At 44.5% G+C, this 72,089-nt stretch overlaps 1 protein-coding gene across 1 annotated transcript; it reads left to right on the forward strand.

The window, feature by feature from the left end:
- The first annotated feature begins 7,246 nt into the window (after positions 1–7,246).
- On the forward strand, positions 7,247–43,653 carry LOC128834967 (defensin beta 4A-like). Its single transcript, XM_054024201.1, has 4 exons — positions 7,247–7,314; positions 13,739–13,826; positions 19,515–19,645; positions 43,540–43,653. The coding sequence occupies exons 2-4, from the start codon at positions 13,769–13,771 to the stop codon at positions 43,648–43,650; spliced, it is 300 nt and encodes a 99-aa protein (XP_053880176.1). The 5' UTR covers positions 7,247–7,314; positions 13,739–13,768; the 3' UTR covers positions 43,651–43,653.
- Positions 43,654–72,089: the final 28,436 nt, after the last annotated feature.

The raw sequence follows: 72,089 nt of genomic DNA on the forward strand, positions 1-72,089 counted from the left end.
AGAAATTCCTGCTCTGACTTTGATTTGAAAGTAAATATAACAGTGGCCTTTTTTTAATGGATATAAACAAAGAATCTGAGTGATTCTTTCCATTTCCCTTTTTTGCAGTAGCAGCGCTGAGAGATGGCAGCAAAGATTGTCCATGTAGGATCTCTGGGAATCTGTCAGATGACACCTTGCTTCGGAAATCATTGGATCCTTTTCATCTGGGGTATAAATAATCTTGCAAGCTGGAAAAAATCCACAGGGAGCCCTTGTATCACTCAGAATAATTTGTTCTTCTCCTTTTAATAAAAGTAACTGGTTGCGGTGGTGTATTGCAAACGTGCCTGTGAGTGTTTTAATGGGGATGTGGGGGCTGTTTTGCTTTTCTTTTCTATAAAAATCCTTTTCTTGTTTTTTTTTTAAATTAAATATAAATAAAATAAAAGGTCAGTGTCATATGTTTAAGCCACCCAGGAGTGTTCCTAGGTGTGTTGCAGTGAGTTCACGTGGATAAATCTTTTCCTGTTCCTTCCTCCTTTAACAAATCCGTTTGGTTTGGGTTGTTCTCAGAGGATTTGGGCTCAGTCACAGCTTGGTTGCACAGCATGTAATGACCACTTCAATGCTCCCTCCCCTCCCCATCTCCCCGCCATGAGGTCCCCTTCTCTTGTAGCTGAGCTTCCAGATGTGGCCATGTGCAGAACACGTTTGCAAGTCAGGGTGTATCTGAGGCAGCCACATCGGGTCCTCCCATGGAGAGGGAGAAACAATGGAACCTTCAGCTGCCTTGCCATTTCTGTGATCGTTCTTAGTCGCCTCACCCTAGATGAGAGTCCCATGATGCTAGGCACTGAATATAATAAAGGATAGTCCCTGTCGCAAAGAATTTACCATTGAAATAAACAGGAGAGACAAAGGAAGTGCCTTTAAGTCCACTCTACAAATGACCCAGAGACAGAAAGTGACTTGTTCAAGGTCACACAAGGAGTCTGTGACAGAAATGGGAACTAAACCCAGATTTCTCCATCCTTTTTAATGACTGAACCAGAAGAGCATCCTTTCCGGTTATGCTTTACGCTGATGGGTTAGACCTGTAGGAGCCAATGGTACATGCAGGTGACAAGCAGCTCTCAGGGTTAGTCTCATTCACATTGTTCAGGTTTGCTGGTAATGGGGGGTTCCCCATGATGTGGATGGGGAAATTCCATCTGTAAACAGGATGCCACCGTAGATCCTGGGGTGCTTCTGTAGGAACCGAAGCTCAGCTTTCCTCTGAATTCCAGAAATAATTGACATACTCCCAGAGTCTTTAAAACAATATCCCCTTCTCTTGGGAATTAATTTATTGAGATTACTCAGCGCCCCTTCTAGTTTCAAGGATGCACAGCGCCCCTTGCCTGGGGCCTGTGTGTTCTCAGTCCTGGACTCCCTGGCCTGTATTAGGGCTTTCAAGAAACAATAGTTTAGACTCCCCTCCCCAAACACTAACTATCCCCAGGAACATGTTCCACTCACTCAGGGGTTTAGTTATTCAGGACCAGTGGAACAGGGTAACTGGCTCCTGAAAGGCGATGGAAAAACTCCATGGCTAAAGGGGCTGGAGCTGGCAGAGCTCAGTCGCCTGCAGGCCTGGGCCTTCCTGGAAGGTGGGGAGTCTGTATCCCTTGCCTACCGATCCTGGCGCTCTGTGCATTGGGGATCCCAGAGACTGCAGATGGCATCATCCAGGGGATAGGAAGGCAAGGGAGGCCATTGGGGCCTCTCTTAGAGGATTAAGGTAAAAGGGGGACAAAGCCTGAGAGTTTCATGTCCAGGGATGGATGGAAAGGGGGCAGAGGCATATAAGGGTTTTTTGGGCTCTGAGGGACGTCGGGGCTAGAGGAAGGTGGGGTAGGATGGGGGGGGGCAGACAGATGGGTGGGCAGAAGCACGTGAAAAGGATCAGGGGTTTGGGTCCCCTGGCAGCAGTCACCTTGGTGATTGAGGCATCATTTTCTGACATGGATCTCACTGGCAATGAGCAGGCCGCTCCTGTGTGGTGGAGCAAGGAGCTGCTGCCTGAGGGAGCTGGACGTTCGGGTGGTTTGGGGATGTTCGGGTGTTTGGGGTTTGCGGGGCACCAGGCTGAGCTGAGCCCTTGGCTGAGGGATATAGTGGGCAGATGGAGTGTTGAAGGAGGTGGCTTTTCTGACCAGGGAAAACGGAACCAATCATTAGAACTGGGAGACCAGATACTGGAGAGAGCTGATGTCGTAGGGGTTAGGGCTGTGCCAGTGTCTTGCCCAAAAAAACAAGAAAAAGCAATAAGTGGTGGTGGGGGGTTGTTCTGGGTTCTTTACTGGGAGAAATGGACTATCAATGAACACATGGCAACCCCATCCTTCTCTGGGCTTTGCTATAAATAATAGATCCTGGGGGAGGGCAGAGAAGGTATAGATGCCCAGAATGAGGTGTGTCGGCAGAATGAGTAGATAGCAGAGTGTGGGATGAATGGAGGTACGTGATGTATTAAGTTGTATCTTGGGCAATATGTTGTAATGAGTGAGTGGGTGGAGAGAAAGGTTGAAGTGAGAGTGTGTGGGGGATGATTACTAATGGAGATATACGGTATGAATGCACCCAGTGGATGTGAGCAACAGAAAGACGCAGTGTCCACAAATTCATATATATCTTTATGATATCAGAGTCTACTAGCTTGTTGTTTCCTGAAGTTGTCAGGTATGCAGCTGGGAGTTGGTAGGTACGCACTTCGGAGGTGATATAATCTGTCAGGATTGAGCCTCTTCAGACCAATATTTATTATCTCTGAAACTGTCAGGGAAAAATACTTTTTCACTCTTTTTATAGTTTCCAAACAGTAAAAATACTGAGAATTTCCCTCACTTTTCCTACCCTTTCTACTCCCTTCCGATGGCGGAGAAAAGAAATTAGTAAAAAATGGAAAGAAAGGCAGGGAAAAAATCTGGAAAGTGAGAACGGAAAACCAATTTTTTTCAGTTTCCAAAACCAAAATGAAATTTCAAGACATTGAAAGGTTGTTTATAAACAAAGCTGCTTCACTGAGACATTTCTCAAAAAATTAAAGAATTTCTAACTGACAATTTTCCTAGGAAAACAATCAGTTTTCTGACCAGCTTCACTTAAGGATATTTGTATCTATGTAGCTACAATGATGTCACAATGATTCAAATCCTGAGTGTTACATAAGCTGCACCAGTTGAACGACATCTGTATAGCAATGTTGGTCAAACAAACAAACAAACAAACAAACAAATATGGACATGCTGATAGTCTTGTCTTGTTGAAACACTTCTCTCTGAAGGCAGACAGTGTATCTCCATGCTGCAGCTGGGAGCAAGCCTCCCAGCCTCGTAGACAGACTTGCGCTTGCTGGGCTCAAGCGGCGGTGCTAAAAATATCCGTGTAGACATTGCTGCTTGTGCAGAAACTTAGGCTCTCAAGCCTTTCTGACCTGCAGGGTCTGAGCTCGGGTGACTAGCCCATGACTCCGCTGGAGACACAATGCCCACACTGCTCTGCGTAGCTGTCTACCTCAAGACAAGCTAGCGCAAGTCTGTCTAGACTAAGTGGGATGCTCACTCCCAGCTGCAGTGTAGACATGCCCCAGCCACTGCAAGCGCTGCTAGTGCAGTAGAACTTGGGTGAAGGATTTATAATAAGCCTAATACTTAGTTCTGCCATGAGTGCCGGGGAACGGACTAGATGACCTCTCAAGGTCTCTTCCAGTCCTACGATTCTATGATTTCAGCTTCCTTCACTTCTGATTTTTAATACATTGGATGAAGGTGTTGGATGATATAACATGGGCTATTTGTGGTGTTCTCAACACTGTGAGTGTTAATGAGGCCATGGGACACATTTGGCCTAGATGAACATTTAAAATAGTAAATACCCCTATACAAAAGCTGAAATTCTACTAATAATTAGGGAACTCTAATGAAAGAAACAGGTATGAAATTTTCACATCAGCAATTTTATACTCTAAAATGAAAGGACAGTAAACTACTAGCAAAAAGGATACATAACAATCAGATTTAATTTTTTTAAATATTTTATAAAAAACAATGATTTTTATCTACTCCTTTCTTTTTTCTTTGTTTGTTTGTTTTCCGTGATTCTCCATTTTCCTTTTTTTAAAACCATTTGCAAACATTGAAAAGTAATGGAATGAAATAATGGGTGGAGGGGAGCAATGTAAAACTGAAACTTTCTGGTAAAAATGCGGGGAAAAAAATTGAAAACAAAAAATCACTTATTTTCAAAAACTTCTGAACAGAAACATGTTTTACATTTTCAAAAATATGTAAATATTTGTCTTGGGTTTTTTTTCCAACCCAGCCTGAATAGTAAGCAAGAGTCATTTTATACTGCAACATGGTTTGTAACTCAGGTTGATCAGAACTGTCTTGGAAGCCCTTGCCTTCACTAGGAAAAGAGGGATGTTTCTAAAATATTAACTAACACATGTTAAACTCCACGTGTAGAGAAGGTAATAGTGGTTGAAGCATGCTGGTTGTGGTAACGCCAGGTTCCCTCCTAAAATGTATGCCTTATTTCCCGGTGTCCACAGGGGCGTGAGGAGAGTTTTCTGAAGGAGGGGGCCCATTCTGTGAGAGGAACGTGTGTGTGTGTATGGGGTTCCCTCTCTTCACATTGCCAAGCAAGGCAGCACATGCATGCTTTCAACATGCCACCACTATAACTCGTGGGAGATAGACAGAGGCTTGGCAAGGACATTCATGTGAATTTATAGCTAAAACAATGGGGGGCTTGTGCTCTGCCCCCGCCCTCTCATTGTGCCACTGAATGTAAGGAATAGGAGGAACCCCCCAAAATGTATTGTGAATGTGTCTCCATAGAGAAGAAGTAGATAATAGAATCAGAATAATAGAAGATTAGGATTGGAAGAGATCTCAGGAGGCCATCTAGTCCAACCCCCTGCTCAGAGCAGGACGAACCCCAAATAATCACCCATACTCTCTCCCACATTCACTTGCTTGACATGTATGCTGTCATTCTCCTCCCTGCGTATACATTAACCCTTCTGCCAGGGTGTGTCAGTAGCAACAAGAGTCGGGTTCAATATCTAGGGGTTCCTCCTAATGTTACAAACAGAACTGGTGCAAGTCCCCATTCAGATATTTGGGAAAACTAAGCACCACCCCTATGTGCCTCTAAGGCTACATCTAGACTACATACCACTGGCAGCAGCATCCAGGGTGCATGTAGGCACACCCCACCGTGAAAAGCAAGCTGCGTCCATGTAGCGAGACAGTGGAGGAAGGCTCACAAAGGCCATGGAGGAAGACTCCTGCGGCCGGACTAATTCCCTGATAGACTTCTTCCCAAACTCCCAAACTCCCCACCGCCCCAGAGAGACGAGCCCCGGCTAACCTCATTATAGTCCACAAAGTAGTGTATAGCTACCAGTGTCAGTGAAAGGCTCTGACAGAGGGGAGGCTGTGGGGAAAGAGTTGGTTAACCCCTGCCAGAGCCTTTCCCTGCTGCGTCCCCAGAGTCTTTCCCAGTGGTGGGGAAATGTCCCATCTATTGTTGGTTCCAATATTTTCAGAAAAGCCAGGTCATCTCCCAGGGTAGCAGGAACCCCCATTTAGCCTACATTTCAAACATTGTTCTGAAATCCTGCAAAAAGAAAAAGATCCTTATTTTTTTCTTTGCAGAGCAGGGTAAATACTAATTGTGATTCCAGTATGATGGGCATTTCCCATTCACTGATTTTTCCATTCACTGAGACATTTCCAACTCAGCTCAATCATCTTCCAGTGCACTGCTTTAACACAGCTTTAATACAATGGAATAGGATGTCGGTTTCTGCATATTCAGTGGCTGGCTCTATGAAGGGAACGAAGTGAGGTAATTAAACAGAGGTGCTTGCTCCCTTGTTGCAGAGTTCAAATACCACAGCTCTGTGCATTGGTGTCCTTCTCCCCCACCCTCTCACATTTAAGCAATGGAAAGCTGGTAATTCCCTGTCTCACCAACAGCCTTTACATGATGCTGTATTTTTTTTTTTTTTTTTACTATTTATAGGTCCTAAAAGTGATGTAAGAGGCAGCCTCGTAAACGCTGATTGGCTGAGTAGAAGTGAAGCAGGTCTGCGCTGGATGGATGACTGCAAATTTCAAAATTAGAGAGGATTAAATAAATCTCTCCCAGTTTGAACTTCAGACCTTTTGTGGGCCTCGGTGCAGATGTCCTTATGAAGACTCAATGCCCAGGAACAGTTTCTTCATCACCAAAAACAAAACAAAACACAAAAGCCAGCTTCAGGTTATTCCAAAAAGCCAGATTCTTTGAAAATGCAGCCGAAATGTCCACAGCCTCGTCCTCTGGGATACATAAAGTAGAATATCTTTAGCTGTAGGTAGTTTGTGTTTCATCAGAATTATCTACTACCCTCCGATCTGATCCCAAGATCTAAACTGATAGATTGCTGTTTCTGCACATACTGTCTCACCCCCAGTTCATGTCATTTCAGGGAACAAACCAAAACACATAGAGGTGGTACATTCTGTCAAAGAAATAATGTTGCTTAGACACTGAAACGAGGGTATGCCGTGTAGAGAATTGAGTTATATTCACAGCTTGTGTTAAGCTGTCAGTGGAGCATGTAGCCTGGCTTTATAATATGGGGTATGAAAGACACAGAATAATTAACACTATTCGGGAGAAGAAATTAGACTTTATTTCATGATCTCCTGGTTCCCATGTTTCCAAAGAAAACATATTTTTCGAAGGAGCAATGCAAGAGAGAGGATTCATTCTGTCTGTGTCCCATCCAGATGTTCAGATCTGTGCACCATGTGGAAGCAAAAGCATGCACAGTGCAGACACAATGTTGGCAATTAGCAGCAATCCTCTAGCAAGCTCTACTGAGGAAAACCCCAAGGGGAAATGGGGATTATTTTGACAGGTCAAATCAAGTCATCTCCGAATGGATTTTCATGGGTGGTGCAAAGGCACCTCCCTGATCCCATGATTATTGCCCTGCAAAAAATTATAGTTCTGCTACATGCTATGGAGGCATTTCAGAGTTCTTTAAAAAATGAGAATAAACTATTATAATGTAATATATTAACTGGCAACTTAATAGAGGGTGACAAATATTGCTCTATATTACACTTCCATTGTATGGACATCTTACCTGGTGCAATTTGGAGCACGGAGACAAAACTGCAAAGAGAAGATTAAATACCTTCATGGCTGAAGTTCAGCTGGGAGCTCAGCAGCACTTGAGAGAAGAGGCACTAAGACAGAGAGGCAGCAGAGAGACCCTGTGTTATAGAGGTGAGGTAGCCCCACTAAAATTAAAGTTGCAGCATGCTTTCTGTTTAAAGGTCAGCCTTTCCATGTCCTCTGAAATCAACATACTTAGCCAGATCCTTTTGAAATTTGGTGTGTCTTGTGATGGTGCAATTTTTTGGGGGGGGAATGTCATCCATGTTGCTGGGGGGGAAATGAGATAGGTGAAAGCCTGCTGAGAGCGGATGGGCATTCAGAGGTGGAGGGGTGGGAGTAATAAGGGGAAAGGGTTTGGAACATCAGGGAGGGGAGGGAAATTATGCGGCAGGAGATAAATGGGGATGGGTGATAGGGGAGCGGGAGAGAGTTTGGGGCCTCAAGTGAGGGAGGCTTGGGGGAGTGGAGAGGTAGGACAAAGGAAAGCAGTCTGTGGGGGTGAGTGAAAGGGAGGCTGGGGGAGAATAGAGTCAGCTGCACCTGTCAGCCCCACATTCTCCCCTCCTGTGTGTGTGTCCAGATCTGGGGGGCCCTTGCCCCCCTCCCAGCCCCTTGGTGTGACAATGATCAGTCTTAAAAAAACAGAAGGAAAAGTGCAGACTCAAAATGTGAGACCTACATTCAAACTATTCAGAGAGGAGAGAGAATGGGAAACGACTGAACTACAGCTGCAGGCAGGGAAATGTGAAGAACATTTTTATGGCTTCTATACTGGAGTTGGCAGGGCCGGCTCTAGGTTTTTTTGCCGCCCCAAGCAAAAAATAATAATAATAACAAAAATGGCCGGAGTGCCGCCGCCGAAGAAAAAAAAAAAGACGAAGTGCCGCCCCAAGCACTCTAATGCCACCCCTTGAAAAGTGCCGCCACAAGCGCATGCTTGGGGCACTGGTGCCTGGAGCCGGCCCTTGGAGATGGACATCTCTGTGCTCACTGGGGGCCTGAGTAGGATCCATGAGGTGGAGCAGTTGTACCCAGATAATGGTTAGATTTTCACTTAGGGAAGGAGACCTGCTAGTTTTTAAGGGCTAGGCTCTGACCCACTTACATCGCGTCGTGTTGTACTCCACCTGTACTCCACCTACAGCCCTAATGATTTCAGTGTCACCGTTCACAGAGCAAGAACTACTCCGTGTGAGGAAGGGTGGCAGAATCTGGCCATGTGTCAAGTCTTTGTGCACTGAGTGGTTCTTGCGCTGCCGTTGGAGCTCAGGGATCAATCCAGGCAAATCCTAACCTGTCCCAGGTAAAGACAGGTTGGTATTAGCTTTAGCTTTGGTTAGCTGCCAAATTCAAATCATCCATGTCCCAGTTTATTATTGCGTGAGCCTGCAAGGACACTGCTGGTGCAATGAGCCACTGACTGGTTTGTTAGCAACAGCACTGTAATTATCAAATAAAAATTAAAAGCAGATAAATAACACATCACAAAGAAATACTCACCGCAGACTGCCTTTACTATAGAAAGGTATCAAATTCTTTGTGGATAGTCACAGGGCTGGATGAAAGGAGGGGTTTGCAAACCTCAGAAGGTCTGCAGTGTGCATTCAGTTCTGATGTGTTACATGATTGTCATTTTCATTTGATAATTACCGGGTCAAAATTATGGTTAATTCTGGTATGGAAGGAGCGTAGATCTTCCTTGAGGAAAGGTGCTAATGGGTGTCAAGGATTCCCATTATTAATTTATTATGATTATATTGTTCCTTATTAGGTGAGAATGTCCATGAATCACTGGTAGTGCTGGTTGTCTGCCAGTTTAATTTAATCTTGCGGTGTCCGTATCTGCCTCTCTATGGAAATGGAGCTGTGTTGAGAGCTGCTCAGAGCAGAGGTAGCTGCTAACCTGATCAGGTGTGTGTGGAGGAGTCTAAACCACTTGTAAATGTTCTTTACTTAAATCACAGTCTAGTATTTTGTTTAGGAAATCCTATTAGGTGTCTGGGGATTCTTCAAAAAATAGCAAGAGAAACTTCCAAAAGTGAGGCCACTTAAGATACTTCTTCTTTCTCTCACATTCTTTGTCTCACACACTCTCACACATATATACACACACACACACCTCCTCCCTACATGAGGCCTGAGTTCCTTCCTTACAATATTTTGCATTGTGAAGGCTCTACAGGGAGTTTATCCCTTCAGACATCTTCAGGCAAATGTCCATTCTAATGACTTTGGATGAGAGAGAGAGAGAGAGAGCACGCGAGCACGCACAATGGTAAGGTTAGGACACTACAGGTACTAAGGAAGAATTTAAAAGTTTTGTTTATTGTTTTTATTATTAACAAGTATTTTATTCAAATTATTTTAAGCACTTAGGAGATAAAAATTCCTTGTTAAAGATTCAACAATCCCTCACTGCTTCAGTTCATGGTTGAGAAACCTCACAGATATTTCTCTGGGGCCTGCAAAGAGCCTTTCTGCAAAAGAGAGAAGATGACGTGATGTTCCTGATATTTTTATGGTATAGAATAGGCAGGGGGAAAAACAAACAAACAAACAAACAAACAAACAAACAAACAAAAAAACAGATTTTAAAAATTCACTTCTGGTTCTTTCCTAATTGTAAAGAGGCAGAGAAGAGCACAGGCCCAATGCTATGTTCTCCTTTACAATTAACCTGCACTAACCTGCACTTAACCATTAACCTGCAATTAACCTGCACTAACCTGGGTTTTATATCTAGAATGCATTAGAAAATGCCTGACCTGGTGCATAACACAAAATGGTCATGTCCTGCTGGTAAAGCATGAGGGTGCCTGTTCCTCAGAAAAGAATGGAGTCTTCAGTCTCTGAGGGGAGCTGCTAGACCTCTAAGCCTAGGTCTACACTACTGATTAGATTACTACCAGGGATTGAGAAAAAAAAACAACTAAAAATATGATTTTTCGGTGATAAAAATACTTTTTTTATACAGGTTTCAGAGTAGCAGCCGTGTTAGTCTCTATCCACAAAAAGAACAGGAGTACTTGTTAATCTCTAAATTTGTTAGTCTCTAAGGTGCCACAAGTACTCCTGTTCTTTTTTTTATACAAAAGAGATCAAATCCCGTTCTCGCTCAGAATCTGGAAATTTCTACAATCTAAAGTACAATGAAGTATATTTCCCAACGCTCCAGATTTACATGGGCAAAAACAAAGATGTGAAGAAACTTTCTATACCTACCTTTAAGGAAAGCAGTTTCCATGGTTTGGAATCCTAACTGATTGTATGCCTTACATAAAAGAGGGTTTGATAACTCACTAAATACAGTTCAAAGATATGAGCTGTTTTCAAAATAGAAAACCAAAAGGCAAACTTAGAATTATGAATCAGAGCCAGACCTTCTTCTTGAGTAATATCTGTCTCTCTCTCTCTCTCTGTTTAAGTGGCTGATTAAAATGTAATGACAATAAGTGAGTAATACAAAAACCCAACCTAGCTATAATAAATTGGAGCGTCTTATACCATGGAAATAAGGAGTGCACAAGTTGTTCCTCCCTTTCCTGAAGGCAAAAGCAGGGAAATCTATAATCTGGAAGAGTACAAATCTTACAACAAACTCTACTACTGACAGAAAAAAACACCTATCTTGGCTAGTGAAAATGAGGCTGTGTAGCAGATCGAGCATTCACCAGCGCGGCGCCAACCGCGGCTTTTTTTTTTTGCTGTGTAGATATACCCATAAAGCATCTGCAATATTATTTTAGTATTAAAAATTCTTAGCGCTGTGGCAACTCTGCCCCCACCATATGAGCAGGTAAAACACCCTTGAGCAGAGCTAAGGGTCTTTTGTTTTAAGTCTTTATGAAAACGGGATCAGCTGCCTGAATCATGAAAATGTATCCCTAAATATGTCAAAGCAGAGATTTGTTCTACAGGGAGCCTTCTATCCTCCACTCAGTTCCACCAGAAATCATGACTTGATCTTATTATAAATGAGAAGCAGATTTTGAGAGTTAAAATAAGGAAAATTGAGATAACCAGCATAGGCCTCTTGGAGTTTGCAATAAAACGACCATGTCATCGGCATATAATAACATCAGGATAGATCTACCCTTAATGTGAGTTGAGAAAACGTATCTTCCCTCAAAACATCCACCACATCATTAAAATATAAATTAATAAGAAGAGGTGCTAGAACACATCCCTGCAGTTCTCCCCTAGCAACTGGGAAAACATTAGGGCATTGGCTTTCCCCCACCCGCATTGCTCTGGTGGAGAGCCTCCAAAATGTTCAGAAGTCTAGATCAATACCCAACCTTCTTAATTTCACTCAAAGATTGTCTAGATTAATAGAATCAAATGCCATCTTTAAATCTATCAGAGCAGTATACTCTTTGTACCCATAACCACGGTATATTAATAAATCATACGGAGAAAACAAAGCCATTATCAATTCTGGCTCCACCACCTTCCTGCAACAATTTTGCTATTTTTATCTAATTTCTCTGTGTGTATGGTGACAACATAACAGGGAAAGAAAAGAAGTGAGGTGGCCAGTCAGGGTGATGTGCCCACTCCTTGTGTTCCCACTGGGCAGGGAACCATCAGTGCCTCCTTTCCTGTCCCCGCAGAGAAAGCAACAGGTAAAAAGGCCAGAACCTTCCATCCATAGAGAGACAGTTGAAATAGAGGGCAATGTCTCGGGGATGAGAGGGACAGCTCACTGCCCTGTCAAACTTCCTCATTGCCCCGTTGATGTCCCCCCCTGCCTGGATTCTCATTCTTGGTCGGCTCCCCTCAACTCTTTGTATTTGGTGTCTGGAAATGAATGGAAATGGGGGGAAAGAAGAAGAAAGTGACTGGGAGGGAGATGCCAAAGGGTGTTGTGAAGCTTGTCGGGGGTTGTATTTTCCAGGCTCTGGACCCCAGTTAAAATGAATCCTGCAGAAAATCTTGAGATACTAATCACCTGTATAGAACCCTGTGATGGTGCACCCCATAAAGCTTTATGGAAATATGCTTATGAATGTATATATGACATAACTGGAATATGTATTATGATACATATGCCATGTAGCATCTCTCTGTAAAGGTTATAATCTACTGAATCTATTCATCCTATTTGTATGCATGTATCATTTTTGTATTCAGAGTTATGAATATTGGTTGTGTACTTGCTTGATTTTTAAATAGCCTTAGTAAAGCATTTCGTCAGCTTCTTGAGAAAGGAATGTGCAAGTTAAGTGCCAAATCAAGAAACACTTAATGAACAATGGATCTTGGATTGCTCCAATCCACATAAAAAGTCTACTTGAGGAGGGTCAAGGTATCATGTGAACCATGGCTGCTACCTGTAAGTTCTGAGTCATGAATGGACATGTGACTTCCCCATGTGACTCCAAAACTCCATCTTGTAGCTGGAATTCTACACAGGGGGAGGGAGGGGTCTCCACCCACAAGAGAAATCTATTTAAACCCCTGGGAGACCTCTCCATTTGGTCTTCAGCTGACTCAAGAGATAGCCTCTCCACCCCCCCAGGATACGTGAAAGAAACTGGAACAAAGGACAGTAACTACATGGGTGTGAGTGATTGAGCAGGTCTGGCTCAAACCAGGCAGGACACTGAAGTCCCAAGCTTCCAGGGCAGGAAAGCAGGAGCAGAAGTAGTCTCGACGCATCAGCTGGCAGTTCCCAAGGGGGTTTCTGTGATCCAACCCATCACAAACCCTTAAAAATTGTCTTACATGTTTCTGGTTGCAGTTTAAACCCAATCAATTCTTGTTTTCTCCTTCCTGAGAGAATGAGACAAATCCTGAGAGGTGCTTAGCACCTGCGAATTCCATTGGCTTCCACTTTTGATGCAACACAATTTTATGTCTCTATGTTAGACACTTATTGTTAAGGCTGATGCTCATTATAGGGTGGGGGGGGAGGGAAAATTCATGGTTTTCTCCCATCGCTAACTGTATAACTCCTTAATTCAGATATACCGAAAAAAAAATAGACCCATACATTCCTGACACACACTATTGGAAATGTTATTTACTTTATTTCTCATTTTTTAAAGTATTTTAACCTCTTTGTAAAGGGTTTTCATGCATGAAATCAGAAAATTTCCCTAAATACATGTACAATATTGATAACTATTGTAAAAAAAAAAAAAATTACACAAATGCACGCACCCTCCTGCCAGTGCTTCCCAGGTACATCTGTCTTTTGAAATTCTTCTCTGCAAAAGGACCCTCTTATAAATTTAATGGGAGGCTTTCCATTCTCTTCAATGGGCTTTCGATCAGGCAGTAATGGTGTAAATATTCAAACTGTAACTTCAAGGCAAGGACATATGAACTGTGTCTCCCGGAAGTTCTCCAGGAATTTTTATGGTGCTGTACAAATCATAATTACTATCATTAACAGATTGCAGCACACACTCTAGAAATGTGACCTGATTCAAAACAGGTTTTCAACAGAGCAGCATTTCACAATCCCCAGCAGTTGATAAATAGAGACTTTCAAGCTCCTGTTTATCCTGAATTCTCTTCTCTGCAGTGGCATCGAGTTCCCAACAAAACTTCAGTCATGAAAATTCTTTACCTGCTCTTTGCTGTCTTCTTCCTGGTGCTGCAAAGCTTTCCAGGTAAGATCTTAATGAAATGAAGGGAGAATATAGAAGGACATTTGGGAGTCTGTACTAAGGTTTCCTAAAACTTTGTATTGTAGCCTATAGGACTAACCTGCTTGTGTGTGTGTGTGTATATATATATATATATATATATATATATATATCTTTTCTTATAGTTTAAGTATTTGGTTTATTGTAATAGGTTTATAGATTCATATTAAAGTAAGTTTGACTGTAATGCAAGATACCTACAGGCCATATCCTGTATGTTAAGCTAAGGCAAAGTTAGCATATCTATATTAAAACTGTGACAGGTTGGATCACAGAACCCCCCCCTTGGGAGCTGCCAATTGATGTGCCAAGACTACGTCTGCTCCTGTTTTCCCTGCCAGCTCAGGACTCCAGCACCCTGTCTTGCTGAGCCAGACACTCCCGTCTGCTCCAACAAAGACCCAGTGTCTGAATTACTTGTCCCAAAACTGCAGGTTTATCTGAAAGCAGCTAACAGAAGTATGCTTGTCTTTAACACCCAGATGCCCAACTCCCAATGGGGTCTAAACCCAAATAAATCAGTTTTACCCTGTATAAAGCTTATGCAGGGTAAACTCATAAATTGTTCGCCCTCTATAACACTGATAGAAGATATGCACAGTTGTTTGCTCCCCCAGGTATTAATACATACTCTGAGTTAATTAACAAGTAAAAAGTGATTTTATTAAATACAGAAAGTAGGATTTAAATGGTTCCAAGTAGTAACAGACAGAACAAAGTAAGTCACCAAGCAAAATAAAATAAAATGCACAAATCTATATCTAATCCAACTCAATACAGATAATCTCACCAGTTCCAGAATGCTCCCTTTTACAGACTAATATCCTTTTAGCCTGGGTCCAGCAATCACTCACACCCCTTGCAGTCTCTGTCCTTCGTTCCAGTTTCTTTCAGTATCCTGAGAGGGCGGGTGGTGGAGATGCTCTCTCTTTAGCCAGCTAAAGACAAAATGGAGGGGTTTCCCAGGGGTTTAAATAGACTCTCTCTTGTGGGTGGAGACCCCCTCCTCACCCCTACGCAAAGTTCAGCTCCAAGATGGAGTTTAGGAGTCACTTGGGCAAGTCACATGTTCATGCATGACTCACAGTTTTAACAAGTAGCATCCATTGTTTACATGCTACCTTGAACATCCTCAAGTAAACTTCTTATGTGGATTCGAGCATTCCAAGATCCATTGTCTTTTAAGTGTTTCTTGATTAGGTACTTAATTTCAACATTCCTTTCTCCAGGAACTGATCAAATGCTCTTCTAAGGTTATTTAGAAATCAAGCCAGTACACAGCCAACCTTCATAACATTCATAACTTTGAATACAAAAATGATACATGCATACAAATAGGATTAATACATTCAGTAGATAATAACTTTTGAGGTATTTTACATGGCATATGTAACATAAAACACATTCTAAGCATATTTCCATAAATCCTTATGGGAGATACCGTCACAAAGACCGTTTACTCAGAAAGCAAAATTGACCTATATTTTGTTACCTAAATAGGTGAGTACCCATGTATAAGCAGGCACGGACTCACCCCTGTGGCGCCTCCTGCTGGTCATCCAGGGAATTAGCTCACCAGCCTCCTGAGCACCCTCTGCAGGCCAGGTGTCCCGCCTATCTTTGGCCCCCATGTCCCTCCTGGACCCCGGTGCCCTTGGCTTAGGTGCTGCCCCCCTGGCCGTACCCCACTCTCTCTCTGGGTCTCCCCACCCAGGGGAACCCCCACCCCCCTCCCAATGTCACCTCAGTTATGGCTACTGCCAGTCACCATCTAGCCCCCGCGCCCTGGGGCAGACTGCAGTCTATCAGCCAATCATCACCGGCAACAAGGGGTTTGGACTGGCTGCCTTTACCCATCCTCAGGTTGCCCCTCTGCAGCCCAAGTACCTATATGGACCTGGGACCAGGCCCTGCAGCCTGGGGAGTTGCTGGCCTAGGGCTTCCCAGCCCCCCAAGGCCTTTCCCCAGCCCTGCCTTACTCTAGGTCCCCGGTGAGCTCCCTGCAGCCAGGCATGTCTCTCTCTCCTGTCAGAGGGAGACTCCTCAGCTCTGGCTACCCTGGCCTTCTTATAAGGCTGAGTGGCTTAGTTTGGGGCATGGCCCCAGCTGCAGCCACTTCCCCAATCAGCAGGGGGTTTGCCCCTTTACACAGACCCAACCCTCCGCAGGGCTTTTCCAACCCCTTCAGGGCTGGAGCAGGTGATCACCCCGCTACACCATACCTATGTCTATGACCTATTATTTAGACCAATAGACAACGAAGAATGGCCTAGGGTTTTTTTCAAAGTTGTACCTGCAGACTTAACAAATACACCACAAGTGCGTAAATACCTGTCATCAATACACACATACATATTAGCCTATGCGGTAAGTGTACCCTAACATTTCTGTGGGTGAGGAATGAAATTTGGGTATAAGAGGAAGGATTTCCGGCATTTGCCCTATAAAAGAGATGACCCACCTCAATAGAGTACTCCATTTTCTCACTCCAACTCCATTTCTCACTTTGCTCCATCTCCATTCTCACTTTACTCAATTCTCACTTACTTCCTCCACTCTCTCTATCTATTCTATCTATCTACGATGACTACTACTATTAGTAGGCTATACTTATTCTTCTTAAACTTTAAGTTTCAAAGGAACTAGGCCAAGCTTGGCTTCCCTAAGTTTTATTCTTTGTTTATTAGGTTTTGATTTAAGTTTAAGTTAGTCAAGTAAACCCTAGTCAGCTTTGATAGCTCTTAGCATTTTCTAAGCACTGCATCCCTCACTCAGGAATTGAGAAACCTGAACTGCAAGGCTGGTCCTGTGTCTCTTACCACCAGGTTATCAAGGAAGGGTGTGAGTATGTTAACCAAAGCTTTGTTGCATATAATACTATATTAGCATATGTATCTTTTCAATAGCAGTAATGCAATTGTAACTTTGTAACCCTGAGTATTTTACCATTTACTTACTATTATTGATTTTAATAAAAAGTCTTTACGACTATATCTGTTTCAGAATGAGCTTCCTGTCATACCCTTGAGGGTCCTTTTGTAAATTCTGTGGAGCCTGATTTGGGACAAGACTTTTATCTTCTGATCAAACAGATTGGCGAGCCTAAAACCCATACTATTAATTGACTGATTAATTAATTAAAATTAAATTAATAAATTAAATTCCCATATTATCCAAAGTAATATTATCAATACACCCTAATTCAGGCTACAGTATCATATTTTTTCCAACTTTTTTTCTAAAGAGCTTTAGTGCTTACATGGTGTGCCGCAGATACTTGACATTTGGTTGTAGAATTATCCTGGGATCAGAAAGGTGCCTTTATTGTGCCTATTAAGATCCATTCAGATTTCACTGAACTATGAAATGAAATCATATCCCCAACATTCTAGCTAGTGGATTAGCTCTTGCTGCTATGCTAGTCAACATTTTTTTCCCAAAGACCTGAAAGAAAACATAAAACCATCACTTATAAAATTTGCAAGTGGCACAAATTAAGGGACAGGGCACTGGTACAGAGGGATTTGGATCACTTGGTAAGCTGGGCATAAGCAAACAATCGTACAGCTAAATATAAATGTATGGCTCTAGGAACAGAGAAGGTCAGCCACCATTACCGGATGAAGGACTCTATCCTGAGAAGGAGTGACTCTGAAAAAAGATTTGGGGGTTGTGAGCGGATAATCAACTGAACATGATCTCCAAGCGCAATCTTGTGGCTAAAATTGTGAATGCAATCCTTGAATGCATAAAAAGAGGAGAGGTTATTTTGTCTCTGTATTAGGCACCTCTGGTTGTAACCACTTCTGGAATTCTGTGTCCAGTTTGAGTGTCCACAAGTGAAGAAGGGCGCTCATCATTTGGAGAGGTTTCAGAGAAGAGATATAAGAATGATTAAAGGATTTGAAAGCATTCCTTATACTGATAGGCTCAAAGAGTTAAATCTATTTAGCTTAATAAAGAGAAGGTTAAGAGGTGACTTGATACCAATTTATAAGTACATAGGTTAGGAAAAATATTTTATAATGGGCTCCTCAATCTAGTAGAGAAAGGTATCGCATTATCCAATGGCTGGAAATAGAGGCTAGACAAATTCAGACTCTAAAGAAGGTGTATATTTTGAACAGTAATAGTAATTAACCACCAGAAAAAATTACCTAGGATTATAGTGGATTCTTCATCATTGACAATTTTTAAATCAAGACAGGATTTTTTTTTAAGATACTCTCTAAGAATTATTTTGGGGAAGTTCTATGGACTGAGTTATACAGGAGGTCAGACTAAATTATCACAATGGTCCCTTCTGGCCCTGGAATCTGTGAATCTATCAGCAGTGAACATGCTGTGAATCTGTCAGAAATGAGCATGCATTTTTTGGTGTGCTTCAGCATGCCAAACAGAACTGAACATCTGTATGGGATACATGCAAGATGTATCCTCTTCCTCTGGCTGAACCCAATGAAAATACCCTTTGGGCTAGGGCATTGTGAACTGGGCTGGGAAGCAGGAGCCCATAGATTGGAATCTAATGTCTTCTGCTGATTAGGGTGAATTATTTAGGGCTTTTATGTACTTCAGTATTAAGTGTTTCCTCATTCCCTCATGAGAGAATAGACCGTCTGAGAATAGAAATCAGATCTTTGATATGGCAGACCATTTCCCCAATATCTTGACCACACTGTCCCCCTGGAAATAATCTGCCTTTTGGGTGTTTAGCTTCATTACTGCAGAAATGATATTGCACCTGTATTATTAACCCTAATATTTTTGTTATTTCTTATTATAGAGTTAGCATGTAGGAGCCCAAATCAAGAACTGGGACCCCATTGTGTCAAGTTCTGCTCCACGCTCCAAATAATGTACAATCCAAGTATAAAACAAGAGAGAAATCACAGACTGATAGGTGGAGCACAAGGAAACAATGAGACAATACTGTTTAGGTCTTGGGCTGGTATCTGTGAGTAGTGGATACATTAAGGAAAGCTAAAATCAAGTTGAAAATAATCTAATCTAAATATCCTAAAGGACATTTGGGCTACATTCTAAAAAGGACCAGCCTGTGTGGCATGTCTAAACCTGGCGATTGGTCATTGAGAAAGTATTCCCAAGTGCTCAGTCTTCACAGAAATCTTTGTGCCGAGTCTCACAGACAATCAGATGTTCTGTCTGAAAGGGACTTGTTGAAATCCTTCTGTTTCGAAAAGTTCCAGCCACCCAACCCACTGCTGAGCTGCTTCCACCCAGCACTGTCAATCAGCATGTATCTTACTGCCTGGGTATACCACTGTTTACAAACAGAAACAGTCAAATCCACTGCTGCAGCCGCTAGGGAAGCTACCGGCTTTCCATCCTGTACAGGTGTGGGGCTGTGAAGGACACCCATGCTCAGTGCTATAGCTCTGAACCGTGCAGCCAGGGAGCCAGCACATCTGCTTAATTAACTGTCTTCAATTCTTAGGGGCAGCTGTTGAATGGGCACAGAACTACCAACATTTACGTATTACGAGAGATCTAGTGAAAGGATGCACAGGAAGATAACTGGGCTGACTTGACCCGGTCTCAGTGAATGAGAAATGCCCGTCATTCTACAATCACAGCTTTTGTTTACCCTGCTTTGTGAATGAAAATCAAGACTGTTTTTTTTCTGTGCAGGATTCACCCGGTCTGATCCCAAAAACATCAAAGAATGTTTAAAGGCTGGGGGCATCTGCTTCCCTTTTGGATGTCCTTTTAGCAAACGGATTGGACGCTGCAGCCCTGGAATCCGTTGCTGTAAAAAAAAGGTACGTTTGGGATTCTACACGGCAGACATTACTGTGTAAACAGAATATTTGTGTCTCTCTTCTATAGCTGCTCTTTAATGACCTTGGAGCTCAGCACACACGGCACCACCATGGGACAAAGGAAACTTTTGTGCTGTCCTGATTCTGGACTATCTGGGAATGATATGTTAGACTAACCTTACAGCTGCTCTACCCAGACTGCCTATGGCAAGTCTGTGGTCTGGAGTAACCCAGAGTCTCCAACGTGCTCAGAGCTACAGACATTGCCCCTCTGAGCACCACTCCAGGACAGTGCTTGTAAGGAGGGCAGCACAGGGATAATTATGTGAGTCACGCATTGTTCAGGTATTGCAGTTACTCTCCCCCAAACCCTTTTAAAGCCCCTTTATGTTGATAGAATGGCATAATAAAAACAGGGTCTGTGGCCAGACTCATCCCTATTTCTACACTGTTGCTTCATTTTAGAATATGCAAAACAACAGGGAATGACAAAAGTAAAGTCCCCAGGAGAGAGCATGAGGGATGTGTCTCCTTGGTATCATTGGGCAGCATCTTTGATTCCAAGATGTCTGCTCTTGCTGATTTAATGCGTAGTTTACCCAAGCAACATGTTGGTTTCTGATTTACGCTTAGGTCTCCTTTCTGGATATCGGTTCTGGATATGAAAGGCCTGCTGTCCTCAGACTCAGGGGAGTTGGTGGGATCTGTTGTGAGTCTCTCTGGTGAGAGAGAGAGTACAGGGACGAGCAGGAAGCTGATCTTGACAAAAAGAAATGGTTTAAAAACAAAGCCTGCAAAAGCAAACTGGGAGGAGCTCAGAGAAGAGAATTCAGGAACCCTACTTGACAACAGCTGAGGGGAAGAAATGTTCACTCAGCCACTGAGGAAGCCCAGAGAGTTTTGTGGTTTTTTTTTTTTTTACTTTTTTTTTTACTCTCCTTTGCCCCAGATGGTTCAGATGGGGGCTAAACAAACCATCCAACTGGGGAAACTGAGTCGCTAACGAAGTCTGATCATGAGAAGATCAGCGTGGAGATAACCATGATTTTGTCATAGTATAAGAGTTTTTTTTTCACATTACTCCGCTCAAAAAAGGCAGAACATTGAAACTCAGTTTGTGGCTGGGTCCTCACTGCAGAGCCCATTCAGAATGACACAGTGTGGAAAAGTGGAAATGAACAAAAGGTTGAATATGTGAGAATTGCAGATCCAGCAGGTGCCGTGCAGCATTCCTCGAGCTGTGTAACACAATATCTGGGTCCAGATCCTGCAAACTTGAGGAACTATATTGAGCATAATGTTGCTACTGTGTGTGGTTGTGGGATGGAGGTGCTTTTGAGCACATATGTGATGGCTGCCTTGCCTTCTTGGCCAGTACAAAATGGTTTGAACCACTCACAAGTGTCTTCAGCTTGAACAAAAAAGCCAGCCTCTGGTTGGCGGCAGTAATAAACTCACAGCCTCCTCCAAGGGGAATGCATAACACACAATGACCAGTGGGTCACACAGGTATATTATCAGATCTGCTCACTCTTCAAAATAATACAGTAAGCACCAGTGCACTTTAAGGATTTATGCTAAGTTCAGTGCTTCAGGTAACTCACCAAATACTCCGAGACATTGCATTTCTCCTTTTAGAAATCCAGAGCAATTACAAACCTTGGTGACTTCAACGCTAGCATTGCTCAGAATCTCTTTGTACTAGTTTAAACATGAAGTTTCGAGAGTAAAGTTAACTGGGTCACATTGCTTATCGGTAACACATATTATCCCTCTTCTTATTACCCGCTGGATCTCCCCTTAAACTGCGCAGGATGCCCAGCATGCTTTAGTTAACGTTGCAGCAGAGACAGGACCCCGAGAAGGTGTTGGGAGGAGTGAGAGACTTTCCCAGACAGTCTGAGCTTGTCTACACATCAAACGCTACAGTGACACTGCTGCAGCTGTGCCGAAGCACGTCAGTGAAGAGGCTAGCTACTGCTACCAGGGGGAGTCTCCCATCTGTGTAGGCGCTCCACACACATGAGATGTGGTAGCTAGGATGACGGGAGAATTCTCCCATCAATCTAGCGCCCTCAAAACTGGGTGGAGTGGTTATGTCGGTCTAATCGCGTCATTCAAGGTTGTGGATTTTTCACACCCTGAGCAATGTAGTTATATTGATATCATTTCCTACTGTGGACCAAGCCTAAAACACCAGAGAGGCAGCTTGAGGGCAGGGGATGTGAAACTCGGTTCTCCCTGGCAGCAGCTGCTCTCCTGGCTGGTTCGCTGAGTATTTGCAGAGATCATCACCAGGCGGGACTCCTAGCACAGAACTGCCTCCAAAACAGGGTCTGGCTTTAAACTTACGTGAGGTGGGAGTTTCTGGGCATTCTTTAAGAATAATGTATTGATCAGGCGGATGAAGCAGTATCACCTCTGAATGGCTGAGAAGGCAGATGAAGGCTGCAATGCAGGAGAAACCCCCGATCATCTTGGACCTCCTTGGCACCGGACACAGGTGCCGCTTCCACCAAGATTTGTGTGGCTGCTGGTGCTCAACGGTTACCCCTACATTAAACTACTCATGCATAAAAGAACTTTTCATAGAATCATAGAATATCAGGGTTGGAAGGAACCTCAGGAGGTCATCTAGTCCAACCCCCTGCTCAAAGCAGGACCTAATCCCCAACTAAATCATCCTAGCCAGGGCTTTGTCAAACTTGACCTTAAAAACCTCTAAGGAAGGAGATTACACCACCTCCCTTGGTAACCCATTCCAGCACTTCACCACCCTCCTAGTGAAAAGTTTTTTCCTAATATCCAACCTAAACCTCTCCTACTGTAACTTGAGACCATTACTCCTTGTTCTGTCACCACTGAGAACAGTCTATATCCATCCTCTTTGGAACCCTGTAGCGGGGTAGTCATCCCGCTCCTGCCTGAAGGGGATAAAGCAGCCCTGGAGAGGGCTTCAGCAGGGGAAAAGCCAGGCTGATTGGGGGAAGCGGCTACAGTTGGGGCCACACCCCAATCAGGCCACATCTGGCCCTATAAGAGGGCTGAAGGCCAGAGGCTAGGAGACATTCTCTCTAGCTTCCTAGAGAGAGAAGGACCTGGCTGCCTGGGAAGCTGAGACGGGTATCTAGACTGGAACAGTGCTGGGGAAGGGCTGAGGGAGCTGGGGAGCACCAGTCTAGCAAAGCCCCAGGCTGCAGGCCGAAGTAAGGGCCCATAAAAGGATACTAGGGCTGAAGAGGGGCAGCCCAGATATAGACAGAGGCCGCTGGTCCAACCCCCCTGGCCGATGGTGAGTGGTTTACAGACTGCCGTCTGCCCCAGGGAGCGGGAGCTAGACGATGACTGGCAGTAGCCACTGAGGCAAGATGGGGATGGGGGTTGGGTTTCCCTGGGATGGGGAGACCCAAATTGTGGATTACTGCGGGGCCAGGACCCTGACACACCAGGGCACCGGGGTCCAGGAGGGACACGGGGGGCAGCCGCAGGTGAGACACTGGCCTGTAGAGGGCGCGCCACGCTGAAAGAGCTAATTCCCGAGACAACCAGCAGGAGGCACTGGTGAGCCGTCGCCCCGCCACAAACCCCCTTTCAGGTAATTGAAAGCAGCTATTAAATCCCACCTCATTCTTCTCTTCTGGAGCCTAAATAATCCCAGTTCCCTCAGCCTCATAAGTCATGTGCTACATCCCCATAATCATTTTTGTTGCTCTCCGCTGGACTCTTTCCAATTTTTCCACATCCTTCTTGTAGTGTGGGGCCCAAAACTGGACACAGTACTCCAGATGAGGCCTCACCAATGCCGAATAGAGGGGAATGATCACGTCCCTCGATCTGCTGGCAATGCTCCTACTTATACAGCCCAAAATGTCGTTAGCCTTCTTGGCAACAAGGGCACACTGTCGACTCATATCCAGCTTCTCGTCCACCGTAACCCTTAGGTCATTTTCTGAGAACTGCTGCCTAGCCACATGGACCCTTGTCTGTAGCAGTGCAAGGGATTCTTCCTTTCTAAGTGCAGGATTCTGCACTTGTCCTTGTTGAACCTCATCAGACTTTTTGGGCCAATCCTCTAATTTGTCTAGGTCCCTCTGTATCCTATCCCTACCCTCCAGCGTATCTACCACTCCTCCCAGTTTAGTGTCATCTGCAAACTTGCTGAGGGTGCAATCCATGCCATCCTCCAGATCATTAATGAAGATATTGAACAAAACCAGCCCCAGGACCGACCCTTGGGGCACTCGTCTTGATACCGGATGCCAACTAGACATGGAGCCATTGATGATTACCCGTTGAGCCAGATGATCTAGCCAGCTTTCTGTCCACCTTATAGACCATTCATCCAGCCCATACTTGTTTAACTTGCTGACAAGACTACAGCAGCCCAGGATAGGGATAACTGGCAGAGACTAGTCAGAGAAGGGGGAGGGATAGCTCAGTGGTTTGAGCATTGGCCTACTAAACCCAGGGTTGTGAGTTCAATCCTTGAGGGGGCCACTTAGGGATCTGGGGCAAAATTAGTACTTGGTCTTGCTAAGGCAGGGGGCTGGACTTGATGACCTTTCAAGGTCCTTTCCAGTTCTAGGAGATAGGATATCTCCGTTATTAAAAAAAAAAAAAAGAGGGAACTTCCACTTGTGAGGAAAATCACCTTGACCTGGTTGCAGAAAAGAACCAGAAAAAAAAGGCAAGTTTCAGAGTAACAGCCGTGTTAGTCTGTATCCGCAAAAAGAAGAACAGGAGTACTTGTGGCACCTTAGAGACTAACAAATTTATTAGAGCATAAGCTTTCGTGGACTACAGCCCACTTCTTCGGATGCATATAGAATGGAACATATAATGAGGAGATATATATACACACATACAGAGAGCATAAACAGGTGAGAGTTGTCTTACCAACTCTGAGAGGCCAATTAATTAAGAGAAAAAAAAAAAAAAAAAAAAAAAAAACTTTTGAAGTGATAATCAAGCTAGCCGAGTACAGACAGTTGACTCTATCTCCCCTTGTAAGTACTCTCACACTTCTTATCACACTGTCTGTACTCGGCTAGCTTGATTATCACTTCAAAAGTTTTTTTTTTTTTTTTTTTTTTCCTCTTAATTAATTGGCCTCTCAGAGTTGGTAAGACAACTCCCACCTGTTTATGCTCTCTGTATGTGTGTATATATATCTCCTCATTATATGTTCCATTCTATATGCATCCGAAGAAGTGGGCTGTAGTCCACGAAAGCTTATGCTCTAATAAATTTGTTAGTCTCTAAGGTGCCACAAGTACTCCTGTTCTTCTTTTTGAGAAAAAAAAGGAAAGACAACTGTCACACAGCAATCGCGGCCCAACTCTATCTTTCAACACCACCTGCAATGTCTGTCAACGAGTCTGTGGCTCAAGGTTCGGACTCCTCAGTCACCAAAGGACCTATGGAAAATAAAAACTGAAAGAGATCATCCTTGACCTTGACGGATTGCCGACGATTGATCATATAATTCAGTATTATTATTTTTTTTTTAGTTTTTGCTATGGGCAAAAGTGTGTTTGATGGAAAAACTGTTTATGAATGTGAGTCACATTGTTCTACAATTTATGTATTTTGGATTTTATTTTTATATGTCATAAAGTTAGTCAAATTTGTTATCAGTCACAATTTCTTATTAAATTAAATGTCTACATTTTTTCAAAATTTCGATGCAATTTCAATGACAAATTTGAATCATATTTACAATAGATCCAATATTTAATAAGCAGTGGTGCTTTCCCCTCCCCCATGAAATTATTGATTTATTTATTTATTTTAGGTTGTTGCTTAACTTTTTTAGAATGTTAATCGGTCTTTCTTACTAAAGCATAAGGGGCACAGGGAGGGAAAAGTATATTTTCCTTGCAAGCCAGGTAGGCAGCCAGCTCACATATTTAGCTATATCTGACTATCTTCAGTAAAATTCTGTAGAAGAATGTTTCAGTAGAGAAATGAATCCCCTATTAAGGAGCTAACCAGGAATATCTGAACTCACAATTAAGGGTTGGGGAAATTCTTGCTCTGCCTTTGATTTGAAACCGAATATAACAATGTCCTTGTTTTAATGGATATAAACACAGAATCTGAGAGTTTCTTTCCTTTTCCCTTTTTTAAAGTGAGTGATGGCAGCAGAGATTGTCAATGCAGGATCGCTGGGAATCTGGCAGATGACGGCTTGCTTCTAAAATCCTTGGAACCTCCCAGGATAGTAATACATTTTCTTTAGTATGCCCACCATTTGTGACCCATCTTACTTTAAAACACAAGCTTGGATTTTTTTTTGGTTTTTGTTTTTTATTTAACATAGAAGAAAGGCACCATATTTTACATTAATTCTTAAAAGTGGAGTAATATGTGGAGTAGCTATATGTGTCTTTGCATTTTACATTTGATAGTCCATCAGTGGACTGTGCACATCTTAATAAATATTCAAGGGGTTTTGACCCTTAAGGAAGAGGTTTTGTCATGTACAAAGTTTTTGAATCTATTTTACAAACCCTCCTACATACCAACCAGCCCACCTTATTTCCAGTGCCTGTCAGCAGCCACATCAGGTCTGGTGACTCTTCTACCTTCCTTATCATTTTGATAACTTCAGTTACAGTTTCAGTGGTCAAGGTAAGACCTTCCAGATTATAGCCTAAATAATTATACAGCTCTACCTCGATATAACACGACCCGATATAACATGAATTCGGATATAACACAGTAAAGCAGCGCTCCGGGGTGGGGTGGGGGGGGGCAGGGCTGTGCACTCCGGTGGATCAAAGCAAGTTTGATATAACACAGTTTCACCTATAACATGGTAATATTTTTTGGCTCCCAAGGACAGTGTTGTATTGGGGTAGAGGTGTATTTAGGATCTGTGCCTTGTTTAGTTTAGAAGAAATATGTCTCATCTCCCGAAATATTTCTGCATTCCCCCAAACACACAATTGTGGCAGCATTGACTGGGTGAGTCTATCACACAGGCATCACACTTATCAAAAAACTGGGCTTTCAAATAGTGGTAAATGTTTTTTATTACAACAGCCCTAATGACAGCAGTCATAACATCATCTTTACAGCCCTACTGGTCAACCTCCTACTTTTTATAGTGAGATTTTAAAAAATCTTGCTTCATGCAAAAGCAGCATGTGCATATCTTATTTATTCTTCCTGAAGTATTCTTATACGCTTTAGCCTCTTCATCCTTTGAAGATGTCTGTCAGAAGCAAAAAAAAGGTACATTTTAAATTCTTTGTTGCAGTCATTTAAATTAAAAAAAGACAAAAACATCAGTCCTACCATCATCAGTTCTGGGAACTGTCTATCTTCCACGATCACCTGTCTCTGCTCCATGTTTAAAAATAAACATACAGATGTGCTTAATCCCTTATCATTGTGAAGCTTTTTTCTTTCAGAATACTCTAAGCTGTTTTACCATGTCATGAACTTCTGTCTCTGCATCTGACAGCCACTTGCTGCAAACCCAGGCTGTGATCCTGCAGAGATGGCTTGGTTATCTATAAAAACAAACAAAAATAAAAACATTTTGAGCACAGAATATAACAATTTTTTGCCTCTGTAAAAACTTTCAGCAGCTTTTACCATAACAAAGTCCCACAGGATTCTTGCCAGCAAGTTAAAGAAGCATGGGCTTGATGAATGGACTATAAGGTGGATAGAAAGCTGGCTAGATCATTGGGCTCAATGGGTAGTGATCAATGGGTCCATGTCTAGTTGGCAGCCAGTATCAAGTGGAGTGCCCCAAGGGTTGGTCCTGAGGCCGGTTTTGTTCAATATCTTCATTAATGATCTGGAGGATGGCATGGACTGCACCCTCAGCAAATTTAAGGATCTAGGGGTTACAATGGATGAGAAGCTGGATATGAGTCAACAGTGTGCTCTTGTGGCCAAGAATGCTAACAGGGTTTTGGATTGTATAAATAGGAGCATTGCCAGGAGATCAAGGGATGTGATAATTCCCTTCTATTTAGCCTTGGTAAGGCCTCATCTGGAGTACTGTGTCCAGTTTTGGGCCCCACACTACAAGAAGGATGTGGAAAAATTGAAAAGAGTCCAGTGGAGAGCAACAAAAATGATTAGGGGGCTGGAGCACATGATGTTTGAGAAGAGGCTGAGGGAACTGGGATTATTTAGTCTCCAGCAGAGAAGAATGAGGGGGGATTTGATAGCTGCTTTCAACTACTGAAAGGGGGTTCCAAAGGGGATGGATCTAGACTGTTCTCAATGGTAGCAGATGACAGAACAAGGAGTAATGGTCTCAAGTTGCAGTAGGGGATGTTTAGGTTGGATATTAGGAACAACTTTTTCTGTAGGAGGGTGGTGAAGCACTGGAATGGGTTACCTAGGGAGGTGGTGGAATCTCCTTCTTAGAGGTTTTTAAGGTCAGGCTTGACAAAGCACTGGCTGGGATGATTTATTAGGGGATTGGTTCTGCTTTGAGCAGGGGGTTGGACTAGATGACCTCCTGAGGTCCCTTCCAACCCCAATAATCTATGATTCTATGAAAGTCGCCATCTGCCCATCACTTTCAGCTTCACTGTCCGCTGATGGTCCCTCAGCTGCCATGTCCACATATATAGGCTTTTCTTCCACCACCACCTATAAAAACATAAATATATTTAACCTCTTATAATTTTTGAACAATTTGTTATAAAATAATACAGGCTGTCTTATCTCAGCCCTCCAGTCTGTGTCCTCCATAGCTGGCAAGAAATGTCTCTGCACTCTTTCTTTTTCATCCTTTCTCGTCATTTCCAACTGGTGGTGAAATCAAAAAGTTTTCCTAGTTCTTCAGTTCAATTTCAGGTTGGAACATGGGATTCAGTATCTGTAATGCCTCTTTAGCAAATTAGTGTAAATAGGTTGTCTCTTCTGAAAATACATGAGTGCACACAAAGGCAATTTAGGCTTCTTGCCTTCTGTAGGCATTTTGTAAAAGGACATGCTTGCAATCTATAGGTTCCCAATATGAAACCCCATTTGCAAAATAGTAGTTTTATACAAGTTGGTCAAATGATTATTGTCTAGAATGTTTCAAATAGTCCATTTCTAATTAGCTCAACAAAGAGTGGTAATTGTATTAAACGGACCAACCATCAATAGCCACGTCATGACTGATTGAGGAAAATGCATTCTATGACGTAGCTATAGTACAGCTTCTGATTGGACCAGCCAAGAGGCGTGATTTGCCCCCAAGGCTCACTGACCTGGAATTGTTGGCGGAGGTAGCCACCGGGGTAACCTGGTCTTTTCTCCTCTCCTCTCTCTTGGCCATGTGCTAAGTGACACAGGCCTTCTTGCTGGTTTAAAACTTTCTCTCTTTCTAAAACAGCCTTTTGCTTTTCTCAGCTGTTCTCTTTCACTTGTTTATTTTCTCTAAAAAACACATGCTCTATTCTTCATTTTAAAAACTCTTTCATTGCGGGTGCATTCCATTATTTCCGTGAACATGTCGTCTCGCGTCCTCTTTCTACGCCGCCTTATCTGAGATAGCCTTCGGGACGGAGGAGGGAGGCTTGAAAAATTTGCAGCTGCTGGAGGGAGGGTTGAAAAAAAGGAGAGAAGTTTTTAAAATGATACATTTTCTTCATTTTTCAGACTTTATTTCAAAATACCCTTTTTTATTTTCTAAAAAATCTCTCTAAAGCACTTTTAAAACTCTCTTTCTTGCCATAACCCACTTTATTTAATATCCTAAATGTATAACCCTTATTTTTTTTTCTAAAAAGCTCATATTTTTTCTTGAAAGCACTTTTAAAACTCTCTTTTTGCTGATGTTCTTCCTGTCATGAGCTGCCTTATTTCTAAATGATATACAAATACATATTAAAAGTATTTTTTTCTCTAAAAACAATTTTCCCCCTAACCTTCACATATAAAAACACACTCAAACTATCACCCCTAACATTCCCCATAAAAAATCTAAAAACAAAAGTGTACATGCCCAGATATGAGACTGGCGGGTGGGCCATATATATAAAAGTGGCATGGAAAACTCTCAGAATTCTATGGTGATGAATGTTACAGAGTTGTGATTGATGGAGTAGGGTTGAACAGGCTCAGCACTGGGATGGATGGTTGCAATATTTAGAAACTGAAGGGCTTGAACAAATGCCTTCCAGTCTAAATGCCTGATTCTCTGTGGAACTCTGCACAACCATTCTTGTGAAGACTCTCACCTGGGAATACTTTTTTGATCACCAATTGGCAGGGTTAGACAAGTTAGAAAGGCCCGCCCTTTTGGAATGCAGCCCAAATAACCATCATCACCTCATCCTTCTGGATATTTAGATTAGAATATTTTGAATTGGATTTTACTGGGCTTTCATTGAATATCCACTCAACACAGACATAAGCCCAAGATGTAAACAGGATTGTTTCATTGCTTCCTTCTACTCCAACTATCTCTCTGTGTTTTCCCTCCTTGTATACATGGATTATAAATTATTTGGTGCAAGGAGTGTGTCTTTGTTGTACATTAATAGAAAGTCTGAGATAATAAGGTCCTAGTCTATGACTATGACCCTTAGGGCCTAATTTATTATGTTATTATTATTATTATTATTGTTGTTGTTGTTGTTAATATTATTATTAAACAACAATAAATAATAATGATACTAATACACATGCATTGTCATTTCTGCTGAAACCCCACACAGTTGCATTTTGAGTAATTAAGACAAGCACACAGATATGGCAGATTATGTCTAGGAGACAATGTGGCTTGGACACTGGGACATTAATCTACCACATCAAAGTTAACAAGGAGTCTGGTGGCACCTTAAAGACTAACAGATTTATTTGGGCATAAGCTTTCATGGGTAAAAACCTCACTTAAACTTATGCCCAAATAAATCTGTTAGTTTTTAAGGTGCCACCAGACTCCTTGTTGTTTTTGTAGATACAGACTAACACGGCTACCCCCTGATACTTCACATCAAAGTTGTGGGTTTTATTCCCAGACTGTGTACTCTCTCCTTAGGGCACGAGACATGGTTTAATAATATGGGATGTGAAAGCCCTGAATAATTAATATTAGTCAGAAGTAGAAATTAGACATTTGTTCATGGTCTTCTGGTTCCCAGCCCAATTCACCATCCCCTAGACCAAAGGGGTAAGGACAGAGGAAGAGGACACAAGCTATATTTGTCCCAACCACATGTTCATTTGTGAAAGAGGGTGTTTAGAGTGATTGTTGTTTGCCACATTCCCGTGATCTTGAGTTGAGTTTGGTTTGCATCCTGGAAAACCCCACTGAAAATCTGCAGACTCCTTTGGTCTCCTTAGATGGCGTTTTCACACAGTCAAAAATGTGCAATGGAAACCTGTGCCCTAGAGTCCATAGAATTTTTGGTATCCACTGATCTCCCCCATGATGTTGTGTTCAGTCCTGATCTCACTGGATTATTGCTTTAGGCCAAAGGCCTTTAGTCTGGGCCCTGGCCCTTGGCCACGGCCTTTGGTAGCTTCCCTGCTCCCAGGAGATAGACTGGGAGTGGTTGGGTCATTACAAAATCTAAACTTAATTTCCCCAATACACCTCTACCCCAATATTACATGACCCAATATAACAAGAATTCGGATATAATGTGGTAAAGCAGTGCTCCGGGGGGGGCGGGGCTGCGCACTCCGGCGGATCAAAGCAAGTTCAATATAATGCAGTTTCACCTATAATGCGGCAAGATTTTTTGGCTCCTGAGGACAGCATTATATTGGGGTAGAGGTGTACTAATTTCTCCCTACTGTTACTCACACCTTCTTGTCAACTGTCTGTAATGGGCCACTCTCGTATCACTTCAAAAGTTATTTTTCCTCCCTTGGTATCCTGCTGCTAATTGATTTATCTCGTTAGAGTGACCTCACACTTGGTAAGGCAACCCCCATCCTTTCATGTATTTATACCTGCTCCTGTATTTTTCAATTCATGCATATGACGAAGTGGGTTCTAGCCCACGAAAGTTTATGCCCACATAAATTTGTTAGTCTCTATGATGCCAGAAGGACTCCTCGTTGTTTTTACTCTCACTAGAAGTGTCCTGAGCTGCCATATTTCTGACATCACAAAATATTTTTGAGATTTGGGTCTGTCATTAAGTAGCTACAGGTGCAATCTGCTGAATCTGGCCATGCCTGGAAGCTCTGGCACAAGGAAGGAAACCAGAAGTGGGGATGTTTCAGATCAGAGGGGTAGAGAAGAAGGTCTAGAAACCATGGAGCACCAAGACAGGGGTTCCACATATAGTCAAGCTGTGACTGCAGGCATCTCCTCAGAGAATAACAGAAGAGAAAAGGATTTGTTATGTGTAAGACACAGATAAAGAAGTACCAATACTACCTCATTGACGAATAAACACTTGCATAGAGCATGGTGACTTAAACATCCATGAGCGGATTAACATGCCCTTGTGATTTAATATTTTCTTTAGGTCTAGTTTTAAAAATGAAAAAGTGGAATTTGATGGAGAAAAGTGACAGAAACAGTCCCTGTCCTCACCACAACACACAGGTTCACCTCTCAGCAATGTGATTTCACAAGAACTTGATTTTATTAAAAGGAAAGATACAGTCTTTTATTGGTGATTGATGCTTTTCTTTTTAGAGCGCTCCAGCACACGTGGTTCCTCTACAGCCCTAATGAACAGTGCTTCAGGCTTCCATTGAAGCAGAATCCAATGATTTTAGAAGCACGGGGACATCACCCAGATTCCCAGAGGTGTCGCTTGGAAAATCAATCATCAGGGAGGCTTTCTGCCTAAAGCAAAGAGACTCTCAGATTGTTTGTTTATAACCATAGAAATGGGAATATATATTGTTTGATTTCAGATCAAACAGTGCAGGTGGAATTTCCCCATTACTGAATAATTACTGATACACCTTGGTTAATGCCGTGTTGTTGTAGCTGTGTCAGTCCCAGGATATTAAGGAGACAAAGTGGGTGATGTAAATTTGAAAGCTTATCTCCCACACCAACAGAGGTTGATCGATCAAAAGACATTATCTCACCCACCTTGTCTTGCTAGGACCTTAGGTAAGCCACATAGTCTTTCTCATCAGCAAAATGATGATAAAAGTGCTGCTCTACCTCACAGGTGTGTTGACCTGAAAAATATGTTAAGGATTTTGATGTGCTAAGATGCTTCAATTGTGCTGGCCTCATACATATGTTAGATAGTTAGATAAATATTTGTGATTAAATATAACATTGGGAATTCATTGTGTTCAGTGCAATCTTCTACCAACACAGTTTTAATGGGGATAGTTATATGAATCTAAAGAGGTGAACTGCTTAACAGGTAAATACCAGTCTTCTGAAAATGGACCTCCCCTCACCTTACAACAGAGTGGAGGCACTAAGATAGAGAGGAGATGGCAAGTCCCTGTATTATAGAGGTGTGGTAGCCCCATTAAAGTTAAGATTGCATCTTGATTTCTGTTTCAAGGTCAACCTTTCTAAGTCCTCTGAAATCAACATGCTTACTCAGATTTTTTTTTTAAATTTGGTGTGCAATCTGTTAATTCAAATTATTGGTATTTTTGCAGCACCATCAAAATTCTTGGCGCATTTTGGGGAAATACAATTGAGAAACATTGAGGACATTGCACCTGATAAAATCTATTGCCTGATCCAATGCCCATTGAAATCACTGACTTCCTTAGGCTTTGTCAGAGAGAGGAATTGCAGGAAACAAATCTATCTGTGCAGAAGCTTGGCAGCAAGATGTGTGTATGTTGTGAACAAATTGTATCAATATTTTATGTGTATTTAGGGGCTTTTCCTAAGTTTATGCATCAAAATAGGAGAGGAGGGGAGCTCGCTGCAAATAGGGATGTGGGGGAATAGGAGGGGGAGCACAGGGAGCTACTGGGACTGGGGGAGGGCCAGCCAGTTCCAGGGTGGGAAAAAGGGTCTCAGCAGTTCTTACCTCCTCCCTGGCCTGATCCCAGTCACTGCCGTGGCCGCTTCATGCCTCCAAGTCCTGCTATTGCCTCCATGACACCAAAACCTTTGCACATGTGTCAGATTCCATGCGGGCAGAGCACAGACAGGATTTCCACCGTGGGGGTGTTAGCCCCTCCCACGCCTTCTGCCACAGTACCGACACCCCTGTGCAAACCCATTACAGAGTGGTGTCAGATCCTTAGAAATAGAAAATGATGATATTGAAAATCCTGTCACGAATGTCGAGTTTATTTATTTTCTGTAACTCTAAAGTGAGGAATTTGACAATTTTTGCCTGGAAAAAAACCATGAAATCTCACTTTGTGCCTCTTGGGTTTTGTTTGATTTTCTTACTGTGATAAGCAGCAGCCTTAACAATAAGAAGGAAAAATGGAGACTCAAAATGTTGCTGCATGGGACATAGGGGAGCCAATGGTCCCTGCAGATATTAAGCACCTCTTCAGGATTTGTCTCATTCAAAGTATTCAGAGAGGAGAGAATGAGAAGTGACTGGGCTACAGCGACAGGCAGGAAAACTGGAGAACCTTTTCATGGCTTCTACAATGGAGTTGGAGCTCCTGATGTCCACTGGGGGCCTGAGTAGGATCCATGAGGTGGAGCAGCTGTACCCTGATAATGGTTAGTGATTCTCTTAGGGAAGGAGACCTGCTAATTTTTAAGGGCTAGGCTCTGACCCACTTACATCACGTCGTGTCCTACCCCAACTCCAGCCCTAATCATTTCAGTTTCACAATTCACAGCCCAAGAACTACTCACAGTCAGGGAGGGAGGGGGAATCTGGCCGTGTGTCTGGTCATTGTGCACTGTGTGCTTCTTGTGCTGTTGTTGGAGCTCTGGGATCAGTCCTGGAAAATCTGACCCTGTCCCAGGCAGAGTGGGTGTCGTTAGCCACCAAATCCATATCCTGCATGTCCCAGCTTGTTCTGGTATGAGGTTGCACTGCCACTGCCTGGTGCAATGCGCCACTGACTGGTTGTTAGCAACAACACTGTCATTGCCAAATTTTAATTAGTATTAAAAGCAGATTAACACGTTGCAAATACATGCTTACTGCACGCTGCCTAGCAGTGAATACTTTTACTATAGAAAGGCATCAGCTTCTTTGTGGCTGGTGACAGAGCTGGATGCGGGAAAGGGTTTGTGAGCTTCAGAAGGTCTGCAATGTGTGCTCATTTCTGATGTGTTACATCCTGGTCATTTTCATTTGGGAATTACAGGGTCAAAATGAGGGTTAATTCACGTATGGGTGTCAAGCATTCCTCTTATTAATATATTAGAATTATATTATTCCTTATTAGGTCAAGCATTCCTCTTATTAATATATTATAATTATATTATTCCTTATTAGGTCCCATGTAACACTGGTGGTGCTAGTTATCTGCCAGTCTAATTGAGTCCAGGTGTGTCAGGATCTGCCTCTGTGCGGAAATGGAGCTGCGTTGAGAGCTGCTCAGAAGAGAGATAGCTACTGGGGGTTGGGGGGTGAAAACTACTTTCAAATTTTCTTTAGTTAAGTCAAAATCTACTATTTTGTTAAGGAAATCAAAGTGGGTGTCTGGCCATTCTTCAAAACACAAGAAGAAAAACCTCCACAAGTCAGGCCATTTAAACCATCTCTGCCTCTCTCTCTCTCTCTCTCTCTCTCTCTCTCACACACACACTTTCTTTTTGTAAGGGGATCGTTGCCCCCTTACTGAAGCTTAGTGGGGGGGGGGGGTTCACTAGCTCCCAGTCCAAAAAGAAAGGGGAAGTGTCGATGGGAAATCAGGACCCTGAAACTAACAGTCCCCAGAGGCAACAGGGAGAGGCCAGAGCTCTGGATCAGCCTGATTGACAGGGTGGGCAGGCTGATGTGGCAGTCAGGAGGCCAGGCCAGAGTGGGTCGAGCAAAGGAGAGAGCTGCAACCAGAGCTGAGCCAGGGAGCAGAGCCGCACCGGCCAGAACCGGAGAAGCAGCCTGAGCTAGGACGAGTAGCAGCAGCAAGAGGCCTAGAAGTAGCCCAGGCAGCAGACCTTGCTGGGAGCAGAGCTGCCGCAGCCAGCTCCAAAGGAACAGTCCAGTGAGCTGGAGGTGGAGCAGCAGCCGTGCTGTGGCTGGAGCAGTCTGGAGCTGGGTGTGATGAGCAGCTGGGATGAGCAAGGGGGGACCCTGGGCAGCGTAACCCCGTCGGGGGGGGCTGGCACTGGGAAGAAGGGCCCTGCCACCTAGAGCCTGAAAGCGTGGGGCTACTGCCAGAGCAAGTATCCAACCCACAGCATTCCTGCAGCACAGCCCAGGCCTGGGAAGGAGGCCTGGGACTTGGCAGGAACAGACTGAACTTCCCTAATATTCCAGAGATGCCTGCTTGTGATTTCCTTATGCCACAGAGCGGGGTGACATGTTTTTTCTTTAACCTTTCCCACTTTTTCCTTATTTAATTCCTTAATAAATTGTATTTGCTTTGAACTCTATGTAATGATCAGTGGGTCGGGGAAGTGTCTAGTGTGGAGAGAGCTCCCTGGAGTGGGGACACCCTACCCCCTTTCCTAAGTGACCATGGAAAAGTTAGGGGTCGAGCCCCCCCAGGAATCCTGGGCCCAACCTTGTCGGGGTTACCAGAACTCTGCCACACAGGAGAGTAGAAGGGGAGTCCTCGAGGTCCGGCAGGAAGTGGGAGCGAGGACTCAGATCCTTTCACTAGCCTGCTTCACCGGTGGAGTGAATAAGCCAGGAAAGTTCCCCACAATAGAGGGACCATTCCCCCGCTTACATTTGTCCATGCTTTGACGTGTCCCTAATCTCTGTTTGCCAGAAGATGGAAATGGGTGACAGAGGATGAATCACTTGATGAATATCTGTTTTGTTCATTGCCTCTGAAGCACCTGGCATTGGCCACTGTTGGAAGACAGGGCTAGATGGAACATTGATCTGACCCTGGATGGCCATTTGTATGTTTCTTATGTTCTGAACACACACACACACACACACACACACACATAGCCGTCTCCCACAAGGGGCCTGAATTCCTTCCCTGATAGTCTTTACAGACACTTTGTATTGTGATAGAGTCCATTGGGCTATTATGCCTTCTGACATATTCAGGTAAACAGCAATCATTATGCCATAGGACCAGATAGATATATACACTGTGTGGGGGGGGAGGGGGAAGAGAGGAATTTAAAAACCTTTGTTTATTGTCTTATTATTAACAAGTATTGAATTGAAATGATTTTTAAGGAGTTCAGAGAAAAATGTCCTTGCTAAAGATTCATCAACCCCTCAATTCTTCTGCTCAGGAGTTGAAGTGCCTTCTTGCAAAAGAGGGAAGACCAGATTTGATTTTCATGATGTTACAAAGGTATAGAACAGGCTCCCCCCAACCAAAAAAAACATACTTAAAAAAAATAATCCTGTTTTTCTCCAAACTGTAAAGAGGCAGAGAACAGCACAGGCCCAATGCAATGTTCTCCTTTACAATAAACCTGCACTAACCTGGGTTAAATATCTACAGTGCCATAGATAATGCTTGACCTAGTGCGTAAAACAGTGCCATGTCCTGCTACTAAAGGAAGGTGGCTCCTAATCTTGAGAAGGTATTGGAGGCATCAGTCTCTAAGGGTGGCTGGCCAGACCTCTAAGATAGTGGGAGTGGGCCACAAACCACCCTGTAGAAAGTCAGCAAAGTGATGGGCTATCTCCTCAAGATCCTGGAAGAGAAGGGTAGGAGGTGGCTGGCCTCCCCCAAGAACAGAGCACAAAGCAAGGGGGAGGCATAGGGCTGTTGGGAAGTAGGATTTTGTAGTGAAAACCCTCTGGGAGACGAGGTCTGAAGGGACACAAGGGGAATATTTAGCCTCCTGTCTCCCTGATGGATGGAGATTTGGGGGCAGGATAGGTGGGTGAGTGAACCATCCTCAAACCTCTGGCAAGGTTCACTCCAACTTCCAGCTGGTTCTGAAAAGAGGCCAAGGTGAGTTTCATTGTCAGAAGAAGGGGAATAGGAGGCATTTTTAATTTTTTGTGCAGGAGGGTGTTTATGTTATCTGAAGCAGTTCATGCATCCCCACTTGTGACACCCAAATTCTTCTGCTCTCCCAAAGTCACGGATGGTCCTCAGTGCGACAGCTAAGCGCCAATTAAGGAATTTAGGTACCTGACTCCCACTGAAATTAATGGCAGTTTGTGACCTAAATACTTTTAAGGATCTGGGACATGGCAGATCCTTGGATTCCAGTCAGCAGCTGGAAGCGACCCAGATGGAGCATCATCAGCTGTGGGAAATGTGTGGTGTATTGAAAATTATATTACAGTTGTAAGCTGTCACTTTATATGCTCCTGTTCCTGTCTGCCGGCTCGGGAAGTGAGTGTACTGGGCTTTGCATGCAATCAGCAGCCAGCCAGCCTATAGTGAGGTGGGGTGAGTTGTGCCTGTTATGTTGCCACCTACCTGCAATTTAATTTAATTTGATATTATTAAGTGTCTGTTGTGAATACAAAAATAAAAATATGAACAATCTAAAACAACAGGTAAATCCATAGAGTGCATTAAAATGTCAGAACCTCATAAAATCTCTCTTCTTCAGCACTCTAAAAGGGCAGAAATCAACACCAATTTGATTATGTCCAGTGACTGAGAAAAAAAAAACCTAAAAAACATTAACCTTTGAGATGGTGATAATTTTTTTTTATACAAAAGAGATTAAATCCAGCAGGTCTCACAATCCGGAAAATTCTACAATCCAAAAGAGAATGCGGTAGATCTTCTAGCACTTCAGATTTACATTGACAAAAAGGAAGATGTGAAGGAACTTTTCCTTATCTACCTTTATGGGTGGCAGACCCTATGGTTTGGAATACAGTGTATGTGCCTTAAAAAATGAGGATTTGATAACTCATTCAATTATGGTTCAAAACCATGGGCTGTCTTCAAAGTAGAAAACCAAAAGGCAAATTAAGAATTATGAATCCTAGCCAGATCTTCTTGTTGGATGATATCTGTCACAGTCTATTTGAGTAGTTGATTAAAATGTATTGACAATAAGTGAGTAATAGAGAAACACCATCTAGCTATAATAAATAGGAGGGTCTTCTACTGTGGAAATAAACTGTACAGGTATCTCCACTATCCCCTGAAGGCAAATATGGGGACATTAGAATCTGGAAGAGTACAGACCTCGGGCCAAAATTTAAGAAAAGCAATACAAACTCTACAACCAACAGAGAAAAACACCTAGATTGGCAGGGTAACATTTAGGAGAATTAAGTCTCCTCAAAAACTTTGACCCCGAAATCAAACTTGGATCTCATAGAGTATCGGTAATATTACTTTAGCATTAAAAATTCATAGTACTGGGCAACTCTGTTCCCACCATAAACACGGATAAAACAGAGGGCCACGTGACCAGAGCTAAGGGCCTTTTGTTTTAAGTCTTTATGCTAAAAGGACCAGCAGCCTGAATGATGAAATTTTATCCCAAAATATGTTCTTCTGTCTTCCACTCAATTTCCTGAGGGTTCTTTCAAAAAATCATGACCTGGTCTTATTATAAATGTGACCCAGGTCTTGAGAGTTAAAATAAGAGGAAAACTGAGATGACAACAAACAGAGACCCCTGGTGTTGGTGGTAAAACAAGCATGTCAGATGCATACAATAACACCGGGATAGATCTACGTTTATCAGGCATTGAAGATTTTTTTTCCTTTAAAACATCCACCACATCATTAACATATACATGAAGAAGAAGAGGTTTCAGAGTAGCAGCCATGTTAGTCTGTGCCATAAGTACTCCTGTTCTTCTTTTTATGAATAAGAAGAGGTTCTAGAAGGCATCCTTGGTGGTCTCCCCTAGAAAGAGGGGAAATGTTTGACTATTCTCCATTGGCTTTAGTTCTTACTTTACCCATCTTGCTCTGGTGGAGATTCTCCAAAATATGCAGAAGTCTTTGCTTGATACCCACACTTCTACATTTCATCCAAACATTTTCTAGATTATTAGAATCAAATGCCAACCTTAAATCTGTAAAAGCAGCATACCTTGTGTACCATTAACTACAGCATATTTATAAACCACATCGGGTAAAATAAAGCTATTATCAATTCTGGCTCTACCAGCCACCTTCCCGGAGAGTATTGCTGTTTTTATTGAAAGTCTCTGTGTGTATAGCAAGAACATAGCAGTAACAAGAGGAGTGAGGTGGCCAACCAGGGTGATGTGCCCGCTCCTTGTGCTCCCACTGGGCAGCAAAACATCCAGTGCACTTTGTTCTGTCTCTGTGGAGAAAGAGGCTAGTAAGGAGACCAGGACCCTCCATCCCCAGAGGGATAATCGAAATAGAGGCCACTCACTGGGCATGAGAGGGACAACTCACTCCCCTGTCACAGCTCCTCATTACCCTGTTGATGTCCCTCTCATCATGGATTCCCATTCTTGGTCCTCTCTTCTCAACTTCATGTATTTGGTGCCTCCAATTGGCTTTTAATGGGGGGGAAGAGGAAGGAGATGACTGGGCGGGAGATTCCAAAGAGGTCTGTGACAGGTTGTGGGCAGTTGTATTTTGTAGGCTATGGCCGCTGGTTAGAATGAATCCCCCAGGAAACACTGAGATGTGAAATGCCTCTATAGAATCCTTAGAAATTTTCTAAACTTTTTCCTGGCTGCTGGTTAAGCCCAATCACTTCTTTTTCTCTCCCTCCAGAGAGAATGAGACAAATCCTGAGAGGGGATTAGCATCTGCAAATGTCACTGGCTTCCATATGTTTGATGCATCAAGAATTTATGTCTCTACTTTAAACACTTATCGGGTATTGTTCAGGCTGATGATTCTTATAGGGGGGGAAAAAAGGGAAAACACATGGTTTTTTCCCATCACTAATTGTAAAATTCCTCAGTTTAGACATACAGGGAAAACAAACAAACAAAAAACCCCATACCTTCCAGGCAGAAGTTATTTACAATTTTATTCACTTTATTTCTCATTTTGAAAGGGAATTTTACCATTTTGTAATGGGTCTTGATAGATGAAATTAGAAAAATTACCTAAATACAAGTAAAATATTGATAAATATTGTACAAAACAAACGCACCAATGCACACACCATACTGCCAATGCTTCCCAGGTCCAGCTGTGTTCTGCAGTTCCTCTCTGCATTAGGGCCCTTGTTTAAAATTAAGAGGATGTTTTCCATTGACTTCAAAGGTTTTCAACCAGGCATTTGATGTTTGATAGGTGTAAATATTCATATTGTAACTCCTTAACACAAGGAATTATTAATTGTATTTCCCTGAAACGGTACAGGAATTTTTATTGCGCTATACAAATAATAATCATTATTATTAACAGATTGCAGCACAAACATAATTAATGGGTCATTCTCCAAAACAAGATTTCCACAGATCCACATTTCACAATCCCCGGCAGCCCATAAATAGAGACTCTCCGTCTCCTGTGTATCTTGTAGTCTCTTCTCTCTATCAATGTTGAGTTCCCAGCCCAACTTCAGCCATGAAGATTCTCTACCTGCTCTTTGCTGTCTTTTTCCTGGTGCTGCAAAGCTCTCCAGGTAAGATCTTAATGAAATGAAGGGAGAATATAGAAGGACATTTGTGAGTCAGTAGTAAGATTTCTAAAAATGTTGTATCATCATTTTTCCAGCATTTTTTTTTCAAAAGAGTTGTATAGTTTTCAGCAGATACTTGACATTTAAGTGGAGAATGGTCCTGCGGTGAGAACGGTGCCTTTAATGTTCCAATTAAGATTCAGTCAGATTTGTCTTAACTATGATCTGAAATAATATCACCAATGTTCTACCTAGTGGAGTCCTACAGGGATTGGTTCTTGCCACCACACTAGTTAAACTTTTTATAAAGGACATAAAACATAAAATCATTACCTATAAAGTTGGCAGGTGACAAAAATTAAGGGACAGGTCACTCTTTCAGAGTGATTTGGATCACTTGGTAAGTTGGGAACAAGTTAAGAATCATACAGCTAAATCTGAATGTATGTATCTAGGAACAAAGAAGGATGGCCACAGTTATAGGATGAGGGACTCCATCTTGGGAAGCAGTGACTCTGAAAAAAGTTTTGGGGGTTGTGGATGAATAATCAGCTGAAAATTGCTAAAAGGCTTAATAACTTGGATGCAGAAAAAGGGAAATCTGGAGTAGGAGTAGAGAGATTATTTTACCTCTGTATTTTGCACCTCCTGGTACCAGTAATGTTCAAAATATTCCCAAGTGATCAGGAAAAAAGGGTAAACAATGAGGGGGCAAATTTTGTAGGTGATACAAAATTACTCAAAGATAGTGAAGTCCAAAGTGGAGTGCAAAGAGTTACAAAGGAATCTCATAAATCTGGGTGACTGGGCAACAAAATAGCAGATGAAATTCATTGTTGATAAATGCAAAGTAATGCACTTTGGAAAACATTATCCCAACTATACATATAAAAAGATGGGGTCTACATTAGTTGTTACCACTCAAAAAAGTGACCTGGGGGTCATCGCGGAGACTTCTCTGACAACATCTGCTCAATGCACAGCGGCAGTAACAGACAAAATTAACAGAATGTTAGGAACCGTTAGGAAAGGGGTAGATAATAAGACACAAAATATCAGGATGCCTCTTTATAAATCCATGGTACTCCCAGATCTTGAATACTGTGTGCCGATCTGGTCGCCCCATCTCAAAAAAGATATATTAGGATTGGAAAATTTACAGAGAATGGGAACTAAAAGGATTAGGGGTATGGAACAGCTTCCATATGAGGGGAAATTAAAAATACTGGACATTTTTAGCTTGTGTCCTCTTCCTCTGGCCTAACCCAATGAAAATACCCTTTGTTCTAGGGGATTCACGTGTTTGGATTGAAGTGTTTGGGAACCTTCACTTGAGATAACAGGCTCTGTGCATATCCTTTTCCTTTGAAGAAATGACAGACTTTCTATGAGCTTGTATTGCCCAGGAGGGTACTGTTCAGTACAAGATGCACATTTCTGGGGGACGAGGCTGGCACTGGGAATTGGCTGGTGTTGCTCTGCAGGATAATTCAGGAGTGTCTTGCTGGAAATTTTCCTCTAATTCAGCTGGGAGTGACTTTACATGCTAGGAGCTGTGCATGAGCAGGGCCAGAAGTGGTTGTTTTCACAGCGGAGCAGTGTAGGAGGCACTGCAGGTTGGAGACCTGAGGGAATACGGCTGTTCAGTGGTCCAGATTGTAACCTGGGGAACGTCACAATGGATACTTTAAGGAAAGCACAGCTAAAATCTAGTTTAAAATCATCTAATATTAATATCCTAAAGGACATTTGGGACACATTCTCATAAGGACCAAACTGTCTGGAATGTCTAAGCTTGGCAATTGGTCATTGAGTCAATATTGCCAAGTGCTGAGTCTTCACAAGAATGTCTGTGCCGAGTCTCACTGACAATCAGGCGTTCTGACTGGAGGGACTTGTTTAAACCCTTCTCTTTCCAAAAGTACCAGCCACCCAACCCAGTGCTGAGCTAGTTTAACCCTGCTCAGCCAATCAGCATTTAGATACTGCCCAGTACATCAGTGTTTGGAATCAGAAAGAGTCAAAACCATGGCAGCAAAACCACTGCCCCTCTCTTAGAAGTTGGTGATGCAGACAGCTGCCTGCTTTCCATCATGTACAGGTGTGGGGCTGGGAAGGACTCCCATGCTCAGTGCTACAGTTCGGAAGCCTGCAGCCAGGAAGCCAGCAGATCTCCTGAATTAACTCCCTCTGCTCATTTCTTAGGAGCAGCCTTTGACTGAGCACAGGCACAGGAAGATAATTGGGTTGACTTGGCCTTGTCTCAGTGAATTGGAAATTCACCTAATGGGAAATGCCCGTCATGCTGCAATCACAGCCCTTGTTTACACTTATATGTGAATGAAAATGAAGACACTTTTTCTTTGTGCAGGATTCACCCAGGGCATCAATAACCCCCGTGATTGTCGTCGTGCTGGGGGCTTCTGCCGCCGTAGATGTCCCCCCAATTTCAGACGAATCGGAAGTTGTGGTTTTGGGCTGAGTTGCTGTAGGAGAAGGGTAAGTTCAGAACGCCACAAGGGAGACATTACTGTGTAAACAGAATATTTGTGTCTCTAATTTCTATAGCTGCTGTTTAATGACCTTGGAGGCTCAGAGCACATAGCACAACCCTGACATGGGACAAAGGAAAATTCTGTGCTGCCTGATTCTGGACTACCTGGGGTTTCCATGTTAGAGTGAGAGTAATCGTATAGCTGCTTTACTCAGGCTGCCTATGGTCTGTCCACAACCCAGAGCAGCCCAGAGTCTCCACAGTGCTCAGTGCTACGTGTGAGACATGTATAGCTCATGTATTGCAGTTACTCTCCACCACGCATTTTGAAGCCCCTCTGGCTTGCCAACATGGCATCATACAGACAATGTTTCTGGCCAGTCTGGCGTCCGTTTACATCATTGTTTTATTTAGGAATATGGAAAACAACGGGGAAGGACTAAAGTATATTTCCCAGGAGAGAGTATGGGGGATGCATCTCCTTTGTATAATTGTGCAGCACTTATGAGATCAAAATGGCTGCTCTTTACAACAGTAATGCTTAATTTACCAAAAAGAAACATGTACAAGTTTGGAGCTATGTTTAAGGGTGTGTGTGTCGTCTCCCAGTATAAAATGATCAAATCTGTCACAGAAAAATTAGAATAAGCAGCAACACGGCTTCTGATTGACACTTATACTTTTAAACCTTTCAAAAATGTTATGTCACCCTTTCAGTCATTGACAGAAGGATCCTAATTTCAATAACTACCCGAGGACACATTGAAGCATGGAATTTTCTTGGTAGCATTCAGCATAATGAAAGCTGCCAGTCTCATTCCATTATAATGCCTTCTTCTTACATACTTGTCCTTTTCTGGAAAGGTCTCCTTTGTGGATATCATTTGTGAATTTGAAAGGCCTCCTCTCCTCAGACTGAGGGGAGTCGGTAGGACCTGCTGTGAGTCTCTCTGGCAAGAAAGAGAGCAGGGAGGCTGAGTTGACAAAAAGAAATGGCTTAAAAATGAAGCCTGTAAAAGCAAACCGAGATAAGCTTAGAGACGAGCTGAGCAGAGGAGAATTTGGGAGCCCTACGTGGAAGCAGCCGAGGGCAAGAAATGGTCACTCAGCCCCCAAGGAAACATCTCTAGCCCAGAGGGTTTTGTGTTTTTACTTTTAATGTTATTTTGCCCCAGGTGGGGGAGATTTTTGTTTAATTTTGGCGGGAGGGGCGGGGGAAGGAGGAGGGAGGGGCGCTAAACCACCAACCCAACAGGAGAACCGGAGGCACTGGCCAAGTCTGATGATGAAAAGGTAAACTGCACCCACACAGTATGGATATAATCATGATTTTCCCATAGAAAATATAGGTATTTTTAAATCATTCCACTCAAAAATGGAAGAACAATTAAACTCAAGTTGTGAACTGAACCTCACTGCGCAGTCCATCCAGAATGACAAAGTGTGAAAAGCTGGAGATGAACACAGGGATGAACATGTGAAGATTTCAGATCAACAGGTGCTCTGCAGCATTTTTGGACCTGTGTTAAAGAACATCTGGGTCGAGATGCTGCAAACATGAGGAGCCGTGTTGAGCATAAAATTGCTCCTGTGTGTTTTTGTGGGATAGAGACACTTTTGAGCACACGTGGGAAGGCTGCCATGCGTTCTGGGCCCAGTACTCTGTTGTTTGAACCAGAGTCCTCCAGGGCTAAATGCTCCAGTGTCTTCAGTTTGAACAACAGACATTTTTGTTCAAAAGAGCCTTACAAGCTCCAGCTGGAGCCTGTAACAGACTCTCAACCTCCACCGAGGGGAATTCTCACTGACCACTGGGTTTCACATGTATATTATCAGATGTGCTCACTCTTCAATGCAATTCAATAAGCACTGGTGCATTTTAAGGATTGATGCTACTTTCATAGAGATAGTCAATATTTTTAAAATTCACAATTTGGATTAATTCCCTGAATGTAATTTTGAATTTCAACTTTTTAAACAAGTTTGATGAACATTTCCATGATATCGTACATGATATTTCCAGCAGTTTTTATAATTAATTTGCTGGGGTTCTTTTTTCAATCACCCAGCAACTTTATTTTTGGTGGTTGTCACTTGAACTGTGTAGAATGTTAATAGGATGGACTTTTTAAAGAAAATGAGAATCTGTCTCCTTTACTGGAGAGTTAGGGGCAAAGGGAGGGGAGGTCCATGTTCAGAGGTCTGGCATATTTACTTCAGAAGCCAAGTGGGCAGCCAGTACACGTTTAGATATAATAGATAAATTGAGTCTGTTCTACAACCTTAGCTAATGGCCAGTTGGCTTTAAGCTCATGAGATAGAGGCTCATGCACTAAGTTCCCAAGGTTCGATCCTACCCAACGACAACCAATGTTTGTTGGTATTACATACGCACATGCTACTAAATGATGGGGAAATTCCTGTTCTACCTTGAATTTTAATGTAACATAATATTGTCCTTGTTTTAATGGCTATAAATATAGAATGTGAGAGTTTCTTCCCTTTTTGCAGTAGAGAGAGTGAGTGATGGCAGAAGATACTGTCAAAGCAGGATCGCAGAGAATCTGCCAGACGACACCTTGCTTCTAAAATCCTTGGATGCTTTTCATCTGGGCTGCAAAGTTTCTCGCAAGCTGGAAAAAATCCACAAGGGAGCCCTTGTGTCCCCCCCTTATAGGTTATTCTTCTCCCTTTAATAAAAGTAGCTGGTTGTTGTGGTGTATCACAAACGTGCCTGTGAGTGTTTTGACTGGCATGCGGGGGCAGTTTTGTTATTTCTTTTCCATAAAACTCCCTTCCTTCTTTTATAAAAATGAAATATAAATAAAATAAATGGTCACTGCCATATGTGAAATCCACCCAGGGTGTTCCTAGACCAGGGGACATACATGTTTGTTTGTTATATGTTTCAGTGAGTTCACGTGAATAAATCTTTCCCTTTCCCTTGGTCCTTTGACAAAGCCGTTTGGTTTGTGGTGTTGTCAGAGGAGTTGGGTTCAGTCCCAGCGTGGCTGCACAGTGTGTAACGCCCACATCAGTGCTCAATGGCCTGTCAACCCTCTCTCTGCTCCCCTCGACTCCCAGACCTCCCCATCATGAGGTCCCTTCTCTTGTGCCTGAGCGTCCAGACCTTGCCCTGTGGAGCAGGCTCCCGTGCAGGAGCCAGAATGGCAGCGCAAATCCCAAACACCCAGGCTTAGAAACCTGACTGAATTTGCAAGTGAGGGTTTAACTGAGGCAGCCACAATGGAGCTCACAGCTGCTTTCTGTTTCTGTGCAGAAACAAAGTGTTGTTACCCCGGGGCACCATTTAGGGAAGGCCTCCCCCTGCTCCCGCTAGTTTTGTACCCGATTTGGGTGAAATGTGCAGAAGAAGGCAAGATGTTGACTTTCCCCCCCCCGCCCCCGCTGCCCTGCTCCGCTGTTGTTTGCAGCCATGCTGCCCCACCCCCCACCATGGGGCCATCGCTGGCATCGCTCCTCACCCGCTGATATGCTGCATAGAACAGTATGGGGGCTGATATCGGGGTGTTCTTTTCCCCTCACACATTGCATAAGTGGGTTGGCAGCGCACGCCCCTCACCCCAGCCACTGACCCGCAGAGCTGCCCCCACTGTGCCAACTAGGGATTGAGCGTATGGCTGGCCCTGCAGCAGCAGCACCTCCTTGGACACAACCCCTCCCTGCACCCCGAGCTACACCCCTCTCCACTCCTACATACCTCCTGCCTGCATCCTGAGCTACACCTCTCCAAGAACACAGCCCTTAGCAACCTCCTGCCTGGCCCCTGAAGTACACCCCCGCCTGGAACCTGAGCTACCTCCATGCCTGCACACAGCCGGTAGTTACCCCCTGCCTATACCCTCAGCAGTTTTCAAACTTTTTGTGCTGACCCCCCATTTTGTGGGCCCATCACCTTACATGCAAAATCTTGAGTTTCCGGGTGCCTAAGTAGTCCCAGGAATCACGATTAATGTGCCGCACACCATAATCTGAAATGGTGCCCCTGAAGTTACCTCAAGCTTTTCTCCACAAACCAGCTCCTTCTCTCATTGCCCTTTCCCCCATACCTGCGCCCACATCTTCCTTACAGCCCTTATGGTGAATGTTTCAGGGACCAGCCCTGGAGCAACTTGTCTTTACTGGGAAAAGGCATTGTGTGAGAAAAGGGGTCAATGTATGAACAGGGACGACTGTGCAGCCTAGTGGCTAGAGCACAGGACTGGGACACAGGAAACCTGGATTCTGTGCCTATCTCTGGCCTGGCCGGTGACCCATAGGCCTGCCCCAAGAGGAGTTTGACCAATTAGGGCAAGTCCCGGGATACAGACCGACATGTAACCTAAAGCAAGAGGTGGCATGTGACTCCCTCTAAAAACTCCTCCCACTTGTTTCTAAATAAATATTATTTCTGTTTTCGAAGATTTACGGCTTGTGGGCCTATTCTTGATTTGAGGGTTGCATCCGTGTCCTTTCAAGGAACAGCAAGGCTATTTTGCTCTGGAGAGCCCTCTGTATATCAGAGACAAGCACTGTGGTAATATCTTGGAAATTCCCTTAGGGCGGATCATAACCTTGGTTACCAGTTCAAATACATTCGAAATTAAAGTTTAAAATTAAAAGCTTTATTTTTAGGGAATATAATTGGCTTGATATAATCAGATCCAAACCTTCTGGTAACACCGCAGGCCCACCCCAAGAGCAAGTTTGAGCCATGAGGGAAAGTTTCTGGGTGGACTGGCCCATCCAAAAGAACTATGGGATGCGTTTGAGCTTTCATGTGTTCTTCTCCTAAATGTTGTCCCCTCCAATGTACAGTCAAGTCACAGGATGAAATTTCTTAATTGGGGGAAATAGGTATTGAAAGAGTTTGTCAGGATCCCTCATGATGCTAGTATTTGGTAGGTTTGTTCTTCAGCCAAATTAATCCCACGGGGAATTTTAAAACACTTTAACCATTTGGCGCTTTCATCCCCATCTGGTCATTTTGAACTAAGTCATTAGAATACAGTTTTATAATCTGGTGAAAAGGTAAACCAGCTAGCCGTCACCTTCAGCCCTGAGCTTAAACCTCTCCAGCGCATCAAGGATCTACAACCTATCCTGAGGGATAATCCCTCACTCTCACAGACCTTGGGAGACAGTCCAGTCCTTGCTTACAGACAACCCCCCAACCTGAAACAAATACTCACCAGCAACCACACACCACACAACAAAAACAACAAGGAGTCTGGTGGCACCTTAAAGACTAACAGATTTACTTGGGCATAAGCTTTGGTGGGTAAAAACTTCTCTTCTTCAGATCCATAGAGTGAAAGTGCATCTGAAGAAGTGAGGTTTTTACCCACCAAAGCTTATGCCCAAATAAATCTGTTAGTCTTTAAGGTGCCACCAGACTCCTTGTTGTTTTTGTAGATACCGACTAACATGGCTACGCCCTGATACTTGACACCACAAAAAAAAAAACACTAACCCAGGAACCTATCCTTGCAACAAACTCCCTAGGCCAGTGTTTCTTAAACTGGGGTCCCCATGGGTAGTAAAAGGGGTCTGCATGCCTCTCCGATCAGCTCTACCCCTCCCCCCCCCATCTCCTGGTAGCTACTGAAGCCGAACCGGGAGATTTTAGCTGCTAAAAGTCCAGCGGCACAGTGTGGCTAAGGAAGGCTCCCTGCCTGCCCTGGCTCCACGTCACTCTCGGAATTGGCCGGAACATCCCTGTGGCCCCTGCTGGGGAACAGGTGGTCTCCACATACCACGCCCGCCCCGAGCGTCAACGCCTCAGCTCTCATTAGCTGGGACCTGTGGCCAATGGGAGCTGTGGGGGTGGTGCCTGCAGGCAGGGGCAGCTCACAGACACCCCCTGACCCCCACTCCCCACCCCCAGGAGCTTCTGCCAGAGAAATGTGCTGGTCACTTTGTGGAGCTGCCTGAGGTAAATGCTGCCTGGCCAGCACCCACACCCCGTCCCACACCCCAACCCCAACCCCCTGCCCCAGCCCTGAGACCGCACCCCTCACCGAAACTTCCTCCCAGAGCCTTCACCCAGAACATTCTCCTGCACCCAAACTCTCTCCCAGAGCCTGCACCCCTCCTGCACCCAAACAGCATCCCAGAGACTGCACCCCTCATCCTCTCCTGCAACCACATTCCCTCCCAGACCTTGCACCCTCTCCTGCACCCCAACCCCCTGCCATAGCCTGGTGAAAGTGAGTCAGAGTGGGGTAGAGTGAGCAGGGAGGGGAGTAATGGAGTGAGCAGGTCCAGGAAGAGGTGAGGTGGTGGTGGGGCCCTGAGGGAAGAGATGGAGTGAGGTAGGGCCTGGGGCGGGGCAGGGGTATTTGGGTATTCCCCAAAAATATTAAATCAAAATGGGGTTCCTCGAGTTGCTAAAGTTTGAGCACCACTGCCCTAGGCAATTTATTTCAGTGCTTACATACTCTGTGGCCCCATGTGGCAGGTAGGATTTTAGACAGCTTAAGGTCCTTTTTCCTTTGTAGAGAGGTGAAGTGTGTAATGTAGATCTCCTGTCTTATGTTAGTAAAGTCCATTTGTGTGGAGGGTTGGTTATTTATGGGCGAGGACTGGCCTGCCTCCCAAGGTCTGTGAAAGTGAGGGATCATTGTCCAGGATGGGTTGTAGATCACTGATGATGCGCTGGAGAGGTTTAAGCTGAGGACTGTAGGTGATGGCCAGTGGAGTTCTGTTGGTTTCTTATCTTCTTATCTCAGTACATGTGCTCTCTGTCTGCTGTTCTCTGTTCTCTCCACAGGTATACCAAAGATTTGCAACCTCTCCCTCTGGATGCCCCGATCCACTCCTTGCAGCCAGGTGATTTCTTTTTGGGGCCTGTCTTGTAGTAGGAGGCTTCTGGGTACATGTCTAGCTCTGTTTATTTGTTTCTTTATTTCCTTGTGTGGGTATCGTAGTTTTGAGAATGCTTGGTGAAGATCTTCTAGGTGTTGGTCTCTGTCTGAGGGGTTGGAGCAGATGCGATTGTACCTCAGTACTTGGCTGTAGATGATGGATCGTGTGGTGTGACCGGGGTGGAAGCTGGATGCATGAAGGTAGGCGTAGCGGTCGGTGGGTTTTCGGTATAGGGTGGTGTTAATGTGGCCATCGCTTATTTGTACGGTGGTGTCTAGGAAGTGGACCTCCCGTGTAGATTGGTCCAGGCTGAGGTTGATGGTGGGGTGGAAACTGTTGAAATCATGGTGGAATTCTTCCAGGGTCTCCTTCCCATGGGTCCAGATGATGGAGATGTCATCAATGTAGCATAGGTAGAGAAGGGGCATGAGTGGACGAGAGCTGAGGAAGCGTTGTTCCAGGTCAGCCATAAAAATGTTGGCATATTGTGGAGCCATGCGGGTGCCCATAGCGGTGTCACTGGTCTGGAGGTATATATTGTCACCAAATTTGAAATGATTGTGCGTGAGGATAAAGTCACAGAGCTCAGCAATAAGTTGTGCTGTATCATCATCAGGGATACTGTTCCTGACAGCTTGTATTCCATCTGTGTGTGGGATGTTTGTGTAGAGAGCCTCTACATCCATGGTGGCTAGGATGGTGTTTTCTGGGAGGTCACCAATGCATTGTAGTTTTCTCAGGAAATCTGTGGTGTCATGGAGATAGCTGGGAGTGCTGGTGGCGTAGGGTCTGAGTAGGGAGTTCTCATATCCAGACAGTCCTTCAGTGAGAGTGCTAATGCCCGAGATGATGGGGCGTCCAGGATTTCCAGGTTTGTGGATCTTAGGTAGTAGATAGAATAACCCCGGTCGGGGCTCTAAGGGTATGTTGATTTGTTCCTGTGTTACTGTAGGGAGTGTCCTGAGTAGATGGTGCAGTTTCTTAGTGTATTCCATTACAACCGGGGGAGGGTTCTGAGGACTAACAATAGTTACTACCGAACCTGTCGGAGTCAAATTACACTTTTGCAAAAGATCTGATCTATCTCTTAACAACATAAACAACTGTACATACATATGTTCATTCCATTTACCCGTACGCTGACAAAACAAAAGCAATTGAAGGATCGTATTATAATTAAGTGATCCCTCTGGTGGCCACCTTTCCTGGTCATCTAGCTGATATTGAGGCCAGTCTACTGTACAAAATCTTTTTAATTTACTTTTAATCAGCGGATCCGATCCAAACACTTTCCAATTCACCAGAATGCATTCTAAGGGCGTACACCTTGCCCTGCCTGCAGTACTCTGTCCCTGCCCCATACTCTAGGGAGACACTGGGTGTCCCCAGGTCAAAACAGGTAAAGTCCCCAATGGACTGTTCCTACCTTATCCAAAGGTCCGTTTCTGCACTGTCGCCCACAGCTGTTTCTCCACTAATCAAGCGCGTTTCACCGTTGTGCCCTCCAGGGTCGACCAAATCACGTCTCCGCTGAGGCCCCCAATGAAGTCACCGGTGCGCGCTGGGCGTCGGTCGTCGCCGTAATCCGTCGGCCGCCAGGAGGGATCTGGGCAAGGCTAAATTTCAGCCTCGAGCCCACCCAGGGACGCCAAGACTGTTACCGGAGACAGAGGAGCAGGAACATGACTGTTTGGAGGTCATAGATGCCCAATATTCTAGCCGCCCAGACTTGAAAGATCAACCTCTCCTGAATGCTGATTATGAGTGGTATACGGACGGCAGTAGTACAGTTGTAAACGGGCAAAGGAGGGCGGGCTATGCTATTGTATCTCTCCATGAAACTGTGGAAGCAGAGGGTTTACCTGCTGGGACATCAGCCCATCTGGCTGAATTGGTAGCCTTAACTCGTGCACTTGAACTGTCAAAAGGGAAAAGAGTTAACATTTTTACTGATTCCAGATATGCTTTTGGAGTACTACATGCCCATGCTGGTCTATGGAAGCAACAAGGAATGTTGACAGCGCAAAGCTCTCCTGTCAAACATGGACCCCAGATTCTCCGGCTTTTAGATGCGGTACAGCTCCCCTCAGTGGTAGCAGTGGTACATTGCAAGGCTCATCAAAAGGGAGATCAAGATGTGGCCAGAGGTAATGCTAGGGCGGATAGGGAAGCTAGACGAGCTGCTACCCTGGAACCACTGGAAGTTGAAGATGCCCATATGTATGTCTTCATCCCATCAGTGGGGGAGCTCCCGACTCCTCAGTACTCTGGCAAAGAAAGGGATCTGGCCGACAGACTCGGTCTCCAGGAAAAAGGGGGGTGGTTCCACTCCCTGGAAGGAAAGATTCTACTACCAAAGAGCCTAATTCGGTCAGTGCTGCAGAAACTACATCAAACCACTCATGCAGGGAGAGAGGCTCTCTCTCAGCTAATGGGTAAATATTTTTTAACCTCTGGACTTAGGCCTCTGGCCTCCCAGGTGCAGGCTGAATGTTTAGTCTGCCAAAAGAACAACCCTCGACCGGGAGTGTCAGTACTGCCAGCCACTCTGGAGCCTACCCCAGGCCCAGGACTGGTGTGGCAAATAGATTTTACTGAGTTTCCCCGGACCCAAGGATTCAGATACCTCCTCGTCTCGGTGGATCGATTCAGCGGATGGCCTGAAGCCTTTCCATGCCGTAATAACACTGCCAAAACAGTGGCTCTTAAATTTGTCAAAGAGATCATTCCTCGCTTCGGACTCCCCCAGTGGATGGAATCTGACAACGGAGCACACTTCACATCCCAAGTCGTTGAAAAGATATCGGATGCCCTGCAGATCCCCTGGAAGCTTCACACGCCATGGCGACCGCAGGCCAGTGGGGTAGTGGAGCGTACAAATCAGACAGTTAAGCGGCACCTCTCAAAGGTTTGCCAAGAGGCTTCCCTTAAGTGGCCTGATGCTTTGCCCCTTGTTCTGCTCCGCATTCGCGCTCTCCCTAAGGGCAGGTTAGGGCTCAGTCCCTTCGAGATTATGTTTGGAAGGGCATGGCCTATGAATGGTACACCGGTTCTGGCAGGGGACTGGGAAATGGGGTGTGGCTTCTTATCTCAGTACATGTGCTCTCTGTCTGCTGTTCTCTGTTCTCTCCACAGGTATACCAAAGGTTTGCAACCTCTCCCGCTGGATGCCCCGATCCACTCCTTGCAGCCAGGTGATTCCGTACTCATCAGGACCTGGAAGGACGAGCCTCTCCAAGAGAAATGGAAGGGACCCCATACCGTCCTGCTGGTCTCCCATACAGCAGCAAAGGTTGAGGGACACAAAAACTGGATTCATCACTCTCGTCTGAAAACAGTGCCTGCTCCTGAACGGTGGACCGTCCAGCCTGCAGAGAAGACTGCCAGCGACGATTTGGGACTTAAGCTGTTATTCAGACGACAATAGTGTCTGCTCGGAATGCCCTGTGATCTCTTTGGACAGTCACAGCGCACTCCCCGCAAGACCTCTGAGCGTTGGTTGTGTTTGTTTTCACAGGACCGGCCTAACCTGGTGACCTGGTCCCTTTTGTTTTTAATCTGCTTACTATTGATAATTGTTATTTTGTGGGTATTTGGGGAATTATGATTGTTAGGCCCTAGGATCACCTGCCCAATATGAGTTTAGATCCAGGGTCTGCCATAGTGGTGCTCTTTGCCATAGGGACACTCCTCTTGTTAACTCCCGTTTCCCCCAGGCACATGCGGGATGGAAAGGAATCCCTACTAACTTAGAGACAAACACATATGAGTCCCTGAAGGTTTCCTTTTCCCAAGAGTTTAACCTCCCCAACTGCTGGGTATGCTCCCAAATCCCACACCATGCTGCAGGGTTACCCTGGAGGGTGGTTCCCCAGAAATCCCAGCATACTCTCTCATTGAGAACCCCAGCTCCATGGCACTCAATCATATCTGTCTACAGAATATGAGAAAACTCAGCCAAAAGCTTGTTGAGTATTTTCAAAGGAGGGAACTGTTGGGGTTACTAGGCCTGCCTGAGCCAGAGTTCTTCCATGTTTAAACTCTGTCCTTCCATGTTTAACTCTAATCTACCTCAACAACCAAGGACAGGAATTGGAATGTGTAAATAGCCAGTTAGCAATTACAACCTTGTTCATACTAGGTACCAAACAATAATGATGAGGTTTGCATGTTTCTAGCTTGGGAAGGGGTAATAAACTAAGGGTAAACAGAACCAAATAACTGTTTAGGGAGAAGTTACTAACAAGCTAGATTTATAGCCCTAGAATGATTTAGTTGCTTAAATGTATAAACATGCCTTCGGTAGAGAGGGGAGGGGGAGTAGGCCGGAGTGGTAGAGAGGGGGCGAGGGGGGGGGGCTTAGTTGTAAAGTGTATAAAGAAGAGAGAAACTGTTTTTGCTGGTGTGCTTGATTTGAGACTTGCCTGTCTCCTTGCACCACTTTGAGATCTCAAATAAACTTTGATTGTTTCTCCACCCCAGTATGTTTATTGGCGCGAAGCACTCGGGCAACAAACCCCACTGTTGCTGTCCTTGGGCCCCTGTGCCGGCAACATGTGTGTGGGATGTTTGTGTAGAGAGCCTCTACATCTATGGTGGCTAGGATGGTGTTTTCTGGGAGGTCACCAATGCATTGTAGTTTTCTCAGGAAATGTGTGGTGTCACGGAGATAGCTGGCAGTGCTGGTGGCGTAGGGTCTGAGTAGGGAGTCCACATATCCAGACAGTCCTTCAGAGAGAGTGCTAATGCCGGAGATGATGGGGTGTCCAGGATTTCCAAGTTTGTGGATCTTAGGTAGTAGATAGAATAACCCCGGTCGGGGCTCTAAGGGTATGTTGATTTGTTCCTGTGCTAGTGTAGGGAGTGTCCTGAGTAGATGGTGCAGTTTCTTAGTGTATTCCTCAGTGGGATCTGAGGAGAGTGGCCTGTAGAATTTGGTATTGGAGAGTTGTCTGGCAGCCTCCTTCTAGTAGTCAGACCTGTTCATGATGACAACAGCACCTCCTTTATCAGCCTCTTTGATGATAATGTCAGGGTGGTTTCTGAGGCTTTGGATGGCATTGCATTCGCATGACATAGGTTATGAGGCAAGCGATGTTGTTTTTCCACAATTTTTGCCTGTGCATGTCAGCGGAAGCATTCTATGTATAGGTCCAGACAGTCATTTCGACCCTCAGGAGGAATCCATGTGGAGTTCTTCTTCTTGTGTTGTTGGTGGGAGGGTATCTGTGTATCAGTGCGATATTCAGTGTTATCTTGAAAGTATTCTTTGAGTCGGAGGCGGCGAAAATAGGCTTCCAGATCAACGCAGAACTGTATCATGTTCGTGGGGATGCTGGGGCAAAAAGAGAGTCCCCGAGATAGGACAGACTCTTCTGCTGGGTTGAGTGTGTAGCTGGATAAATTGACGATATTGCTGGGTGAGTTAGGGGTACCCCTGTTTTGGCCCCAGCTGGCAGGTAGGATTTTAGACAGCTTACGGTCCTTTTTCCTTTGTAGAGAGGTGAAGTGTGTAATGTAGATCTCCTGTCTTATTTTAGTAAAGTCCATTTGTGTGGAGGGTTGGTTATTTATGAAAGTCTCCGGGTTGGAGAGCTCTTTCTTCATGTTTTTCTGTTTGCTGTATAGGATGCTGATCAGGTGGTTGCTCAGTTTCTTTGATAGTGTATGGCATAATCTCTCACTGTGGTCTGTGCAGTATGTAGATAGCAATGGATTTTTTACCTTCAGTCCATTTGGTATGATGTCCATCCGTTTGCATTTGGATAGGAAGATGATATCTGTCTGTATTTGTGCATGTTTCTTCATGAGGTTGATAGATTTCCATTCCATATGACTAAATGCAGTGCCTTGCATGGTGTCAAGTATCAGAGGCATAGCCGTGTTAGTCTGAATCTGTAAATAGCAACAGAGGGTCCTGTGGCACCTTTAAGACTAACAGAAGTATTGGGAGCATAAGCTTTGGTGGGTAAGAACCTCACTTCTTCAGATGCAAGTAATGGAAATCTCCAGAGGCAGGTATATATCAGTGTTGAGATAACGAGGTTAGTTCAATCAGGGAGGGTGAGGTGCTCTGCTAGCAGTTGAGGTGTGAACATCAAGGGAGGAGAAACTGCTTCTGTAGTTGGAAAGCCATTCACAGTCTTTGTTTAATCCTGATCTGATGGTGTCAAATTTGCAAATGAACTGGAGCTCAGCAGTTTCTCTTTGGAGTCTGGTCCTGAAGTTGTTTTGCTGTAAGATGGTTACCTTTACATCTGCTATTGTGTGGCCAGGGAGGTTGAAGTGTTCTCCTACAGGTTTTTGTATATTGCCATTGCTGATATCTGACTTGTGTCCATTTATCCTCTTGCGTAGTGACTGTCCAGTTTGGCCAATGTACATAGCAGAGGGGCATTGCTGGTATATGATGGCATATATAACATTGGTGGACGTGCAGATGAATGAGCCGGTGATGTTGTAGCTGATCTGGTTAGGTCCTGTGATGGTGTTGCTGGTGTAGATATGTGGGCAGAGTTGGCATCAAGGTTTGTTGCATGGGTTGGTTCCTGAGTTAAAGTTGTTATGGTGCGGTGCATGGTTGCTGGTGAGAATATACTTAAGGTTGGTGGGTTGTCTGTGGGCGAGGTCTGGCCTGCTTCCCAAGGTCTGTGAACATGAGGGGTCATTGTCCAGGATGGGTTGTAGATCACTGATGATGTGTTGGAGAGGTTTAAGCTGAGGACTGTAGGTGATGGCCAGTAGAGTTTGTTGGTTTCTTTTTTGGGCCTGTCTTGTAGCAGGAGGCTTCTGGGTACACGTCTGGCTCTGTTGATTTGTTTCTTTAATTCCTTGTGTGGGTATCGTAGTTTTGAGAATGTTTGGTGAAGATCCTGATTGAACTAACCTCGTTATCTCCACACTGATTTATACCTGCCTCTGGAGATTTCCATTACTTGCATCTGAAGAAGTGAGGTTCTTACCCACGAAAGCTTATGCTCCCAATACTTCTTTTAGTCTTAAAGGTGCCACAGGACCCTCTGTTGCTTAATTTGTCTGAGTAATTTTTAACTTCTTCTTTCCCTCTTTTAGCCTCTGATCCTACCTCATTTTCATTGACACGCACTATGTTGGACGTTCAATCCCTACTAACCTTTTTGGTGAAAACCAAAACAAAACCGTCATTTAGCACTTCTGCCATTTCCACATTTTCTGTTTTTTTTTCAGCATTAGCGTTAAGCAGGCCTCCATCTGATCCAGATGGTGCCGGGGCCGCCTGTACTTCCTTTAAAAACTGCACTACTGATATCATCTGCAGTTTATAACCTTTGGTTTCATCACCCATTAAGCAAAAGGTGTCATTACCGTGTCTCAGTTTTATTTTCACATCCATATTGCTCAATAGAAGTTTTTCTTGAGAAAAACTGGTTGCTATGTAGATGACCAAGCAGCTGTATCTTCCTGTTCTGGCTTGTCAGGTTTCCGTGTTTTGCAAACATTTGATTCTCACCATCTAGCTCCATTGCTTCATCTTGTCCAGGAGTATCTTTGTATAACAGGCCCTCAGAAAACAGTGTGCTAAAGTGTGTTGTCGCTGTAATTTAGCACTGATTCGATAAAGACCCTGTAAGGGTAACAGTTATTGCTTTGGCTTCTGAGGTGGTCTCCCAACGTGACATCTAACTGGCTGCAAATAGAGGCCACAGAGGAATTCACCTGGAGGCTCTTGGCCCCCCTGATGAGATTGGTTCCATCTTCTTTTACAATATTGTAAGAAAAAGTACAGTAGCACATTGTTTACATATAATCTATGTCATTTCCTCCTTTAAGAAAATCAAGGGAAGCAGCATTCATAATGCTTTTCTTTTTGCTGAGTATCAGACGGGTAGCCGTGTTAGTCCGAATCTGTTTCACTTCCATATCCCATGCAGCTACATTTTGAGTCTGCACTTTTTGTTCCTGCATGTTGTAGGGTCCAGTTGGTTCTGAAAGTGGCCAAGGTGAGGTGAATTGTCAGAAGAAGGGGAAGAGGAAGCATTTTTAATTTTTTGTGCAGGAGGGTGTTTATTTTATCTGGAGCAGTTCACCCATCCACACCTATCACACCCACATTCTCCTGCTCTCCCAACATCTGACATGGTTCTCAGTGCGACAGCTAGGTGCCAGTTAAGGCAGATCCTTGGATTCCAGTCAGCAGCTGGAAGGGACCCAGATAGACCGAGATAGAGCATCATCAGCTGTGGGAAATGTGTGTTGTCTTGTGTTGAAAATTGTATTATAGTTGTAAACTATCATTTTAAATGCTCTTGGTCCTGCCTGCAGGCTAGCGAAGAGTGTGATCTGGGCTTTGCATGCCATCAGCAGCCAGCAGACATTTCTGCCATGGAAACCACAGAATCAGGGCAGCACAGAATTTTCCTTTGTCCCATGTCAGGGTTGTGCCAATTGCTCTGAGAAATGTCTCTGGCCAGTCTGGGGTCCGTTTACATCATTGTTTCATTTAGGAATATGGAAAACAATGGGGAAGGACTAAAGTATATTTCCCAGGAGAGAGTATGGGGGATGCGTCTCCTTTGTATCATTGTGCAGCACTTATGAGATCAAAATGGCTGCTCTTTACAACAATAATGCTTAATTTACCAAAAAGAAACATGTACAAGTTTGGAGCTATGTTCAAGGGTGTGTGTGTCGTATCCCAGTATAAAATGATCAAATCTGTCACAGAAAAATTAGAATAACTAGCAACACGGCTTCTGATTGACACTTATACTTTTAAGCCTTTCAAAAATGTTATGTCACCCTTTCAGTCATTGACAGAAGGATCCTAATTTCAATAACTACCCGAGGACACATTGAAACATGGAATTTTCTTGGTAGCATTCACCATAATGAAAACTGCCAGTCTCATTCCATTATAATGCCTTCTTCTTACATACTTGTCCTTTTCTGGAAAGGTCTCCTTTGTGGATATCATTTCTGAATTTGAAAGGCCTCCTGTTCTCAGCCTGAGGGGAGTCGGTAGGACCTGCTGTGAGTCTCTTTGGCAAGAAAGAGAGCAGGGAGGCTGAGTTGACAAAAAGAAATGGCTTAAAAATGAAGCCTGTAAAAGCAAACTGAGATAAGCTTAGAGACAAGCTGAGCACAGGAGAATTTGAGAGCCCTACATGGAAGCAGCCGAGGGGAAGAAATGGTCAATCAGCCCCAAGGAAGCATCTCTAGCCCAGAGGGTTTTGTGTTTTTACTTTTAATGTTATTTTGCCCCAGGTGGGGGAGATTTTGGTTCAGTTTTGGTGGAGGGGGAAGGAGGAGGGAGGGGCGCTACACCACCAACCCAACAGGAGAAACGGAGGCACTGGCCAATTCTGATGATGAGAAGGTAAGCTGCACCCACACAGTATGGATATAATCATGATTTTCCCATAGAAAAAAAGCTATTTTTAAATCATTCCACTCAAAAATGGAAGAACAATTAAACTCAAGTTGTGACCTGGACCTCACTGCACAGTCCATCCAGAATGACACAGTGTGAAAAACTGGAAATGAACACAGTGATGAACATGTGAAGATTTCAGATCAACAGGAGCTCTGCAGCATTTTTTGAACCTGTGTTAAAGAACATCTGGGTCGAGATGCTGCGAACATGAGGAGCCGTGTTGAGCATAAAATTGCTCCTGTGTGTTTTTGTGGGATAGAGGCACTTTTGAGCACACGTGGGAAGGCTGCCATGCCTTCTGGGACCATCTCTCTGTGGTTTGAACCAGAGTCCTCCAGGGCTAAATGCTCCAGTGTCTTCAGTTTGAACAAAAGACATTTTTGTTCAAAAGAGCCTTACAAGCTCCAGCTGGAGCCTGTAACAGACTCTCAACCTCCACCGAGGGGAATTCACACTGACCACTGGGTCACACATGTATATTATCAGATGTGCTCACTCTTCAGTGCAATTCAATAAGCACTGGTACACTTTAAGAATTGATGCTACTTTCAGTCTTTAAGGTAGCTCAGTACCTACTCGTAGCCTTTGCATTTCTCCTTGCAGAATTCCAGAGAAGTTACAAGCCTTGGTGTCTTCAATAATAGCATTGCTCAGAATTTCTGCTTACCAATTCTACGTGTGATCTTCTTGTTAAGTGCTGGATCTCTCTTTGGCCTTGTACAAGGTGCCCAAAATAGTGTCTCAGCAGGGACAGGACACAGAGAGGAAGTTGGCGGGGAGTGAGAGGTTTTCCCAGACAGTTTGGGTTTGTTCTCTACACCTAAACTGGTACAGTGGCACAGTAACACCGCTCCAGGTGAGCCAAAGCGCTTCAGTGAAGACGTTACCTGCACCGACGGGAGGAGTTCTCCCATCTGTGTAGGCGCTGCAGCTCCCCGAGAGGTGGTAGGTGCGTCAATGGGAGAATGCACCCATTAACCTAGCGCTGTCTTCACCAGGGGTTAGGTCGGTTTCACTGTGTCCCTCAGGGGTGTGTGTTTTTCATACTCTTGAGCGACGTAGTTACACCAACCAAATTTCCTAGCGTAGACCAGGCCTAAAGTACCATAGAGGCAGTTTTGGGGTAGGAGAGGTGAAGGCAGGAACTCCGTGGTAGCAACGGCACTGCTACTCACCTGGCCGCTTCACTGAGCATGTACAGAGATTATCATCAGATAAGGAACTGCCTTCTGAATAGGGTCAGGTTTTGGGCTTACAAGAGCTGGAAGACAGAATAGTCCGGGCATTCTTTAAGAATAATGTATTTATCCTCTAATTAAATATTTATTATTTTAGTTTTAGCTATGGACAAAAGTGTGTTTGAAAGGAAAACCGTACATGGACATGAGTCACATTGTTCTACATCTTCCATATTTTTGGTTTTATTTTTCTATATATCATAATCACAATTTGGATTAATTCCCTCAATGGACTTTTGAATTTCAACTTTTTTAAAAAGTTTGATGAACATTTCCATGATGTTGTACATGATATTTCCAGCATTTTTTATAATTAATTTGCTATGGTTCTTTTTTCAATCACCCAGCGACTTTATTTTTGGTGGTTGTCACTTGAACTGTGTAGAATGTTAATGGGATGGACTTTTTAAAGAAAATGAGAATCTGCCTCCTTTACTGGAGAGTTAGGGGCAAAGGGAGGGGAGCTCCATGTTCAGAAGTCCAGCATATTTACTTCAGAAGCCAAATAGGCAGCCAGTACACGTTTAGATATAATAGATAAATTGAGTCTGTTCTACAACCTTAGCTAATGGCCAGATGGCTTTAAGCTCATGAGATAGAGGCTCATGCACTAAGTTCCCAAGGTTCGATCCCACCCAACAATAACCAAGGTTTGTTGGTGTTACATACGCACATGCTACTAAATGATGGGGAAATCCCTGTTCTACCTTGAATTTTAATGTGACATAATATTGTCCTTCTTTTAATGGCTATAAATATAGAATGTGAGAGTTTCTTCCCTTTTTGCAGTAGAGAGAGTGAGTGATGGCAGAAGATACTGTCAAAGCAGAATCGCAGAGAATCTGGCAGACGACACCTTGCTTCTAAAATTCTTGGATGCTTTTCATCTGGGCTGCAAAGTTTCTCGCAAGCTGGAAAAAATCCACAAGGGAGCCCTTGTGTCCCCCCTTATAGCTTATTCTTCTCCCTTTAATAAAAGTAGCTGGTTGTTGTGGTGTATCACAAACGTGCCTGTGAGTTTTTTGAATGGCATGTGGGGGCTGTTTTGTTATTTCTTTTCCATAAAACTTCCATCCTTCTTTCATTTTAATGAAATATAAATAAAATAAATGGTCACTGCCATATGTAAAATCCACCCAGGGTGTTCCTAGACCAGGGCATATACATGTGTGTTTGTTATATGTTTCAGTGAGTTCACGTGGATAAATCTTTCCCTTTTCCTTGGTCTTTTGACAAAGCGGTTTGGTTTGTGGTGTTGTCAGAGGCGTTGGGTTCAGTCCCAGCTTGGCTGCACAGTGTGTAACGCCCACATCAGTGCTCCATGGCCTGTCAACCCTCTCTCTGCTCCCCTCGACTCCCAGACCTCCCCATCATGAGGTCCCTTCTCTTGTGCCTGAGCGTCCAGACCTTGCCCTATGGAGCAGGCTCCCGTGCAGGAGCCAGAATGGCAGCGCAAATCCCAAACACCCAGGCTTATAAACCTGACTGAATTTGCAAGTGAGGGTTTAACTGAGGCAGCCACAATGGAGCTCACAGCTGCTTTCTTTTTCTGTGCAGAAACAAAGTATTCTTACCTCGGGGCACCATTTAATAATTTTGTACCTGATTTGGGTGAAATGTGCAGAAGAAGGCAAGATGTTGACCTTCCTCTCCCCGCCCCGCTGCCCTGCTCCGCTGTTGTTTGCAGCCATGCTGCCCTGCCCCCCACCATGGGTCCACCGCTGGCATCGCTCCTCACCCGTTCATATGCTGCATAGAACAGGATGGGGGCTGATATCGGGGTGTTCCTTTCCCCTCACCCATTGCATAAGTGGGTGGGCAGCACACGCCCCTCACCTCAGCCATTGACCCGCAGAGCTGCCCCCACTGTGCCTACTAGGGATTGAGCGTATGGCTGGCCCTGCAGCAGCAGCACCTCCTTAGACACAGCCCCTACCTGCACCCCGAGCTACACCCCTCTCCACTCCTACATACCTCCTGCCTGCATCCTGAGCTACACCTCTCCAAGAACACAGTCCTTAGCAACCTCCTGCCTGGCCCCTGAAGTACACCCCCTCCTGGAACCTGAGCTACCTCCATGCCTGCACACAGCCGCTAGTTACCCCCTGCCTATACCCTCAGCAGTTTTCAAACTTTTTGAGCTGACCCCCCATTTTGTGGGCCCATCACCTTACATGTAAAATCTCGAGTTTCCGGGTGCCTAAGTAGCCCCAGGAATCACGATTAATGTTCCGCACACCAAAATCTGAAATGGTGCCCCTGAAGTAACCTCAAGCTTTTCTCCACAAACCAGCTCCTTCTCTCATTGCCCTTTCCCCGTGCCCTGCGCCCACGTCTTCCTCACAGCCCTTATGGTGAATGTTTCAGGGACCAGCCCCAGAGGGACTTGTCTTTACTGGGAAAAGGCATTGTGTGAGAAAAGGCCAGTCCTTGCTTACAGACAACCCCCCAACCTGAAGCAAATACTCACCAGCAACCACACACCACACAACAAAAACAACAAGGAGTCTGGTGGTACCTTCTTCAGATGCATCTGAAGAAGTGAGGTTTTTACCCACCAAAGCTTATGCCCAAATAAATCTGTTAGTCTTTAAGGTGCCACCAGACTCCTTCTTGTTTTTGTAGATACAGACTAACACGGCTTCTCCCTGATACTTGACACCACAAAACAAAAACACTAACCCAGGAACCTATCCTTGCAAAAAACTCCCAAGGCCAGTGTTTCTTAAACTGGGGTCCCCATGGGTAGTAAAAGGGGTCTGCATGCCTCGCTGATCAGCTCTACCCCTCTCTTCTCCCTCCCCTCCCCCCCCCTCCCGCCCGCATTTCCTGGTAGCTACTGAAGCCGAACCGGGAGATTTTAGCTGCTAAAAGCCCAGTGGCACAGTGTGGCTAAGGACGGATCCCTGCCTGCCCTGGATCCGCATTATTCCCGGAAGTGGCCGGAACATCCCTGTGGCCCCTGCTGGGGAACAGGTGTTCTCCACGTACCACGCCCGCCCCAAGCGTCAACTACACAGCTCTCATTAGCTGGGACCTGTGGCCAATGGGAGCTGCAGGGGTGGTGCCTACAGGCAGGGGCAGCTCACAGACAACCCCTGACCCCCATTCCCCACCCCCAGGAGCTTCTGCCAGAGTAATGTGCTGGTCACTTTGTGGAGCTGCCTGAGGTAAGTGCTGCCTGGCCAGCACCCACACCCCGTCCCACACCCCAACCCCAACGCCCTACCCCAGCCCTGAGACCGCACCCTTCACTGAAACTTCCTCCCAGAGCCCTCACCCAGAACATTCTCCTGCACCCAAACTCTCTCCCAGAGCCTGCACCCCTCACTCCTCCTGCACCCAAACAGCATCCCAGAGCCTGCACCCCTCATCCTCTCCTGCAACCGCATTCCCTCCCAGACCCTGCACCCTCTCCTGAACCCCAACCCCCTGTCTCAGCCTGGTGAAAGTGAGTCAGAGTGGGGTAGACTGGGAAGGGAGTGGGATAATGGAGTGAGCAGGTCCAGGAAGAGGTGAGGTGGTGGTGGGGCCCTTGGAGAAGGGATGGAGTGAGGTAGGGCCTGGGGTGGAGCAGGGGGATTTGGGGATCCCACAAAAATATTAAATCAAAATGGGGTTCCACGAGTTGCTAAAGTTTGAGATCCATTGCCCTAGGCAATTTAGTTCAGAGCTTACCTACTCTGACAGTTAGGAAGTTTTTCCAAATGTCCAACCTAAACCTCCCTTGCTGCTATTTAAGTCCATTGCTTCTTGTCCTAGTCTCAGAAGTTAAGGAGAACAGTTTTTCTCCCACCTCCTTCTAACAACCTTTTATGGACTTGAAAACTGGTATGGCCCCTCTCAGTCTTCTCTTCTCCAGACTAAACAAACCCATTTTTTCCAATCTTCCCTCATAGGTCATGTTTTCTAAATCTTTGATCATTTTTGTTGCTTTTCTGCAATTTGTCCACATCTTTTCCAGAACTGGACGCGATACTCCAGATGAGGCCTAATCAGCGCGGAATACAGTGGAAGAATTACTTCTTGTGTCTTGCTTAGAACACCCCTGCCAATATATCCCTGAATGATAACTTTGCAGCAGTGTTACACTATTGATTCATATTTTTCTTGTGATCCACTATGACCCCCAGATCCCTTTCCACAGTACTCCTTACTAGACAGTCATTTCCCATTTTGTATGTGTGCAACTGATTGTTCCTTCCTAAGTGGAGTATTTTGCATTTGTCCCTATTACATTTCATCTTATTTACTTCAGACCATTTCTCCAGTTTGTTCAAATCATTTTGAATTTTAATCCAATCCTCCAAAGCACTTGCAACCCCCCCCAGCTTGGTATCATCTGCAAACTTTAAAACATACTCTCTATGCTATTATTTAAATCATTGATGATAATATTTATCAGAACTAGACCCAGAACATCTCTGTGGGACCCCACTTGATATGCTCTTCCAGCTTGACTGTGAAACACTGATAACTACTCTCTGGGAACAGTTTTTCAAAAGTTATTCACCCACCTTGTAGTAGCTCCATTTAGGTTGTATTTCTCTAGTTTATCTATGCCATGCAAGAGAGTATCAAAAGCCTTACTAAAGTCAAGATATATCATATCAACCACTTCCTCCCTAACCACAAGGCTTGTTATCCTGTAAAAGAAAGCTGTTAGGTTGGTTTGACATGATTTGTTCTTGACAAATCCATGCTGTTATTTATCACCTTATTATTTTATAGGTGTTTGTAAATTGATTGTTTAATTATTGGCTCCAATATCTTTCTGGGTACTGAAGTTAAGCTGACTGGTCTGTAATTCCCCGGTTTGTCCTTATATAGGTTTTTATAGATTGGCACTATAGTTGTCCATTTTCAATCCTCTAGAATCTCTCCCGTCTTCCATGACTTTTCAAAGGCAATCGCTAATGGCTCAGATACCTCCTCAGTCAGCTCTTTGACTATTCTAGGATGTATTGCTTCAAGCCCTGGTGACTTGAAGGCGTCTAATTTGTCTGAGTAATTTTTAACTTGTTCTTTCCCTCTTTTAGCCTCTGATCCTACCTCATTTTCACTGACACGCACTATGTTGGACGTTCAATCCCTACTAACCTTTTTGGTGAAAACCAAAACAAAAACGTCATTTAACACTTCTGCTATTTCCACATTTTCTGTTTTTGTTTCAGCATTAGCGTTAAGCAGGCCTCCACCTGATCCAGATGGTGCCGGGGTCACCAATACTTCCTTTAAAAACTGCGCTACTGATATCATCTGCAGTTTATAACCTTTGGTTTCATCACCCATTAAGCAAAAGCTGTCATTACCGTGTGTCAGTTTTATTTTCACATCCATACTGCTCAATAGAAGTTTTTCTTGAAAAAACAGGTGGCTATGTAGATGACCCAGCAGCTGTATCTTCCTGTTCTGGGTTGCCTGTCTTGCAAACACTTGATTCTCACCATCCAGCTCCATTGCTTCATCTTGTCCAGGAGTATCTTTGTATAAAAGGCCCGCGGAAAACAGTGTGGTAAGTGTGTTGTCGCTGTAATTTAGCACTGATTCGATAAAGACCCTGTAAGGGTAACAGTTATTGCTTTGGCTTATGAGGTGGTCTCCCAACGCGACATCTAACTGGCTGCAAATAGAGGACACAGAGGAATTCACCTGGAGGCTCTTGGCCCCCTGATGAGATTGGTTCCATCTTCTTTTATAATATTGCAAGAAAAGGTACAGTATCGCGTTGTTTACATATAATCTACGTCATTTCCTGCTATAAGAAATTCAAGGGAAGCAGCATTCATAATGCTTTTCTTTTTCCTGGTCTCTGTAGGGACTATTTGGACCAAGTCTAGTAGGTTTTAGTGCCCTCTTCATCCCGCAGTGAACTAAAGCCATGTTGGTTTAAATATCTCTCTTTTAACATGTGGAATGTACATCACAGGGGCTCTGTGATATCTAAGGGTAAGTCTACACTACGAGAGTAGTTTGATTTTATTAAAATCGAATTTGTGGAACCGATTTACAAAGTCGAAGGTGTGTATCCACACTAAGGACAGTAATTCGACTTTGTGAGTCCACACTAAGCGGGAAGCATCGACATTGGAAGCAGTGCACTATGGGCAGCTATCCCAAAGTTCCCGCGATCTCCGCTGCCCACTGGAATTCTGGGTCGAGCCCCCAATGCCTGCTGGGGTAAAAAATGTGTCGAGGGTGGTTTTGAGTAACTGTCGTCATTGAACCGTCACTCCTGCCCTCCCTCCCTGAAAGCACCGGCGGACAATCAGTTCGCGCACTTTTCTGGTGAGTGACAGCGCGGATTCCACAGCACTGCGAGCCTGGAGCCCGCTGCGATCATCGCTGCAGTTATGGCCGTTGTCAACACCTCGCACCTTATCGTCAGTTGCAAACCACTTTGGAGTGGTCAAATCTACCGTGGGGGTTGCTGTGATGCAAGTAGCCAACGCAATCGTTGAGCTACTGCTGTCAAAGGTAGTGACCCTGGGAAACGTGCAGGTCATCATAGATGGCTTCGCCGCGATGGAATTCCCAAACTGCGGTGGGGCTATAGATGGAACTCACATCCCTATCCTGGGACCGGACCACCAGGCCAGCCAGCACATTAACAAAAAGGGCTTCTTTTCAATGGTGCTGCAAGCACTGGTGGACCATAGGGGACGTTTTACAAACATCAACGTCGGATGGCCGGGCAAAGTTCATGACGCTCGTATTTTCAGGAACTCTGGTCTGTTTAGATGGCTGCAGGAAGGTATTTACTTCCCGGACCACAAAATAACTGTTGGGGGTGTGGAGATGCCTATAGTGATCCCCGGGGACCCAGCCTACCCGCTAATGCCCTGGCTCATGAAGCCCTATACAGACGCCCTGGACACTGAGCAAGTGCAGAATGGTGGTGGAGTGTGCTTTTGGACGTCTCAAGGGGAGATGGAGAAGCTTACTGACTCGCTCTGATCTCAGCAAAACCAATATCCCCATTGTTATTGCAGCTTGCTGTGTGCTCCACAATCTCTGTGAGAGCAAGGGGGAGACCTTTATGGCGGGGTGGGAGGTTGAGGCAAATAGTCTGGCTGCTGATTACACCCAGCCAGACAACCGTGCGATTAGAAGAGCCCAGCGGGAAGCGCTGTGCATCCGGGAGGCTTTGAAAGCTAGGTTCCTGAGTGAGCAGGGTAACCTGTGACTATTAAGTTTGTTTAAAGAGAAGCTGAACCTGCCTCTGTTTCTTTACCCAGTTAATGTTCGCTATCCTCTCCAGTTACCAACCCCCTTCCCCCCCTTCCAACACACTTTTAAAAATAAAATAAATGAAACTTTGTTCATTAACACAGTTTTCTTTATTAAGGATTTCGCAGTAAACTGTTGAAACTGGTATCAGAGGGGTAGCCGTGTTAGACTGAATCTGTAAAAAGCAACAAAGGGTCCTGTGGCACCTTTGAGACTAACAGAAGTACTGGGAGCATAAGCTTTCGTGGGTAAGAACCTCACTTCTTCAGGTGCAAGTAATGGAAATCTCCAGAGGCAGGTATAAATCAGTGTGGAGATAACGAGGTTAGTTCAATCAGGGAGGGTGAGGTGCTCTGCTAGCAGTTGAGGTGTGAAAACCAAGGGAGGAGAAACTGCTTCTGTAGTTGGATAGCCATTCACAGTCTTTGTTTAATCCTGATCTGATGGTGTCAAATTTGCAAATGAACTGGAGCTCAGCAGTTTCTCTTTGGAGTCTGGTCCTGAAGTTGTTTTTGCTGTAAGATGGCTACCTTTACATCTGCTATTGTGTGGCCAGGGAGGTTGAATTGTTCTCCTACAGGTTTTTGTATAGTTCCATTGCTGATATCTGGCTTGTGTCCATTTATCCTCTTGCGTAGTGACTGTCCAGTTTGGCCAATGTACATAGCAGAGGGGCATTGCTGGCATATGATGGCATATATAATATTGGTGGATGTGCAGGTGAATGAGCCGGTGATGTTGTAGCTGATCTGGTTAGGTCCTGTGATGGTGTTGCTGGTGTAGATATGTGGGCAGAGTTGGCATCGAGGTTTGTTGCATGGGTTGGTTCCTGAGTTAGAGTTGTTATGGTGCGGTGCGTGGTTGCTGGTGAGAATATGCTTAAGGTTGGCAGGTTGTCTGTGGGCGAGGACTTAGCACCTATCACATGCGCACTCAGGACAAGGTCGAATTTTCGCCCTTCCAATTCAGTGCCTGGGGTCTTGCAATGGAGATCAGACAAGCAGGGCAGGACAGCGGAATTCGGGTAGCAGGCTGACATGGTAAGCCATAGACTTTTGGCTGCTTAAAACGTAATTTATAGCAGTGCCCTCCTTTCACATTCAAAGCAATGCTTCTAGCGTTGGCCAGTTCCTGCTGCCGGCAATCCAGCAAGCATGAACTCTGCCCCTGTCCCCCCCTTCGCGGCCGTCCCTGGGAAAGATACCTGTATGCTGCCCCTCTCCCGCCTCCACCGCGTGGCTGTAAACCGCCGGTTACAGTTATGTAAAGGAACAGGCAAGCAGTCCCAATACTAACATTCCCCTAATTCAAAGCAGGTCACCATGAGCGACATCACTCTGATGAGGATTTCTGACACAGAGAAAGACCGCATGCTGCGTGAAAGCCAGCAAAAACCAGGGCCTTATGCCGCCATGCTCTGCGAGGCAATGATCCCAGAGTACTTGATGATAGCCTGGCACGGAAAAGTTTCCTACCACGGAGGACACAATAAGGCCTCTCTCCCCAGGAACCTCATGCAAAGGCTTTCCAATTACCTCCAGGAGAGCTTCGTGGAGATGTCCCATGAGGATTTCAGCTCTATCCCCGGACATATTGACCTTATTTTCCAGTAGCTGCACTGGCAAGGACTAAAAGGTAGAGCGCCTAGGGCAAACTAATCATGAAAAACCCATTGTTAATATTCCTGTTCTGTTCAAAATAAATGTTTAAATGTTTTAAACACTTACCGACTGATCCTTCCCCTGATTCAGGGTCCAGGTTAACGCCTGGGGAGGGTTGGTAGGGGATCTCTCTGAGGGTGATGAAGAGATCCTGGCTGTCGGGGAAATCAGCGTTGTAAGCGCTGTCAACTGCCTCATCCTCCTCATCTCCTTCCTCATCTTCCCCATCCGTTAACATCTCCGAGGAAGCAGCCGTCGACAATATCCCATCCTCAGAGTCCACGGTCAGTGGTGGGGTAGTTTTGGCGGCCCCACCTAGAATGGAATGCAGTGCCTCGTAAAAACGGCATGTGTGGGGCTGGGATCCGGAGCGTCCGTTTGACTCTTTGGTCTTCTAGTACCCTTGTCTCAGCTCCTTAATTTTCACGCGGCACTGCGTTGTATCCCGGCTGTATCCTCTCTCTGTCATGGCTTTTGAGATCTTCTCATAGATCTTCGCATTCCGTTTCTTGGATCGCAGCTCCGAAAGCACAGACTCATCGCCCCACACAGAGATCAGATCCAAGACTTCCCGATCAGTCCATGCTGGGGCCCTCTTTCTATTCTGAGATTGCATGGTCACTTCTGCTGGAGAGCTCTGCATCATTGCCAGTGTTGCTGAGCTCGCCACGATGTCCAAACAGGAAATGAGATACAAACTGGCCAGACAGGAAAAGGAATTCAAATTTTCCCCGGGCTTTTCCTGTGTGGCTGGTCAGAGCATCCGAGCTCGGACTGCTGTCCAGAGCGTCAACAGAGTGGTGCACTGTGGGATAGCTCCTGGAGCTATTAGCATCGAATTCCATCCACACCTACCCTAATTCGACATGGCCATGTCGAATTTAGTGCTACTCCCCTCGTCGGGGAAGAGTACAGAAATCGAATTAAAGAGACCTCTGTCGAACTAAATAGCTTCTTTGTGTGGACAGGTGCAGGGTTAATTCGATTTAAAGCTGCTAAATTCGACATAACCTCCTAGAGTAGACCAGGCCTAAGAAGGACACATCCAACCTCACATTGTATAGTTTCTGTAGATGGGGTGGGGGAGGTCTCTGTAATAGTTTAGGGTCACCGTAGTGTTTTGCTTTTTAAAAGCCCTGCTGTCTCCGGGAGCGCAGGTGCAGCTTGATGGCCACCTTCTCAAAGCAAAATGAGACGTGTTCTGGTCTGTTCTGGTCTGTCTGTAGTTCAGTGGTGATGGTGTCAATGTGGTGTTTACTGACAGGGACATAATGAGCTTTATCATATGTGATGGTGAGAAACTTGTTGTTTCTTCCTTGGATGGGGATGCAGATAAACAGGGGTATGGAAAAGTCCCCCACAAACAGTTGTAATTCCCAAATGAAAATGACCAGGATGTAACAAATCAGAAATGAGCACACATTGCAGACCTTCTGAGGTTCACAAACCCTTCCCCACATCCAGCTGTGTCACCAGCCACAAAGAAGCTGATGCCTTTCTCTAGAAAAAGTATTCACTGCTAGGCAGCGTGCAGTAAGCATTTATTTGCAATGTGTTAATCTGCTTTTAATACTAATGAAAATGTTGTTGTTGCTAACAACCAGTCAGTGGCTCAGTGCATCAGACAGTGGCAGTGCAAGCTAATACCATGATAAACTGGGACATGGAGGATATGGATTTGGTGGCTAACATCACCCACTCTGCCTGGGACAGGGTGAGACTTGCCAGGATGGATCCCAGAGCTCCAACAACAGAGCAAGAAGCACAATGACTAGGCACATGGCCGGATTCTGCCACCCTCCCTCACAGGGAGTAGTTCTTGGTCTGTGAATTGTGAAACTGAAATCATTAGGGCTGGAGTTGGGGTACGGCACGATGCGATGTAAGTGTGCCAGAGCCAAGCCGGTAAAAACTAGCAGCTCTCCTTCACTAAGTGAAAATCTAACTGTTATCAGGGTACAGCTGCTCCTCCACCTCACAGTGGACATCAGGAGGTCCAACTCCATTGTAGAAGCCATA

Source organism: Malaclemys terrapin, chromosome 3, assembly GCF_027887155.1.
Source record: "Malaclemys terrapin pileata isolate rMalTer1 chromosome 3, rMalTer1.hap1, whole genome shotgun sequence".
NCBI classification, from domain to species: Eukaryota; Metazoa; Chordata; order Testudines; family Emydidae; genus Malaclemys; species Malaclemys terrapin.

Bases quoted from the DNA above. Each gene is read 5' to 3' on its own strand.
- LOC128834967 (XM_054024201.1), top strand. From the start codon at position 13,769: ATGAAAATTCTTTACCTGCTCTTTGCTGTCTTCTTCCTGGTGCTGCAA. The intron at 13,827-19,514 runs GTAAGATCTTAA...TTTTCTGTGCAG, and splicing joins GGTGCTGCAAAGCTTTCCAG to GATTCACCCGGTCTGATCCC. The intron at 19,646-43,539 runs GTACGTTTGGGA...TTCTTTGTGCAG, and splicing joins TCCGTTGCTGTAAAAAAAAG to GATTCACCCAGGGCATCAAT.